At 46.4% G+C, this 72,089-nt stretch overlaps 1 protein-coding gene across 1 annotated transcript; it reads right to left on the reverse strand.

Moving 5' to 3' along the window:
• Positions 1-9,426: 9,426 nt before the first annotated feature.
• Positions 9,427-28,612, reverse strand: LOC140454663 (beta-1,3-galactosyl-O-glycosyl-glycoprotein beta-1,6-N-acetylglucosaminyltransferase 3-like). The gene is made up of 4 exons (XM_072549598.1): positions 28,584-28,612; positions 26,161-26,356; positions 24,760-25,428; positions 9,427-9,963 (listed from the first exon to the last, which is right to left on the reverse strand). The coding sequence occupies exons 1-4, from the start codon at positions 28,610-28,612 to the stop codon at positions 9,427-9,429; spliced, it is 1,431 nt and encodes a 476-aa protein (XP_072405699.1).
• Positions 28,613-72,089: the final 43,477 nt, after the last annotated feature.

Genomic DNA, 72,089 nt, shown 5'->3' on the forward strand with positions numbered 1-72,089 from the left:
CCCTGTTGTAGGAAAGATGTTGTTAAACTTGAAAAGTTTCAGGAAAGATTTACGAGGATGTTGCCAGGGTTGGAAGGCGTGAGCTGTAGGGGGATGTTGAATAGGATGAGGCTATTTTTCCTGGAGTATTGGAGGCTGAGGGGTGACCTTATAGAGGTTAATAAAATCATGAGGGGCATGGATTGGGTGAATCACCAAGGTCTTTTTCCCAGGGGAGAGGAGTGCAAACCTAGAGGGTATAGGTTTAGGAGACGGAGTTGGATAATCAGAAGGACTTAGAGAGGAATCGAGAAGTTTGGGCAGCTCAGTGACCCAGGATTGTTCCCAATTGTCAAACTTACTGTTGTTTCTGGCATTCTTACCTGCATTTCATTTCACTTAATTCTATGAAATCGGTCATTTCTTTCACAATCATACCAGCTGGTAACATTTACATCACAACAGAACAGCTAACACTTTCATAGAGATTTTACAAAACGTGATTCACACTTGTCCAAGAAAGCAAATAAATTAATGATGAACTTGGAAGATTTTGAATACAGGTAAACAGGTGAGAATTGGGTGGCACGGTGGCACAGTGGTTAGCACTGCTGCCTCACAGCGCCGGAGACCCGGGTTCAGTTCCCGCCTCAGGCGACTGACTGTGTGGAGTTTGCACGTTCTCCCTGTGTCTGCGTGGGTTTCCTCCCACAGTCCAAAGATGTGCAGGTCAGGTGAATTGGCCATGCTAAATTGCCTGTAGAGTTAGGTTAGGGGTATGGGTGGGTTGCGCTTCGGCGGGCCAGTGTGGACTTGTTGGGCCGAAGGGCCTGTTTCCACACTAATGTAATCTGACTTTGAGAATTTAGAGGACAACATGCTCCATTATAAAGATTAAATCACATACTTTTTAAAAATCTGTGTCTTTTGATTGCAAATGTATTTTCAGCAATACTTTACTTGGTCTGTTTCCATTCAGTTCATCCTGGCCTGATGCCGATGTCACCCACTTTTATCATGACAAATTAAATGAAGTTAATTTTGACCCATCAAGCATGCAGGTACAGCAGGCAGTGAAGGAAGCTCATAGCTTGCTGGTCTTCATAACAAGAGGAATTGAGTATAGAAGCAAAGAGGTTCTTCTGCAGCTGTACAGGGCCCTGGTGAGACCGCAAATGGAATATTGTGTGCAGTTTTGGTCTCCAAATTTGAGGAAGGACATTCTGGCTATTGAGGGGGTGCAGCTTGGATTCACGAGGTCAATTCCCGGAATGGCGGGACTATCTTACTTGAAAGATTGGAGCGACTGGGCTTGTGTACCCTTGAGTTTAGAAGGCTGAGAGGGGATCTGATTGAGCCGCATAAGATGATTAAAGGATTGGACACTCTGGAGGCAGGAAGCATGTTTCCACTGATGGATGAGTCCCAAACCAGAGGACACAGTTTAAAAATAAGGGGTAGGACATTTAGAAAAGAGTTCAGGAGAAACGTCTTCACCCAGAGAGTGGTGGGTGTGTGGAATGCTGTGCCCCAGAAGGCTGTGGAGGCTAACTCTCTGGATACTTTCAAGAAAGAGTTGGATAGAGCTCTTAAGGATAGTGGAATCAAGGGTTTTGGGGATAAGGCAGGAACAGGATACTGATTGAGGATAATCAGCCATGATCATAATGAATGGTGGCGCTGGCTCGAAGGACAGAATGGCGTACTCCTGCATCTATTGTCTATATTATGTAAGATGACAATAACTCATTCAAGGACATGAATTTTAAGGGGTATCTTAAACAGGGGAAGGACCTGTTCACTCGGAATTATGAGACTGGCCGAAGGAAAGTGCAGCCTCTCAACCTGCACCAGCCATTACCTCATGGCTGTGGTGACAGCAGATCTATTTATTATAATCACAGAAGTTATTCTGTGGCAGATTAAATGTATTAATTTCCCCTGTCTTTCCTGGATCTCACCACTGTGTAGTGTTCACAATGTTCTGATTCATTCAGCCAAAAATTGTTCTGTCTGGTTGACGGTTACCTCCTCCTCTGATCGATTTAATTGTCATCTGTTTCCAGAATGTGGATACACAGTAATGCACCAAGAAAAATGCAGCTGTCGTCCTCTGAATAACATGCATTCTGGTCTATTTTTAAAAACATCCCCTTCTACTATAGATATGAACTGACAGAGGTAATTGCCAATTGTTTCTGTTATCCAAAGCAGAATTATTTTTCTGTGCTGGTTGGTGGGATTTGACAGTTTTGATTGTGTTTCAATACCCTTGGTTCCATACATTTTAATTCTGTCGCTCAGTACTGACAGTGAGACATATTTCTGTGACAAGTCGGGCCCATCAGAGACTGAAGGGCCAGAGCAAAGGAGAGAATCCCAGTGACCCAGAGATGGAAAGCAGAAGAAAGTCTGTGATTTTACTTTTGTCGTTATCCGACATTTTCATCATTCTGTGGTCGGTGCAAGAATTATAGAATTCTTTTATTATAACATTCAGGGAACATACCTGAGATATTACAACATTTCAGAATTTATATTTGCAATGGTTTGCGTTTCACTGGTGAATTTAAATCGCTGCATAAAAACTCAGTTCAAGTTCAGGCTGCAAGTCAAAGAAATGATGAAGTATCCTGTCATATTAATTATCCAATTAATAAATAAACAACATATCTGAGAGTAGTCTAGAGAACCCAGTATATACATCGCATGAATGAAAAAAAAACTCACGAAGGCTATTGCGAATAACCGGAACCCAAGCATTGATCTTTATCCTACCCAGTGTCATTACCTTCCACTCCAAACAATACAGGTTCTGTTTGCTATGAATTCTCAATTCAAGTCAGTATATTATCCTGATCCCATTTGCTTTGATGTTGCAAACTAACTTTTTATGTGGGACTTTGTCAAAAGATTTCTGAAAATCCAAATACCCACGTCCACTAGATCTCCCTTATCTGTTCTCTGAGATAATACCAACTTAATAGAATTATTTGAGGAAGTGACAAAGTTGATTGATGAGACAAGGGCTGTAGATGTCATTTACGTGGACTTGAATAAGGCGTTTGATAAGGTTCCCCAAGGCAGGCTGATGGAGAAAGTGAAGTTGCATGGGATCCAGGCTGGACGAGCTAGATGACTAGAGAATTGGCTGGACAACAGGAGACTGTGAGTAATAGTGGAACGGAGTTTCTCAAAATGAAGAACTGTGACCAGTGGTGGAGTAGCAGTTAGTGAAGGGGACTGTCCGAGAATGCAGCAGAGTATGGATAGATTGGAGAGTTGGGCAGAGAAATGGCAGATGGAGTTCAGTCTAGGCAAATGCGAGGTGATGCATTTTGGAAGACCCAGTTCTCAAGCAAACTATACAGTAAATTAGAATCCCAACAGTGTAGAAACAGGCCATTTGGCCCAACAAGTCCACACCAACCCAGTCCCCTACATCAATTAGTCCAGACTTCCCCTATCTAATGCACCTTGCTTACATATCCCCGAACACGATGAATAATCTAGCAAGGTAAATTCACCCAATCTGTACATCTTTGGACTTAAGCCCTGGGGAAATTGACATACGGAGAGATCTGCGTGTTCAGGCTCATAGTTCCCTGAAGGTGGCAATGCAGGTCAATAGAGTGGTCAAGAAGGCATATAACATGCTTTCTTACGTCGGACGGGGTATCAAGTACAAGATTTGTCAGGTCATGTTACAGTTGTATAGGACTTTGGTTTGGCCACATTTGGAATACAGCAGACAGTTTTGGTTGCTACATTACCAGAAGGATGTGGATGCTTTGGAGAGGGTGCAGAGGAGATTCACCAGGATGTTGCCTGGTATGGAGGGTGCTAGCTATTAAGAGAGGTTGAGTAGAATAAGATTATTTTCATTAAAAAGATGGAGTTTGAGGGGGGGATCCTGACTGAGGTCAACAAAACCATGAGAGGTATAGACAGGGTGGATAGCAACAAGCTTTTTTTTACCAGGGTGGGGGACTTAATTACTAGGCGTCACAAGTTCAAGGTGAGATGGGAAAGGGTTAAGTGAAATATGCGTGGAAAGTTCTTTACACAGGGAGGAGGTAGAGATGGATATGATAGCGTTGCATAAGATGTATCTAGACAGCTACATGAATGGCCAGGGGACAGAGGGATACAGATCATTGGAAAATAGGCGACAGATTTTAATTGAGGATCCGGATCAGCAGAGGCATGGAGGGCTGAAAGGCCTGTTCCTGTGCTGTAATTTTCTTTGTTCTTTTTTGTTAGCGTGGTTTTGTCAGAGGGACAAAATGCATCACAAGTGTGGTGAAAGTTTTTGAGGAAGTGACCAGGTCTTTGAATGAGAGTAGGGCAATTGTTGTAGTTTATATGGATTTTAGCAAAGCCTTTGACAAGATTATATTCAATTCCCTACAGTATAGAAACAGGCCATGCAGGCCAACAAGTCCACACTCACCCTCCAAAGGTTAATCCATCCGAACCCATTCCCCTACCTTTACCCCTGCCTAATGCACCTATCTCTATGGGCGATTTCGCATGGCCAATTCACCTAACCTGCACACCTTCGGACTGTGGGCGTAAAACGCGCACCCAGAGGAAACCCGCACAGACACAGGGAGAATGTGTAAACTCCACACAGACAGTCACCCAAGTCTGGAATCGAACCCAGGGCCCTGGTGCTGTGAGGCTGCAGTACTAAGCACTGTGTCACTGAACTGTCCCAAAGCCACACATAGGAGATTGACAACTAATGTAAAAACATATGGAATTCAGAATAAATTAGCAAATTGACTCAGTCAGAGGAAGCAGAGGCAAAGCTGAAAGAAGACTGTTAGTGTAATTGGAGACTGGTATCCAGTGGGATCAATTTTGGATCTTTTATTGTTTGTGATATTCGTAAATGATAAGAAAGAGTGTGTATGTATGTGTGTGTGGTGTATGTGAGTGAGTGTGTGTATGTCTGCATGTGTGTGTTCATGTATGTGGGTGAATGTGTATGTCGTTGGGGGGTGGGAGTGGGGGTGGTTGGGGATACTAAGTAAGTTTGTGATGACACAAATATTGATTGGGTGGTTGGCAGTGAGGAAAATATTCTTAGGCTACAAACAAAAATAGGTAGATTGGTCAAATAGGCAGATCAACGACAGATAAAATTTAATCCTGATAAACCCTGACGTGATACATTTTGCCAGAAGTTGCAAAGCAAGGCAGTACTCAGTGAATGGGAGGACACCCAGGCTGCATAAAGCAACCAAAAGATCTGAAGGTGCTTGTTAGCACATCTCTGAAGGTGGCAGGACTGACTAATAGGGTAGTTAAGAAGGTGTACAGGATATGTGCCTTTACTCGTCAAGACATAGGTTATAAGAGCAGGGAAGTGCTGTTGGACTTTGTTTAAGCCATAGTTGGATCATTGTGTGTAGTTCTACTCACCGCAGCATGGGAAGGATGTGTTTGCATTGGAGGGAGTGCAAAGGAGGTTCAGCAGAATGTTGCTTAGGCTGTAGCAATTTAGCTGTGAAGAGGGAGGCTGGATAAGCTCGGGTTGCTTCACTAACAGAGATCGGAGTATCTATGAAGACCATAGAGAGGGTGAATAGAAAGCAGTTGTTCCCCTTAGTCCAAGGGCCTATAACAGGGTGGTGTAATTTTAAGCTGAAAGGCAGGAGGTTTAAAGGGCACATCAGTAAAATTCTTCCCCCCTAGAGGTTGGTGAGGGACCTGAAATTGAAATCGGAAACCTCAGAAAAGTACTTGGAAGAGCACTTGAAATGTCATAACATTCAAGGCTATGGGCCAAGTACTGGAAAGTGGGACTGTTGTAGATTTAGTGTCATTTTGGTGGGATAAACATGATGGTCCAAAGAGCCTCTTCTGTTCGATGTGATTCTGTCATTTGAGAATTCTGAGGATAAGGATCTGAATTTGTTCCTGTTTTTCTTTGTATGTGTTTTCAGAAAGTATTACCTAATGTGAGTTCGAGCAGTTGTTGTGGTCCGCATCAGCTTTTGGTTCTAAACCAGAGTGCTCATTCACAGATAGAATTTCCTAAATGGGTTGCAAAACTGAATTTAAAAATGTGTTGCTGGAAAAGCGCAGCAGGTCAGGCAGCATCAAAGGAGAAGAAGATTTGACGTTTTGGGCATAAGCCCTTCTTCAGGAATGAGGCTAGTGTGCCAAGCGGGCTGAGATAAAAGGTGGGGGGGAATTTGGTGGAAGGGTGCTGGGAATACGATAGGTGGAAGGAGGTGAGGGTGAGGGTGATAGGCCGGAGAGGGGGTGGGTGCGGAGAGGTCGGGAAGAAGATTGCAGGTCAAGAGGGCGGTGCTGAATCCGGGGGTTGGGACTGAGATAAGGTGCGGGGAGGGAAATGAGGAAGCTGGAGAAATCTACATTCATCCCATGTGGTTGGAGGATTCCTAGGCGGAAGATGAGGCGCTCTTCCTCCCAGGCGTCGTGTGGCCAAGGTCTGGTGATGGAGGAGGCCAAGGACCTGCATGTCCTTCGCGGAGTGGGAGGGGGATTTAAAGTGTTCAGTCACGGGGTGGTTGGGTTGGTTGGTGCGGGTGTCCCAGAGGTGTTCTCTGCAACGTTCCGCAAGTAGGCGGCCTATCTCCCCAATGTTGAGGAGACCACATCGGGTGCAGCGGATACAGTAAATGATGTGTGTGGAGGTGCAGGTGAATTTGCAATGGATATGGAAGGATCCATTGAGGTCTTGGAGGGAAGTGAGGGGGCAGATATGGGCGCAAGTTTTGCACTTCTTGCAGTTGCAGGGGAAGGTGCCGGGAGTGGAGGTTGGGTTGGTGGGGGGTGTGGACCTGACGAGGGAGTTGTGGAGGGAGTGATCTCTCCAGAACGCTGATAGAGGTGGGAGGGAAATATATCCCTGGTGGTCGGGTCTGTTTGGAGGTGGCGGAAATGACGATGTATCCGGAGGTTGGTGGGGTGGAAGGTGAGGACCAGTGGGGTTCTGTCTTGGTGGCGATTGGAGGGACAGGGTTCAAGGATGGAGGTGCGGGAAGTGGAGGAGATGCGGTGTAGAGCATCGTCGACCACATCGGAGGGGAAATTGCGGCCTTTGAAGAAGGAGGCCATTTGGGCTGTTCGGTAGTGGAACTGGTCCTCCTGGGAGCAGATGAGGCGGAGGCGAAGGAATTGGTATTCTTTATACAATCCACCCCGAGACCCTCAATTAGATGTGGACATCATTGCAGTGTTCTGATTTCTGTTCATTAAACAGCCAGAATCATTCTCACTCAGTCCCATTTAGTTCCCATTTCTACAAGTAGATTCTATCTCATTTGTTTTCTTTTTTACTGTTTTCCTTTTTTATCTGCATCCAAATGATATCCAGTGTCACTATTTCCAGTGTTAGTGTCTATAGTTAAAACATCTGACATCGCAATGTCCAGCATTACACTGTCCAATGTCACAGTCTGATCTCAAAGTATCTAGTGATAGTGTCCAGAGTGACAGTGTTGTAACCAGAGTGATAGTGTCCAGAGTTATTGTGCCTGGAGGTACGGTGTCTGGAGTGATACAGAAAAATGAAGCTGAACCAAAACCAACCTCCCGATCACTGGATTTGCAACACAGTGACATTCAACCATTCAATGACCTACAAAATCGTTCAATTGTTCCTGACCAGAATTTACAAATAACAGATCTTGGATGTCAAGTTTATAACTTAATAGATTGTTAATTTCTGTTTATGTCACTATGCAGAACACAGATGATCATAAACCCATGCACCCCCCTCCCCCCCCCCCCCCCCCAATTCGCACACCAGCAGACAATTAAGAGATAAACTTGTTTAAAATTTTAAATTGCCAGTTGATAACAGTTTCAATGATAAATAGTAGGCCATCATGAAATCCTTTATGCTGGGTTGTATTACAGGCACAAGAACTGTACACCATGTTTGAATTTAAAGTCACCATTCAATGCGAACAAATTCTGCAGAACTGTGGAGACTAATACTCATTCCCGACGACTCACATTCTCATCTCAGATCTTTTAACAAGTTAACAACTGGGGAAATAACTAGACAAAGTCAAACCAAAAAGAAGATCAGACCAGTCCAGCAACTTCCAAAGAAGCACTTCCTCCAAGCCCAAAATCCAGTCAGAGCAAGGTCACTCATGGTTTTTGCTTTCTTTCTCACCATTCTCTGTGGTTACCTGCCTGACAGCATTCCTCTTACTGATTGACCCATTCAATATCCATCCAGCTGTCAGTCCCTGAGCAGAACTACATCTCGGTGCTGAAGCGTCTGCTGTGTTCAGAGAGCAGTAATTCACCTGCATTATCTTTCCTGGCCAGATTCTAACAGCAAACATCAGTCTTTTGGCTCTCCAGTTTTTTTTTAAAGAAGAACTAGCCACTGTTCAAAGTTCAGTTCTCAATTTGGACTCAGTTCCAAACCAAAATGAGAAAAATAAAAAAATAGTGATGGTCACAACACTGGTCTTGCAGTGTCCAGCTGTGCATGCCCACTCGTGCAGTGTTCCAGGAATGCAGTGTCCACTCGTGCAGTGTTCCAGTAATACAGTGTTTCAGTAATGCAGTGCCCACTTGTGCAGTGCTCCAGTAATGCAATGCCCACTCGTGCAGTGTTCCAGTAATGCAGTGTCCACACGTGCAGTGTTGAGATTATTGGTGGATGTGTCCCTGTGAGACTGGGCACAAGTAACCCCATCGACCTGTGGCCAACCACTTCAACTCCCCCTCCCACGCCACAATGACACTTCCTGCACCACCAAATCTAAGTTATCTGACGACTGGAGGAAGAACACCTCATCTTCTGCCTTGGGACCCTCAACCACATGGCATCAACATTGACATCACTAGTTTCCAAATCTCTCCTCTCCCCCCACCTCATCCCAGATCCAACCCTCCAAGTCGGCTCTCCCCTCTTGACCTGTCCATCTTCCTTCCTAACTATATGTTCGACCTTCACCACCGACCAATCACAATTACCCCCCCAGCTGGATTTACTGAGCACCTTCCCAGCTACCTTCCCCAAAAGCCCCACCCTCACTCTATTTATCTCTCAACCCCCTTACTCCTCCACATTTGTGATGAAGGGCTTATACCTGAAATATCGGTTCTCCTGCTCCTCGGATGCTGCCTAACCTGCCGTGCTTTTCCAGCACCACACATTTTGACTCTTACAGTGACTAATGTTACAGTGCTAAGTTTCACAGTGCCCAGTGTTACAGTGGATAGTATTAAGGTATCCAATCTCCACAGTGCCCAACACTATAGTGCCCAGCCTCACACTGTCTCGTGTTACAGTGGCCATGTTACAGTATGCAGTCTCACTGTGCCTGGCCTCCACAGCAGCCAGTGTTATAGTATACAGTCTCACAGTGCCCAGTTTCACAGTGCCCAGTCTCTCAGTGTTTCCGATGTCTCACCCACCACCCCTACCACCATCACCGAGGTTTACTCTGTCCCAACCTCTAACCCAGCCCCAGTTTTACCAAGTGTCCTGTTTCGGAGATATTCCTCCATGCACTGTACTGCCGTGTTGTCCATGTTGAGGTCAAACCTATTTGCAAAGAAACATCTCTGACGGACCATCCAATGTAGATCTCCTACCCCATATACACAAACCAAGTGGCGATACCTTCCCGTGCAGGGAGGGTATAGGGCACCCCTCGCAATGTCACCAGCCTCAAAGGACCACTTTACTGCCCGGCCAAGTGTCCTGGTGGCTGCTTGGGTGTACGGGATGGAGCCTGGTACATTGGGCATTCTGTGCAGGGTAGCCCACACATGCTCGTCTGGGCTGTAGGTGTCCTCCGACCACTTGAGGAAGGCCTGGATCTCGGCACTGTCAAACACATGGCCGACAAACTCTCTGGAGGCCATGAAGTAGGCGCTGCCCACGAAGATGGAGGGGCTGATGTTCTGCTGGTCTTTGAGTTGCGCCGTCAAGACGACTTGGTCGAGGGTATCGTGGTGGTATTGCCAACGTTTCTAAAAGGCAAGCGCAAGAGGGAGTGAGAGAGATGAGAAAGCAGAAATGATAGCTTTTCAACTTCACCTATGGCTTTTTCCCTCCCCAACTCCTCTGCACTCTCCTCGCCCCCAGCTCCAGCAAGATCCATGCACACTCCTTCTCTCAGTTACTCACCTTACAGTGGAGAACAAGGCCATTCAGCCCCTCAGGCCTTTCTCACTCCTATTGCCTAGTGCCAGTCACCTGCCAATTTCCCCATATCCCTGCCTCCCAAACCATCTCCCAATGCTCATTCGCTGAGCAAACATAAAACTCATCCTCAAACTCTCCCAGTGGATCTGGCTCCAAAAATACACTTCAAACTGTGCCCTCTGGTCATAAAGATTGAGAGCACCCGAAAAATAGATCCTTCAGCCCATCGTGTCTGCGCTGGCAAAACAGGCTCCTTGCTACTCCATTCTCATTTTCCAGCACTGGGAACATTGCCTTTCATGCCTCACCAGTGCAATGGAGACACTTTCCTGTGGTCATCAACTCCTGGAGTGGGACTTGAACACAGAGCTTTTGCCTTAGAGAGAAGGACATGGTGTGCAGGGATATAGATCTTTGAAAGTTGCATTGCAGATAGACAGGGTTGTGAAGTAGGTGTTTGATACCTTTACCTTCATTGGTCAGGGCATTGAGTATAGGAGTTGGGATGTAATGTTGCAGCTGTAACAGAGATGGATAGAGCTCTGAAAGATAGTGGAATCAAGGGTTATGGGGATAAGGCAGGAACAGGATACTGATTGTGGATGATGAGCCATGATCATAATGAATGGTGATACTGGCTCGATGGGCTGAATGGCCTACTCCTGCACCTATTGTCCATAAGTAGGAATATCTTTGACTATCTCTGATATGCCTTTGCCATTACCAAGTGTGATCTATTGTCTGTAGAGGACATTGGTGAGGCCACTTTTAAAATACTGCATACAATTCTGGTCGCCCTTCGAAAGAAAGGATGTTGTTAAACTTGAGAGGGTGCAGAAAAGATTTACCAGGATGTTGCCAAGATTGGAGTGTTTGAGCTACAGTAAGAGGTTGAATAGGCTGGGGCTATTTTCCCTGGAGGGTCAGACGCTGAGGGGTATCCTTACAGACGTTCATAAAATCAGGAGGAGCATGGATCGATGTTGAAATGATCAGCCGGATGATAGTGCACTTCACACAGCTTCCTTTATCACATACATGCAAGAAGACTCAACCAGCCGGGTTAAAGCCCACCCTTGTCTGGAGAGTCTGAAACAGGAAGCTGCAAACACACTTTTACAGACAAATCAGCATTCCCTTTTCACGAATTACATTTTGATTCCAAGCCTTAGCAACACAACTGATCAATCAGATCCTGATCTAGGTACGTGATGTTTAGCATTAGATCATTGACCTTAAACTTCTACAACACCTGTTGAGTGTTGTTTCGGTCTTCCTGCCTTCTCACTTAACGGGAGCCAGTTTCAGTAAGCTAGCTCGCTTACATACGTGCTTGGCTGCACTTTTCTGTTGCTGATCAGAATTGTTTAGCTGACCTCCTTTTCTGTTCTTGCCCCATTTTGATTCCTTCCAGGTCGGCTGTATAGCCAAAGGTCTTTTCCCAAGGGTGGGGGAGTCCAAAACTAGAAGCATAGGTTTAAGTTGAGAGGGGAAAGACCTGAGGGGTTACTTTTTCATGCAGTGGGTGATGTGTACTTGGAATGAGCTACCAAGAGGTGGTGGATGCGGCTGGTACAATGACTATATTTAAAAGGCATCTAGATGTGGACATGAATAGGAATAGGTTAGAGAGATATGTGCCGAAGGCTGGCAAATAGGACTAGGTCAGATTGGGATGACTGGTCAGCGCAGACAGGTTGAACTGAAGGGTCTGTTCCATACTGTATGATGCTGTAACTCCATACTCTCTGGTTATTGAGGTTTAGAGCACCAAAATAATAAGTTGCCCTTCAGCCCATCGTGTCTGCACTGGTCAAAAAGACCAGCTTCGAACTATTCTCATCCCATTTTGTAGCACTTGGCCCATACCCTTGAGTGTCTCACAAAAGCAATGAAGACACCTTCCTATGGCCATCAGCTCCTGGAGTAGGACTTGAATCCAAAGCTCCTCCCTCAGAGTGAAGGACACCACACATTAGATTCTCTACAGTATGGAAACAGGCCATTTGGCCCAACAAGTCCACACCAATCCTCTGAAGAGCAACCCATCCACACCCATTATCCTACCCAATATTTACCCTTGACTAATGTACCCGAACACTACGGGCAATTTAGCACGACAAATCTACCTGGCCTGCACATTTTTGTGGATTGTGGCAGGAAACCAGAGCACCTGGAGGAAACCCAAGCAGACATGGGGAGAATGTGCAAACTCCACACAGACAGTCGCCCAAGGCTGGAATTGAACCCAGGTCTTTGGCGCTGTGAGGCAACAGTGCTAACCACTGAGCCACCGTGCCACCCCTTTCGCAAGACACAAGACACTTTATTCACATTGTGTCAAAAGATATCTTTTATCCTCGGTCCTTGTGGCATCATGCATGGGAGATATGGATCCTTGGTTACCAAGGGGAGGATAGATGGTATGCAGGAATGTGGATGGTGGAACAGGATCAAAAGGGCCAATGGCCTACTCTTGTTCCTTGTATGTATGGGAGCAGATTTTTTTTTTCCAACTTACATCGGAACTTGCCATCATCTCATACAAATGTAGTTTAGGCTTCATTTACGTTTCAATTCCTCAGATCTCCCCACCATGCCTCTAACCCAAAAACTTACATCTGAATTCCATTGCACTTGGACAATCGGTGAACAGTGAAGTATATTTCCTTGTCTTCATTACCGAGTGCTCATCCTGTACCCATTGAATAAACCTCACCCCAATCTCCTTTGTTCCAATGGGAGCATCGTTGACCTTTCCAACTGTGCCATCCAACTTAAACCCTGGCACCATTCTGCGAAATCTCCTCCCTGTCCTGAGGGCCCTCACATCGTTTTATAGTCACCGGAAATGACCACAACAATCCAACTGGGGCTAAACCAATTCGACATGCAGCATAACTCAACCATTTATTGGCATCAATGCCTCTATTTATGAAGCCTTCTGCTTTTCTACCCTCTTATGGCCTCCCCCATCTTCTAATGTTGATGAATGTTTATCGCCAGATCCCTCTAATCCTGTGCACTCTTTACGATTGTGCCATTACATTTCTATTACCTCTCCACATCCTTCTCCCAAAACATAGCACCTTACACTCTTCTGTATTCACCACTGACTGGATGCTGTCTGTTCATTGTGGTGACTCTGGACAATTCACATCATCCTCACCATTTGCCAATCCTCCAGGTTTATCATTGCCCCGAATATGGGCATTCTGCCACATACTCCAAGATTGATATCACTGACATATTGAATAAAAGCAGTCGTCTATTTAAGGCTGAGATACGGAAACATTTAACTTACAGGATAGTGAAGTTATGGAATTCTGTACCACAGAAAGCTGTGGAGTTTGAGTCATTGAATATATCCAAGAATGCGATTAACAAATATTTAGTTTTCAAAAGCATCAAAGGCATGGGGAGAAAGCGGTAGTATGGCATTGAGATAGAGAATTAGCCATGATCATATAGTATGGTGGGCCTCATTGAGGGCCAAATCATCTTCTCCTGCTCCGGGTCTTGATGTTTATATGTCCCAGCTGAGTGGATCATTCCCACCTACCAACCTACCAACCTCTCGTCCAAAACAAGATCCATGAATCAGGGCTTGTGTTGTCAATTTTGTTGTCCAGTCATTTTTATCTAGTGCCTAGTGAAACACTTCATTGAATCCAGTTCAGACAATATTCTCTGCATTCAAATTCTCAGCTACTTCATCAATGCATGATGCGAGGTTGGAGACTTACCTTTTGAAAACCTGCACTGACTTCGCTTCATTAATTTGATCTAAGGCAGGTTGGTGCGAATTGCAGCCATAACTACCAGCATGAATGTCAAATGCATGATACAAAGTAAACTAGGATCCATGCAGTGTGAGCCTCGGAAACCCAGGTTCAAGTCGCTTCTGCTCCAGAGTTGTGCGATAACATCTTTGAACAGTTTCATCAGTAAATGTAAGACCATTAACAAGGCAGGATAGGAGTCGGCCATTTGGTCCCTCAAGCCAGCTTCACTAGAATCATGGCTGATTCAACATTCCTCAAGTCCATGTTCTTGCCGTATCCCAGTAACGCTTAATTCCTCAACTGAGCAAGAATCTGAGCCTTAAATATATACAAGGACAGCTCTCTGTGGCTAGGAATTCCAAAGATTCACAACCTTCTCAGAGAGGAAATTCCACCTCATCTCAATCTTAAACTGGTGCCCCTTTATTCTGAGACAATAACCCCCCCCCCCCGGACCTGGACTCTCCCATGAGGAGAACCATCCTTTCAACATTTACCCAGTCAAGCCCCTTAATCCTGTCCATTTCAATGGGGTCACCTCTCATTCTTCTAAACTCCAGTGAGTAGAATCCTGTTTAGCCTTTTGTTTTTAAGACAATCCCTCCATAATGGGGCCATCCCACTGAACATTCTCTTAACTTCCTCCAATGAAACAACATGTTTTCTTAAATATGGTGACCAGAAGTGCTCACAGTACTCCGGATGTGCTCTCACAAGCACCTTGCACAGTTGCAGTAAGACTTCCTGACTTTTATACTCCAACCCCCCTTCAAATAAGGGCAAACATTCCACTTCAGTTCTAAAGAAAGGTCACCAGACTCGAAACATTGACTCTGTTTTCTCTCCATGAATGCTTCCCGACCTGCTGAGTCTCTCCAGAAATTTCTGTTTTTGTCCAACATTCCATTAGTCTTCCCAATTACCTGCTGCCCTCGTGTGCAAGCTTTCCACGTTTCATTCACTAGTTCCCCTGAGTCCCTTTGTGTTGCAGCTTTCTGAAGCTTTCTCCATTTAAATAATATTCTATTCTTTTGATTTCCCTTCCAAATGAACAACTTCACATTTTCCCACATTGCACTCCATTTGCCAACATTTTTGCCAACTTAACCGATCAATATCTGACTGTAAAGCACATAAGACAACATTTTTTACTGTAACTCGATTATACATGACAGTAATATATCAGCAAGGTTTGAGAAGGTTTGTAGTTCAGGTTGAGGTTCTAGATGTAGGTTTGCTCGCTGAGTTGGAAGGTTCGCTGAAGATATTGCCTAGTATGGTGACAAAACATCTCAAAATGAACCTTCCAGCTTAACGAGCAAACCTACATCCAGAGTAATATTTCAAGTCAACCTCAGAGTACAACGGGATCTTGATCAGCTGGGATAATAGGCCGAGGAGTGCCAGATGGAGTTTAATGTCGATTAAATGTGAGGTGCTCCATTTTGGAAAGGCAAATCAGGGCAGGAATAATACACTTCATGGAAAAGTCTGGGGAGTGATGATGAAACAAGGGATCGTGGAATGCAGATTCATAGTTTCTTGAAAAAGGAGACGCAGATAGACAGGGTAGTGAAGAAGTCGATTGCTACACTTGCCATTATTGGTCAGTGCGTTGTATGTAGGAGTTGGGAGGTCATGCTGTGGCTGAACAGGACATTGGTTTGGCAATTTCTGGAATACAGCATGCAATTCTGGTCTCCCTGCTATAGGAAGGATGTTGTGAAACTTGAAAAGGTTCAGAAAAGATTTACAAGATGTTGCCAGAGCTGAATGTGGAAATGCAGGAGATTGTTACTAGATGTGGAATAATTACAGACACGATGGACTGAATGACATCCTTCCGCAAGAATTCTTTAATTCTGTGACTGGCGCAGAGGAAGATTAACTTCAAGGTTCATGTTATCAGGAGGGACACCAAAGCCCTTAGCTGAGTGGTCAGAAAACTCCTTACTCTTTATTTGAACTAAGGCATAACCTGTCTCCACCAATATCATAGCATAAGTCAGCCATTCGTCCCTTCAAGTCTGCTCCACCATTCAAGAAGATCACTGCTCTTCTGGTTGCAATTTCAATTCCACATTTCTATCGTTTGCCCCGGGTCCTTATCTTTTTTTTAAAAAAAGGTCACCTTGCTCATCCTTTCATAACTTCATCAACTCAGCCTTCACAACTTCGTACAGAAGAGATTTACACAGTGCAACAGCCCTCTCAGGGGAAAATAATTCTGCAAGGCATTGGTGAGGCCACTTTTGGAGTATTGGATAAATTTGTGATCACCCTGCTGTTAGAAGGGTGTTGTTAAACTGCAAAGGATGCAGAATAGATTTACAAAGATGTTGCCAGGACTGCAGTTATAAGGAGAGGCTAGATAGGCTAGGACTTTTCTCACTGGAGTATTGGAGGGTGAAGGGTGACCATATAGAAGTTTATAAAATTGTGGGGGAAATCAATAAAAGTGAATAGCCCCAGGATGGGGGAGTCCAAACCCAGAGGGCATAGGTTTAAGGTGAGACCTGAGGGTGGTGCAAATACGGAGCAAGTTGCCAAAAAGAATTGTTGTAGTGGGTACAACCACAAGATTTAACAGACGACATAAATAGGACAGGTTTAGAGGGATATGGACCAAATACAGGATAAGGGGACTAGTTCCAATTAGGATACCTGGTTGGCATGGATGAGTTGGACGAAAGGGTATGTTTTGGTGCTGTAGGACTCTGACGATATCTTATTCTACAGAACACCTTGTCAAACCTACAAGAGAAAGCAATGTCCCAGCAACCACCTTACCATGTCCCCTCAGAGAAACTTATACATTTCAAAACGATCTCTCAGATTTCCAAACTTAAATGTGTAAAAGCCAATTTGTTCAACCTTCCTTCATAAGATAAACCCTTCATCCCTGGGAAAAAGGCAGGTGAAACTTGCTGTCAATGTAATTATTTTATGTTTTAAATGAGAGAAAAATGTACAGTCTAATTCTGATGTGGTCTCATCAAGGCCTTGTATGGCACTCTCTCCACCCCTCTGGCCTGGAAACGGATTCTACATTTTGAAGAAAAATGTCTGTGCTAATGGACCTGGACGAGAAAGGACTCTGTTTGTTGGTAATTAACTATCATATGGTTTGTTGGGCTTATCACCTGCACTGTCTTGCATGTCCCTGGGTCTGGCAGGTCTTACTGTGAGCTGGGAGGCTCGTGGGCCGTCCTGAAAGCTGTCACCCTGAGAGCCGGAGGGTGGGTAGGCCATCCTGCAAACCTGAAGGTTGGTAGGCTGTCCCGAAAGCCGGAGGGTGGGTAGGCCACCCTGATGACAGTCTCCCCGAGAGCTAGATGGTGGGTAGACCGTTCTGAGCACTATTGTCCCGAAAAGGGGTAATCGGGACGGGCTGTCCTAGAGGTGGTCGAAAGCTGTGTCAGAGCAGCCGAGAGCCAGAAAGCGCGTAGGGGCGGGCTGAGATCCAGAAGGCTTGTGGGCTGCCCTGCACGCTGTCGTCCAAGGGAAGGGGGGGGCTGTCCTAGAGGTGGCCGAAAGGTGTGCCAGGATAGCCCACTGGCCAGATGGCCCATCGGGGTGGGTGAGAGCCCAATGGTACGTAGGGGCAGACCAAGAGCTAGAAGGTGGGTAGCCGTCCTCAGCGCTGTCACCCCAGGTGGGTACTGGGGCGGGCAGTCCTAGAGGTGGTTGAAAGGTGTGTCAGGGTGGACCGAGAGCCGGAAGGTGTGTAGGGGCAGGCTGCCTGAGAGTGGTCGGAAGTTGGGAGGGATGGGGGCTTGCTGGGTCTGTATTATCTGCACTTTTTAACGTAACAGGATTGTCTTATGCATAAATGTCATTGTTGCTGTCTTTTCATATTTGAAACTGGGATTTGTGGTTTGTCCTCAATTCCATGTAAACTGGTTGAACGGTAAGGTTTGGGGCCTAGCTTTGCTGCTCCTCTCCCTTGTAAATTTGCTGATGTATGCAGCTGTAAATGTTAACTGTTGTGCAGTAACCTCTTTTTTGTACTTGTTTAATAAAATAAATAGGGGAATGCTCCTCTCCCTTGTAAAATTTCTATCTCTTGTATACAGTTGTAAATGTTAACTGTTTTTGTAAATTGTTTTGTAACTGTTTAATAAAATTTATAAACAGGAGATTCAGAGGTCTTCTTGATTTCGGGGACTGACTCTGTGCTGGCTGGGTCACAGTCAGTGTGTTACTGTTGGTTTCTGCTTGGTTTTTGTATGGGGGAAACCTGATTACTGAACTGGCTGAATTATTTAGCCAGTTTGTTAACTGGCATTCCTTTAGGGAGGACTGACTGTTAAACTCCTGATGCACATACTGTGTTTCAGGTGTAACTCAGTTCTCATTAGGGGATTGTTGTTTCACTGACTGGTTATAGTCCGTGTGTTACTCTTTTCTTCACTTTTGAGAAAAGGATAATGTTAATTTTGTGGTAGGGCTTAGTCCTTGTACTCCAGTTTTCTTTGTTTTTTGTATGTGTCCTCATTGTTTGGACTGAGCCCTTGTAGAAGACATACATTTTACCAGAGGACCTGTTCCTATGGGGAGGCCCAGCCCTGAGCCTGGGCTTCTGAAGATTGAACACATGTGTGCGTGCTGGAAGGTGAGCACTTGCTGTATCCTGGAGTTTGGGAGAAGACCTTCCCTTCAGGAGTGGACCAAAACCCCTGTGAGTTAACCACCTTTACAATGTACTGTGTTCCTGTGAGTGGGCCTGGCTCTCCAAGGATGTGCCAGGACTCCATGGAGACTGAACACCTGTGTGCTGTGGGGTGTGCATTTGCTGCCTTTGGGAGTGGACTCTGCCCTTGGTTGTAGACCTTGTTTTTAGCAGTGGACTCTATTTCTGACAACACATGTTGTAAACTGGAGTGGACTCTGTCCCTGAGAACTCTATTTTTTTGAAGACTCTATATTTAGTCTCTGTGTACCAGAAAGGACTCCATTTTTTCACAATTAACTCTATTGTGTTTCTTGTTGGGCTTATCACCTGCACTGTCTTGTGTGTCCCTGGGTCTGGCAGGCCTTACTGTGAGCTGGGACGTTCATGGGTCGTCCTGAAAGCTGTCACCCCGAGAACCAGAGGGTGGGTAGGCCACCCTGATGCCAGTTGCCCCGAGAGCCAGTAGATGGGGAGGCCATTCTGAGCGCAGTCGTCCTGAGAAGGGGTAATCTGGATGGGCTGTCCTACAGGTGGTCGGAAGATGTCTCAGAGCAGCCAAGAGCCAGAAGGCGCATAGGGACAGGCTGAGATCTGGAAGGCTTGTGGGCTACCCTGCACGCTGTCGTCCCAGGGAAGGGGATGGGCTGTTCTAGAGGTGATGGAAGGTGTGTCGGGGTAGTCCACTGGCCGGACGGTGCATTGGGGTGATGAGAGCCCAATGGTAAGTAGGGGCAGACAGAGAGCCAAAAGCAGTCCTCAGCGCTGCCGCCCCGGGCGGGTAACGGGGCAGGCTGTCCTAGAGGTGGTCGAAAGGTGTGTCATGGCAGATCGAGAGCCGGAAGGTATATGTGGGCGGGCTGCCTTAGAGCGGCCGGAAGGTGGGAGGGATTGGGGTGGGTGGGGTGGGAAGACTTGCTGGTTTTTTGGGGGTCTGTATTGTATGCACTGTTTCTTACACAAGTGGACTGTCTTATATGTATGAATGTCATTGTTACTGTTTGTAATGATTGAAACTGGGGTTTGAGGTTTGTCTTCATTTCCCTGAAAACCGGTTGAATGTCAGGGTTTGGGGCTTGGCTTTGTCATTCCCCTCCCTTGTAAAATTGCTGTTTCTCTGTATACAGCTATAAATGTAATTGTTTGTATAAACTGTGAATTGTTTAATAAAATAGAAATAAACAGGACTGTCTGTTTCCTTTCTTCCTGGTGATGGAATATAAATTGTGAGGAGCAATTATAAATGTTGTCTGCGAAAATCACAAAGCTGAATCATGAAAGAGGAAGGGGAGTGTAGGTTAAGCTGGATATACTTGTACAAACAGTTATAAGCATCTGTTTCCCGCTTCTGCAAAAACAAAAACCACAATCAAGAGGTCATAAGGCTCAGTGTGGATGAAGAATGAGAGGAAATGTTGCTTTAGCAAGCAAGGAAGCAGATGGCACTGAAGGAAGATATACGCTAACAGTAGACTACAGAGGGATGTGGTGAAATGGCCAAGCAAAACCTGTACTGTTACGCACAAGGCCAGATAAGGCAAGAGATAAACAAGAGGAATGGGCACTGGGTTTAGAGTAGTGGGAGGAGGGAAAGGGAAATGAATTGTATCAAGGTTTTGTACTGTGTGCCTACCTTGTAGACATCACTCTTGCAAGAGTATATCAGATGATACTGCTGCTGCAGATCTTGTCTTGGACTGAAATTATTGAAGTGAGTGAGTTCTATTTCCCACATAAATTAAGATTCACACACTTGTCAGATGCAGTGAAAAACACCTACACACTTGACATGGGTACGAGGGAAAAATAAGCATGACTGCTGTCGGGTGGAAGTGGAAGAAAAATAAACAGGCATGTCAAGGGATCTGCTCACTGAGAGCTGGCTCGAGGGGAGCTGGATCAGCATATGAAGGACTCTTCAATCCTCTTGAGGAGACTGACTTCAAAACAGCCTCAGTGTGTCTTATGTGCTGCTGTTGGTGTCTTCCTACTGAGGAGGAGTTTATTTTTAATTTTTTTTCATAGTTTGTTGTGATTTGTTTTCTGGGGTTTCTTTCTGCTTATTTCTGTTAATTTGAAGCTGTGCTCAGCTGCACAGGCAGCTACTACCACCACTGCTGCTACAGTCTGGGCCTGCTCCTCCGACTGAAGCCTGGACCGCGCCTGCACCCCTGCTGCTGCTGCCTGGGCCTACCTACACCTGGGGACGACTTCGACTGCTACTCCTGAGGCTGCTTCTGAAAAAAAATAAACAAGACGATCAGATGTTCTGTTCACTCTGAACTGGCTCTGAGGAAGCTGCATCCGTGTCAAGGACTCCATGTGTAAACAAAATGGTGAGTTGGTGACTGGACAATGGTCTCTGGGAAGTTATTCTTGATGTCGGGGTTTCCTGCTCCTCGGATGCTGCCTGACCTGCTATGCTCTTCCAACACTGTTCTAACCTTGACTGTAATCTCCAGCATCTGCAGTACCCACTAACAGTCATAGAGATGTACAGCATGGAAACAGATCCTTCGGTCTGACCAGATATCCTGACCCAATCCAGTTCCACCTGCCAGCACCCGGCCCATATCCCTCCAAACCCTTCCTCTTCATATACCCATCCAAATGCCTCTTAAATGTTGCAATTGTACCAGCCTCCACCACATCCTCTGGCAGCTCATTCCAAACGCGTACCACACTCTCCATGAAAATGTTGCCCCTCAGGTCTCTTTTATATCTTTTCCCTCTCACCCGAAACCTATGTCCTCTCGTTCTGTACTCCCCGACCCCAGGGAAAAGACTTTGTCTATTTATCCTATCCATGCCCCTCATAATTTTGTAAACGTCTATAAGGTTACCCCTCAGCCTCCAACATTCCAGGGAAAACCACCTCAGCCTGTTCCACCTCTCCCTATAGCTCAAATCCTCCAACCCTGGCAATATCCTTGTAAATCATTTTGGAATCCTTTCAAGTTTCACAACATCTTTCCAATAGGAAAGAGACCAGAATTGCACGCAATATTACAACAGTGGCCTTACCAATGTCCTGTACAGCCGCAACATGACCTCCCAACTCCTGTACTCCATATTCTGATCAATAAAGGAGCGTATACCAAACATTGCCTTCACTAACCTATCTACCTGTGACTCTGCTTTCAAGGAGCTATGAACCTGCACTCCAAGGTCTCTGTTCAGCAACACTCCCAAGGACCTTACCATTAAGTGTATACGTCCTGCTAAGATTTGCTTTCCCAAAATGCAGCACCTCGCATTTATCTGAATTAAACTCCATCTGCCACTTCTCAGCCCATTGGCCCATCTGGTCCAGATCCTGTTGTAATCTGAGGTAACCCTCTTTGCTGTCCACTACACCTTCAATTTTGGTGTCAACTGCAAACTTACTAACTGTACCTCTTACGCTCGCATCCAAATCATTTATGTAAATGACAAAAAGTAGAGGGCCCAGCACCGATTCTTATGGCACTCCACTGGTCACAGGTCTCCAGTCTGAAAAACAATCCTCCATCACCACCCTCTGTCTTCTACCTTTTGAGCCAGTTCTGTTTCCAAAAGGCTAGTTCTCCCTATATTCCATGAGATCCAACCTTGCTAATCAGTCTCCCATGGGGAACCTTGTTGAATACCTCACTGAAATCCATGTAGATCACATTTACCGCTCTGCCCTCATCAATCCTCTTTATTACTTCAAAAAACTCAATCAAGTTTGTGAGACTATTTCACTATCAACCTAAGAATAATCCTTTACATGCTCTGAACCAAACTTACATTCTTTTTTGTTCACTCTTATCTCTTCAGGGGTTGCCATAAGCACCCACATAGGCCCCAACTATGCCTGCCTCTTCATCCATCAGCACCATTCCCCACCTTTTCCTCCACTACATTGATGACTGGATTGGCACTACCTCGTATTTGCATGAGGTGGTTGAAAAGTTCATTAATTCTAATTCTACCATCACCTTCCAACCTGACCTCAAATTCACCCGGACAATCTCGGACACCTTTAGATTAGCTTACCTACAGTGTAGAAACAGGCCCTTCGGCCTATTGTCTATTGTCTATTGTCTATTGCCCAACAAGTCTACACTGACCCTCCGAAGAGTAACCCACCCAGACCTATTTCCCTCTGACTATTGTACCTAAAACTATGGGCAATTTAGCATGGCCAATTCACCTGACCTGCACATCTTTGGACTGTGGGAGGAAACCGGAGCACTCGGAGGAAACCCACGCAGACACGGGGAGAATGTGCAAACTCCACACAGACAGTCATCCAAGGCTGGAATCGAACCTGGGACCCTGGTGCTGTGAGGCAGCAGTGCTTACCACTGAGCCACCTCCTTCCCCTTCCTGGACCTCTCCATCTCCATCTCTGGCAACCGACTAACCGCGGACATCTACGACGAACCCACCAACTCCCACAGCTACCTGGAATACACCTCCTCCCACCCTACCCCTGTAAAAACACTATCCCTTATTCCCAATTTCTCTGCCTCTGCTGCATCTGTTCCCAGGAGGACCAATTCCACCACAGAACATCCCAGATGGTGTCCTACCTCCAAAAACTACAATTTCCTCTCCCACATGGTTGACAATGCCCTCCAGTGCATCTGCTCCATTTTCTGTACCTTCACCCTTGAACCACACCCCTCCCAACGCAACAGGGACAGAACCCCTTGGTCCTCACCTTCTACCCCACCAACATCCGGATACATTGCATTATCCTCCACCACTTCTGCCACTTACAAACAGACTGCACCATTAGGGACATATTTCCCTCTGCAGTCCATCTGCATTTCAGAGACTATTCCCTCTGCAACTGCCTTGTCAGATCCACACCCCTCAACAACCCACCTTCCCTGGCCTCTGAAAAGTGCAAAACCTGCACCCACACCTCCCCCCCTCACCTCCGTCCAAGGCTCCAAAGGATCCTTCCACATCTGACAAATATACTTGTACCTCCACCAATGTCATCTACTGCATCATTGCACCCAATGTGGTGTCCTCTACATCGGGGAGACAGAACTCTTACATGCGGATTGTTTCAGAGAACATCTCTGGGACACCCACACCAACCAACCCCACCACCCCGTGGCGGAACACTAACTCCCCCTCCCACCAAGGGAATGCAGGTCCTGATGCCTGGATATTCCACCTTGGAACCCTGATCCGTCTGGTTGCAATGTTGATTTCACTAGTTTCATCATTTCCCCACCCCACCTTATCACAGTCCCAAGCCTCCAACTTAGCACCACCCTCCTGACTGGGCCATCTTCCTTCCCACCTGTCCACTTGACCTTCCACAACCCCCCCCCACCCCACCCCCCACCCCACCGATACCTTCATCTATCACATTCCCAGCTACCTTCCACCCCCAGCCCCACACCCATCCCACTTATCTCTCGGCCCCCTGGTCCACAAACCTCATTCCTGATGAAGGGCTTATGTCCGAAACATTGATTCTTCAGATGCTGCCTGACCCGCTGTGCTTTTCCAGTGCCACACTCTTGACTCTGATCTCCAGTATCTGTAGTCCTCACTTTCTCCTACACTCTTAACCTACCTACATTCCTGTATACTCTTGTAATCAGTCTATATCCCTCCTTATCCCAGGCTCAGCCTCCTCTTTCTACCCCATCCCTTTCACCTGACCATGTTCGCTTCCACCCATCTGCTCCACCCTACCCACTGTCCAATCACAGCCACCTTCTCCCTGCATCCACCAATCGCCATCCCACCTACCTTTCCCCAGCCCCACACCCCCATTCTGCAGCCCCTTCCTCGCCCCGGGTTCTGATGCAAGTTTCCGACCTGAAACGTCAATTGCCCTTCTATTCTGTTTGCAGCTCAACTCTCCAACTCCTCCTATATTCCTTTGTACATTCTGAACCTCCCTCCATGCAATTGAACTGTTCTAACAACCCTGTCTCTCTTTGTTACAGAGGGAGAGAGAGGAGTTACTGACTTAGAGGGATAAGTTAGTGGAGGAGAGGGATTTCAAAAGGGAGAGGGGTTATAGAGGGAGAGGGGTTACAAAGGGGTTACCCTTCCGTAACCCCTTTGTAACAGGCAGGAGTGAAGAACTGGAGGGGGGAGAGAGAGGGAGGGAGGATGGAAAACACTTGGATGGAGAGAGGCCCAGCAGACAGGAAGGCGGTTACCTTTTTGAACCCTGGTGCAGGATCTGACTCAATCACGTTGAAGCCGTTCAGAGCTCTGAGGCTGCGGACTATCTCCCGGTTGGTCTTCAGGGGGAAGTCTTGGCCACACACGTCGATGAAGTACCTCCAGGGGACAGGGCTCTCCAGCAGCTCCTTCATGCAGTTGAGATCTGCCTGAACTCTGCTCCAGCCAGCATAGGTGACCCACTCCAGCTTGGCTGCGACAAAGACATTGTGGATACACGACGCGATGGCCCGAACGGCCGCATGAAATTGACTCGGGGATTTGCGGTCCACGTGGATACAGTAGACATTCTGTGGGGTGTAAATGCTCCGTAGAAGCCTCTCGAACATCTCAATGCTCTGGTGGATGACCATGGAGTAAGCCAAGGGGAAGTCTTCCTCCTCAGGGCTCAGGGGGACAGTGATATACTTGCGGGCCCTCACAAACGATCTGCAATTTCGGGTCATGTTCAGATAATCTCCCTCAGTGATGGCTTGGTGCTTGAGGGAGACAGTAATGGAGTTGAGGAGGGCTCTTTCCACCTCCTGCCTGTCCCCCTGGATGATCTGCCAGCAGGTGGAGTTCTCCTCGACCAGGAGGAGGGGTTCCTGCATTGGACTGGCGCCTGGTTTCACCAGCCTGAGGGTCAGCCGGCCCCCTCCTCTCTGGAGCAGCAGCCATTGGCACAACAAGACCACACTGAGCACACACAGCGCTGATCTGAGGCACGACCAGTGGGCACAACGCTGGCTCAGCTTGGGCACAGCGCTTTCCAGAGGGCAGTGTCCCCAGCCTACAGGCGATAGGCAAATGCAGAATGGATGCTCTCTGTGCTGGGCAGCACTGCCTCCACAAGGCTGTGGGGAAGGAGTGACTGCAATTTGCTGGAGAGGTCGCCCCAGCCAGTCCCCTCTCCTTGTTAGACTCTTGTCTTTCCTATTCCCCAAGATTCAACGAATGACTCCGACTTTCACTCCCTCTCTCCCTGGAACTGCTCTCCCTCTGGAATTCCTCTCCCACTTTAACACCTCTCCCTCTCTCCGTTAGCCCTTTGTAATCCCTTTCCCTCTATAACTCCTCTCCCTTTGTAATCCCTCTCCTCCACTAACTCATCCCTCTCCCTCAGTAACTCCTCTCGCTCCCTCTGTATCTCCTCTCTCCCTCTGTAACTCCTCTATCTCTTTCCTCTCTCTCTGTAACTCCTCTCTCACACACACACACATTAACTCCTCTCTCTCTTTCTCTGTCCCTCAGTAACTCCCCTCCTCCCTCTCTCGGTAACTCCTCTCTCTCACACACACACAGTAACTCCTCCCTCTCTGTCCCTCAGTAACTCCTCTCTCCCTCTCTCGGTAACTCCTCTCCCTCTCTCTGTCTCTCTCAGTAACTCCTCCCACCCTCCTCTGGATGACACCCAGCCAATGTTCCGTTGTTTCTCTCTCGGAGTCCGGGCTCCCCTCGCTCCCGATTGCCTGCCTGGCTACAGGCGTTTCCTTCCCCGGTCTCTGCTTCTCTCCGGCCGTTCCTGGACTGGTGTCGCCCGGATGGAGTAAACGAGAGGATCGCGATGGTGTACAGTCTGGATCGGAGAACCTACAACCAGAGAGAACACAGAGCCAGCCAAGTCCAATAACCCACACCCCAGCCTGGGCTGAGATGCTCTTTCAGGAAGGAACCTGTGGGAGGGGTAACCCTTGGATGAAGAGAGGACCAGGAGACGGGAAGGACCTGTTTGTACTGTGACTCTTAACTGCCCTCTGGGCTATTCGGGATGGTCAATAAACACTGGCCTGGCCAATGGTGCCACCATCCCATGAATTTATTTGAAGAAAAAGTGACAATAGTAAGTCAAATTAAATCAAACTTCACCACCCGTCATCTCTCTCTCTCTCTCTCTCTGTTTCTCTGATGCGAAATTGGAATTATGGTGATTTGACCGTTCATAATAAAGCTGTGAATCTGAGCACAGCAAGTTGATATGGATCCAAAAAAAAATCCCCTGGCCGAGAGTGGCTCAGAGGTTAGCATTGCTGGAGCACAGTGCCAGGAACCAGAGTTTGATTCCAGCCTTGGGTGGCTGTGTGGAGTTTTGCATGTTGTCTGCTTGGGTACCCTTCGGGTGCTCTGATTTCAAAAATGTTCAGGTTAGGTGGATTGGCCATGCTGAATTGCCCATAATGTCCGGGGATGTGCAGGCTCGGTGGGTTACCATAGCCACACACACACACACACACTCCTGCAGGTTAAGCAATGCTCAATCTAATGCAACATCCTGGTGGTTCTCCTTTGCACCCCCTCCAGTACAATCACATCCTTCCTATCATGCGGTGACCAGAACTGCACACAGTATTCCAGCTGTGGTCTCACCAAAATCCTGTAAAGCTCCAACATGACACCTCCCTGCTCATGTATTCAGTGGCTTTGATCCTTCTTAATTCCCTTACCTGCCTATCCTGCTGCCTTCACGGATGGCTGGAACACACAAACCAGGATCCGTCTAATCTTCTGTGCTTGCCCGGGTCCTCCTATTTAACATGTACTCCCTTGCCATGTTAGTCCTCCAGAAATGCATGTCACAGAAATTTGGGCATTCAGTAGCACAGAATAGAGAAAAAAAAACGACTGGCATCAAGAGATGGCATCTTTTAAACATTGTAACTGTGCCCACATACATTACTTCATCTGGAAGTTCATTCCATCACAAACCACTCTAGGGAAAAAAGAGTCGCTCCTCAATTTTTAAATCTTTTTCCTCTGACCTTCCAAACATGGCCCTGAGTCTGAACTCCCCCACACTAGGGAAAAGACCCTTGTCATTCACCTTATCAATCACTGTCATGATTTTATAAACCTCAGCAAGGTCACCCCTCAATTTCCTATGCTGCAGTGAAAAACACATACAGTTCTGTGGATCCTTCAGAGAGGGGACAAAAAATGTTTACCAGGACGTTGCCTGGATTGGGGGATCTTACCTGTGAAGAAAGATTGGATAGACTGGGTTTGTGTTCACTGGAATGCAGGAGGTTGAGGGGTGACCTTATAGAAGTTTATAAGATTGTGAATGGCATGGATAGGGTGGAAAGTATGAGGCCTTTGCTCTGGGTGGAAGAGTCAGTTACTTGGGGACACAGGTTCAAGGTGGAGGGGTCAGGGGGGTGTTTAAAAGAGATATGTGAGGCATGTTTATCATGGGGAAAGGGTGGTGAGTTCATGGAACACACTGCCAGAACAGACAATGGAAGCAGACACAATTGGAGTTTTCAAGAAGCATCCAGCAGCAGGCATGAATAGGAAGGGAACAGGGGAATACGGATCCTGTAAGTGAAGACAGTTTTAATATGGAAGGCAAAATGTGTCAGTGCAGGCTTGGAGGGTTGAAGGGCCTGTTCCTGTGCTGTAATGTTCTTTGTAAAATGTCCCCAGCCTCTCCAGTCTATTTTTATATCTCAAACCCTGCACTCCTGGCATCATCCTGGTCAATCTTTTCTGAACCGTCTCCATTTTAATAATATCCTTCCTACAGCAGCGTGAGCAGAACAGGACACAGTCTTCCAGAACTGGTCTTACCAACTTCCTGTCCAACCTCAGCACACCATCCCAACTCCAATACTCAGAGAGCTGAACAATGAAGGTCATCACACTCCAGCAGGTATTGTTTCACCCTGACTCCCCTTGTAACTGTCCACATCTCGCTGGAACACTGATGTGAAACATCTTGGCTCTTTGACTGATTCAACCAAGTCTCATTTCCTACTGTTCTTGTGTATCCCTCAGAACAGGAATGTAATGTGCATTCCCATGGAACATCACAACGACATACTTGTTTGTGGATTCACATGAGGTGGGCATCGCTGGCTGGGACAGCCTTGTTACCCATCCCCCGAATCTCTCCGGCATAAATGATAAGGAACTGTCCTCTTTAACTCCACTGTCCTTGTGTTTTAAGAACCCTGACCACCAATGCAAAGTCACATGGGAGAGAGTTCCAGGATTCTGTCCCAGAAAAACTGAAGGAAGGATGATTATTTTCAAAGTTGGGATTAAGGGTGAAGTGGAGAGTAACTGCAGAAGGAGTAGTGTTGCATCATATTGCTGGCCTTGTCTTCAAGGTGATATTGATGTTGGGTTTACAAGGTGCTGTTGAGGGACCCTTCCTGAATTACTCGAGTAAATCTACAACAGGTATAACATTGTTTCCTGGAAAAAATGGACAGGCTTCATCAGAGAAGGGAAATGCAAATTGCTCAAAGTCTTATGAGATGATAACATGGAGGGCCCAAGCAGCTGAAGGCTGGTGGAGTGGTGGAATCAGGGGATGGTCAAGAGGCTGGAATTGCAGGAGGGCTGACATCATGGAGTGATAATGAGCATTGATGTTACAGCTAAGACAGGGTTATTGGGACTGGAGGAGGTTTCAGGATAGGGTGGGGTGTAGGGGGCGGAGGGGGTTCTGGAGATAGGGAAGGTGTCAGGGCTGGATGAGGTTACAGAGATAGGGAGGAGTGAACTGGGTGGAGGGGGTTATAGAGATGTACAACACAGAAACAGACCCATCGATCCAACTTGTCCATGCCGACCAGTTCTCCTAACCTAATCTTGACTCAATTGCCTGCACTTGGCCCATATCCCTCTGCACCTTTCCTCATCAAATACCAATCCTGATGCCCTTTAAATGCTGTAATTGTAACAGCCTCCACCACTTCCTCTGGCAGCTCATTCCATACACACACCACTCCTCAGCCCATTGGCCCATCTCATCAAGGTCCTGTTGTACTCTGAGGTAACCTTCTTTGCCATCCACTACACCTCTAGTTTTGGTGTCATCTGCAAACTTACGAACTGTATCCCCTATGTTCACATCCAAATCATTATATAAATGATGAAAAGCAGTGGACCCAGCACCGATCCTTGTGGCACACCACTGTCGCAGGCCTCGAGTCTGAAAAGCAACTCTCCACCACCGCCCTCTGTCTTTTACCTCAAAGTCAGTTCAGTATCCAAATGGCTAGTTCTGCTTGTACTCCATGAGATCTAACCTTGCTAACCAGTCTACCATGGGGATCCTTGTCGAACACCTTACTGAAGTCCACATAGATTGCGTCTACTGCTCTGCCCTCATCAATCCTCTTTGTTACTTCTCTGAACAAACTCAGTCAAGTTAGTGAGACATGAATTCCCACACACAAAGTCATGTTGACTATTCCTAATCAGTCCTTGCCTTTCCAAATACATGTAAGTCCTGTCCGTCAGGATTCCCTCTAACAACTTGCCCGCCACCAATGTCAGGCTTACCGGTTTATAGCTTCTCTCAGCTTTAAAGCCTCACCTTTTCATTCTGAGGCTATGTCCTCTGGTTCTAGTCTCTCCTACTCGTGGAAACACCTTTCCATATCCAGTCTACCACGGGGTCTCAGTATTCTGTAAGTTTCAATCAGATCTCCCTCAATCTTCTGAACTCCATTGAGTCCAGACCCAGAGTCCTCAGCCACTCCTCATGTGACAAACCTTTCATTCCTGGGATCATTCTTATAAAATGCCTCAGGAATGCTCTTAACTTACTATTGTGAGAGTTGACATTACACTGAATTACATATTTTGACTGCAGGCTATAAAACTACCGAAGTTTAGCAGCAAGCTATGTTAGTGTCCCTTTCTCACTGACTGCTGCTCTCTCCTCAACAGTTTGAAGGGTCTATGATGTGTAGATACTAAACAGTACAAACTGAGTATACACATCTCTCTGTCATGAGAACAACCCATGGTCTACTCAGACTATGTGGACTTTACCTTCACCAAGCATACATTAATATGATTAAGAAAACATTTACTCAACAACAGGAATGGGTTGGATGATTGCAAAAATAACTTGGTCCACATATATTTTGCCCGAACCATGGTTGCTACCATATAACCAAAAACATTTATACATGAGGAAGTCTAAACCCAGTTTATTCATCCTAGACGTGTGTTGCAATTCGATTCTTTCTGTTTGCTTGTCTTTGACAGTGCATTACTCTATAATGTAGGTATGCCTGCGCTCATGTATGTTCACCCTGTTCAATGTCCTTGTGTTTATCTTCATCTTCACTCTCAGAAGATTACTGCTGATCCCCTATTTCCTCCGCCTACAGTCCACACCCTGTTTGTCGACTGCACTTGAGAAAGGCATAGTGCCCCATTTCTGATCGATACTGCAATGCCCCACTGGAGCTTCCAACTCATCTTGAAGTGGTTGAGTTATGATTGTTCAACTATGGCCCTGGTGGAAGCATGGGCAGTGTTGTATTTTAATTTTGCCGTTGCCTCAGGGACGCACTAGCAGCTTGATAACATTCATAGACACTCATTTCAAGGAGATTGGAGTGTAAGAGTAGGGAATACTTACTGGTGAGACCACAGAGCCATACAACACGGAAACAGACTCTCCGGTCCAACAAAGCTTTGCCAAACATTATCCGAAATTAAACTAGTTCCACCTGCCTGCTCCTGGCCCATAGCCCTCCAACCCTTTCCCACTCATGTACTTATCCAAATGTCTTTTAAACCTTATAATTGTACCCACATCCTCCCTTTTCTCAGGAAGTTCATTCCACATGCATAAAGAAAGTTCCTCATCTTTTAAAATCTCTTTCCTCTCACTTTAAAAATGTGCCCCCTAGTCTTGAAATGCCCACCCTTGGGAAAAGACAACTAGCATTAACTCTATCCATACCCATCATTCTTTTATAAACTTCTATCAGTCTCGAGTAATGTGGGCAGTTTTGGTCCCTTTGTTTGGGGAAATTTCATTGGAGGCAGTTGAGAGAAGGTCTGCTAGGCTAATCCCAAGAGAGCAGGGATTGTCTAAATAGCAAATGCTAAACAGGTTGGGACTCTACTCACTGGAACTTAGAAGAATGATCTAACTGAAAAATATGGGATTCTTAACGGGTTTTAGAGGGAAAATGCTGGGAGGAGATTTCTCGTCATGGGGGAGGCTAGGACCAGAAAGCATGGTCTCAGAATCAAGGGGTGTCAGTTTAAGACTGAAACAAGGAAGAATTTCTTCTCTTTGTGTCTTTGGAAGTCCTTGTCACAGTGGCCCCTTGTGGGGGCAGAGTCCTTGTGTATATTTAAGGCTGAGATGGATAGATTCTTGATCAGTCAGGGAATCAAGGCTTCCAGGGAAAGCACAGGAAGGTGAAAGTGAGGAATGTTGGATCAGTCACGATCCTATTGAATGGTGGAGCAGGATCAAGAGCTTAAGGGCCTACTCCTGTTCCTGTTTCTTATGGCATTATTGTCATGTGGTCATCCTGAGCACTAACCCACTGTTTTGGAAATCATGGTGTCGAATACTACCACAGTTGATGGTGAAATATGAATTCAATAAAATCTGGATTTAAAAACTAGTCTATGATGACCATATAATCACTGTTGATTCTCAGATTACAGGTTTATTAGTGAAATTCCAGATCCATGGCAATTACGTTGGCTCTTAACTGACATCTGAAATAGTCAAGTAAGACACTCAGTTCAAAGGTAATAATGGATGGAAAACAAATGGCAGCCTTACCAAAAAAGCCACATCCCAGGAAAGAATAACAAGAAAAGAAAAACATGTTATGAACCAAATTTAGAGAATTTTTCATTTAATTCCCTGCAACTCTTCTTCTGTGGCCCAAGGCCTTTGGAAGGAGGCAGGATCTCGGGACTTGTCTTCTACATCAACATCACGGCAGCTCCAAGACGGTCTGAAACAATCCTCCAAACTCTGGCATCGATGGTTCCATATAAGTTAAACATTGTTGAAGTGACAAAACCTTTCCACTCTCCAGCTCTGCAGGTTGGTGATAGAGCAGTCTAAAAGCAACATGGGTACAGGCTATGGCACCCTACAGCTGGGGGAAGGTAGTGATGGCAGAGAATCCCACTGCCCAGGTTGCTTGGCTCTCCTTGTTATGGGTGAATGATATAAACAAGTCTAATCTGGAGAAAGAGGCATCAGTGACAGCTTGGATGTATTTGCAGGTCGCCTCAATTGGGAGATGCTGCAAAAGACCCGATGTAAAATATATGTGTGTGTGTAAAATGTATGGGATTTTGAACTAATGACAAATGTGTTTTGTCCTAATTATTTGAAAGCACTCAATAATTATCTAGGTATGTCTTTCTGGAACCTTGACTTAATGGTGGAATGTGCCTCCTGGAATATTAATGGTTATTTGTTATATTGTGCTTGTTTGTAAGAAAAATCATTGACAGATTTTGTTCTGAGCAAGGATCACTGGATCCAAAACATTAACTCCTGATTTCTCTCCACAGATGCTGCCAGACCTGCTGAGTCTTTTTTGTTTTTGGAATGACTGCAGTTTTTGCATAGGAAATGGGGCTTTATTTTGTGTTTTGAAATATTTTATAATATATTGCAAATAGAAAGGAAAACAAAGAACTGCAGATGGAACTGGAGATCTGAAAGAACCAAATTCAAAACATGCCTGAGAAATTCAGAGGCTCTAGTAACATCTGTGGCAAGAGAAACACCGTTAACACTGAGTCTAGTGTGACTGTTCCTCAGAACTCTGTTTCTCATTCCACAGATGCTGTCAGACCTGCTGAGTTTCTCCAGCATTTTCGATGTTTGTTTTGATTTCCAACATGCACAGTTTTTGCCTTTAGTCAGATCTGAAGGTAAAGCCGTTCATATCTGTGTCTTAGGGCACACTGTTCACAAGTAATCCATGGCTGATACATTAAACAATAAAGACATTTGAGAGTGCAGGTGGGAGACAATTTAAAACAAGGAAAAAGAGTAAGTGCTGAGGGAATGCAGCAAGTTTGCAGCGTCTGTGGAAAGAGAGACAGACAGACAGACAGAGTTAACATTTTGAGTTCAATGTTCAGTTTTCATGACAATTTAAGGTCTCCTCTGAATGACAGAACCTCCCCCTAGTTCTATTCTGGAAGCTCAGGACTGATGTTCATGTTCAAGTTTTGTACAAGGGCCAGATCCTACTCAAATGGCTACAGTTTAAGCAGTTAAAGCCTTGTAAATTTTGGGAATTAAGATGAGGGTTTTGCAATTAAAGCCCAGCTACCAAGCCAAATCAAGCAACAATTGAAAAGAATACATTTCCATAGGCTCAGAACAAGGCAAACAAACAAAATAAATTGATTGCAAGAATGTTTCATCATTGAGTTTAGTCTGCCCTTCCCTCTGAACATAATAAAACTGCAATGAACAATGCACCTGTTTCTAGAATTTGTTTTATTTCAACAATAAATACTTTGTACAGTGAGCAATAAAATCTTGCTGAGGACACAGGACAGTGAATATTTTCTCTGTGCTGATATTTGAAACACAGATGGAAGTGATATGGGATATTTTGGAACTATCATGGTCCCTGGATCACTAAAGATTAGATATGTAAGTAAGATACATATGGAAATCCTGATGATATGACTTGCACGTTTCAAATTCCCATGACCCTCTGTCGACCCTTCTCCCTGACCATCAAGAACACCTAAGGCTTAACTCCCAGCCTACCTATGTACCAGCTCCCCAAAATGTGATATCTTACCTTGGTTTATTTAGACATTTCAAAGCAATCCACTGCCTTCTGCACTGAGTTTCAGTCACAGACATTGCAAAGTCCTCGTTAGTTTCCTGGTAGCTGTTTGCTAAATCTAGGCTTCAACCACCTCTTGGGTAACTAAACTCCTGATAGCATCATCACACACACTGAGTCCCCTTTCCCATCTATCATTCTGTTTCTTTGTCCATGTGATTACTATCCAAACCCACACATTACCTTCTGAATACTCAGTGACCGAGTGAGTAAGCTAACCTCCAGATCCAGCCGCACAAACCTCAAGACCCTCCGAACCCTGTCAGCTGAAATTACAAACATACATCATGGATCATCCGATTTCAGCCCCACCCCCTACCCTCCCCTCATCTGACCTGTCAAACACCTTGACTGTTAGAACCATCCTCCAAACCAGAACTGACCAGAAAACATCACCACCCACACATTCTAATTACTCCCACCAACTGGACTCTGCAATTCAACCTCAACCATCCAGCTTTTGCCCCCAAACAGACACAATTACCCCCATTGAAATGCATTGACACAATAGAGTCAGGCCTGATTATACTGCCCCTTTTCCCAACGATCCGGATACACCAAGGCAGAATGACCAGCTCATCCTTGTACCAGCTCAGCAATCTGCATTATCCAATCTTCATTTATTTATCAAAGCCATCCTCTGAAATGTGAAGGAAGGATGTGACTCAGGAAACACATAGATTTGGCAAAGATCTTCTGTGAAGATTGCAGCTCTGTACCAGCTGAGCGACAGAATTCCATGATTATGTGCGATGAATCTGTCACAGTCACATTCCATCAAGTTGCTCTGGAGAGTTTCAGAGATCGGAACTCTGGGTCGGGGACAGAATTGTCACATTCGATGGATTTCCAACCAGAATTCTTGAGACCAAAGTTTGGTTTCAGGTCACTGGATTCAAAACGTTAACTCTGATTTCTCTGCACAAAGAAAGCGAATGCAATGTTGTCTCTTATCTCAAGAGGGTTGGAATATAAAAGCAGAGATGTACTACTAAGACTTTATAAAGCTCTGGTTAGGCCCCATTTGGAGTACTGTGTGCAGTTTTGGTCCCCACACCTCAGGAAGGACATACTGGCACTGGAACGTGTCCAGCGGAGATTCACACGGATGATCCCTGGAATGACAGGTCTAGCATATGAGGAACGGCTGAGGATACTGGGATTGTATTCGTTGGAGTTTAGAAGATTAAGGGGAGATCTAATAGAGACGTACAAAATAATACATGGCTTTGAAAAGGTGGATGCTAGAAAATTGTTTCTGTTAGGCGAGGAGACTAGGACCCGTGGACACAGCCTTAGAATTAGAGGGGGTCATTTCAGAACGGAAATGCGGAGACATTTCTTCAGCCAGAGAGTGGTGGGCCTGTGGAATTCATTGCCACGGAGTGCAGTGGAAGCCGGGACGCTAAATGTCTTCAAGGCCGAGATTGATAGGTTCTTGTTGTCTAGAGGAATTAAGGGCTACGGGGAGAATGCTGGCAAGTGGAGCTGAAATGCGCATCAGCCATGATTGAATGGCGGAGTGGACTCGATGGGCCGAATGGCCTTACTTCCACTCCTATGTCTTATGGTCTTATGGTCTTATGGTCTTATGGTCTAAATGCTGCCATTCCTGCTGAGCTTTTCCAACAATTTCTGTTTTTGTTTCTGATTTACAGTATCTGCAGTTCCTTCCATTTTATTTGATTATCAAGGACCTGAATGCTCAGCATTTGTCCAATATAAAATGTTCAAATAGCTAATTACTACGAGACAGAGACAAACAGTTAATAAGTCTGTTGTCCACCTGTAAACTTGTGAAATACTGACTCTCTTTGTCCCTGTGCTGCGTAACTGACTTACTCAAGGGCTAATGCAACAGGCCAAACAGACAGTAAGTCAGGTGGCATGTGAGACAGTATTGAATGCCCATTGAATGCTCATTGGTATTTGGTGCTAAAAGTTTGGATTAAGACGCAGTCTGGATAAATTAGATATTGTAAACAGGAGATAATCAAATGGACAGTCACTATTTTCAATAATATAAAAGAAAGAACTGTGGATGTTGGAAATCTGAAACACAAATAGAAATTGCTGGATATTTCTCTCTGCAATCTCTCTACCGATGCTGCCAGACCTGTGGAGTTAACATTTTGACCCTTTTGCAGAATTGGACTTGAAATGTTAACTCTACTTTCTCTCCACTGGCTTCAATAAGCAGCTCTGCTACCCCCATTTTGGAGCAGATATTTTAATCTTCATTTGCTGAGTAACATCAACTCAGACAGCTCAGTTTCCAGACATGAAAGTTTGTGTTTTGGAAATGGGCATGCAATTTAAATCCCTCTCATTTGCCCTGTTGAAAAGGCTTTGGCTTCTTTTGATGGGCAACATAAAGACAGACCGTTTTCCCAAGATACAAATATAAATGGTTTCTGTTCGTATGAACCTGTCCAATATGTTTGTATTTAAACAAATCAAAATAATAGCTCTGTATCTGAACGTGGGCAGCTTTTGTGTCAACTTAAACAAATCCATAGCACACATTGATGTAAATAAATACAGCATGAGGACAGTTAGGGGATAGCAGCCACTCAAGGGGCTGATCGATAGGCCCCCTGATGTTAAAAACAATAACTGCAGATGCTGGAAACCAAATTCTGGATTAGTGGTGCTGGAAGAGCACAGCAGTTCAGGCAGCATCCAACAAGCAGCGAAATCGATGTTTCGGGCAAGAGCCCTTCATCAGAAATAAAGGCAGTGAGCCTGAAGTGTGGAGAGATAAGCTAGAGGAGGGGGTGGGGTGGGGAGAGAGTAGCATAGAGTACAATGGGTGAGTGGGGGAGGAGATGAAGGTGATAGGTCAGGGAGGGGAGGGTGGAGTGGATAGGTGGAAACGGAGCTAGGCAGTTCGGACAAGTCCGGACAAGTCAAGGGGACAGGGCTGAACTGGAAGTTTGAAACTAGGATGAGGTGGGGGAAGGGGAAATGAGGAAGCTGTTGAAGTCCACATTGATGCCCTGGGGTTGAAGTGTTCCGAGGAGGAAGATGAGGCGTTCTTCCTCCAGGCGTCTGGTGGTGAGGGATCGGCGGTGAAGGAGGCGCAGGACCTCCATGTCCTCAGCAGAGTGGGGGGGAGTTGAAATGTTGGGCCACAGGGCAGTTTGGTTGATTGGTGTGGGTGTCTTGGAGATGTCCCTAAAGCGCTCTGCTAGGAGGCGCCCAGTCTCCCCAATATAGAGGAGACCACATCGGGAGCAACGGATACAATAAATGATATTGGTGGATGTGCAGGTGAAACTTTGATGGATGTGGAAGGCTCCTTTAGGGCCTTGGATAGAGGTGAGGGAGGAGGTGTGGGCACAGGTTTTACAGTTCCTGCGGTGGCAGGGGAAAGGGTCAGAATGGGAGGGTGGGTCATAGGGGGGTGTTGACCTGACCAGGTAGACACGGAGGGAACGGTCTTTGCGGAAGGCGGAAAGGGGTGGGGAGGGAAACATATCCCTGGTGATGGGGTCTTTTTGGAGGTGGCGGAAATGTCGGCAGATGATTTGGTTTATGCGAAGGTTTGTAGGGTGGAAGGTGAGCACCAGGGGCGTTCTGTCCTTCTTACGGTTGGTGGGGTGGGGTCTGAGGGCGGAGGTGCGGGATGTGGACAAGATGCGTTGGAGGGCATCTTTAACCATGTGGTAAGGGAAATTGCGGTCTCTAAAGAAGGAGGCCATCTGGTGTGTTCTATGGTGGAACCGGTCCTCCTGGGAGCAGATACGGAGGAGGCGGAAAAAATTTGGGAATACGGGATGGCATTTTTGCAAGAGATAGGGTGGGAAGAGGTGTAATCCCGGTAGCTGTGGGGGTCGGTGTGTTTGTAAAAAATGTCAGTGTCAAGTCGGTCGTCACTAATGGAGATGAAGAGGACCAGGAAGGGGAGGGAGGTGTCAGAGATGGTCCAGGCCCCTGATGGTAGACATGAAGAGATATTGGCTGCTTGTGATAGTGAGATGGCAATCATCACTGCTGACTTGAATCTACACAAAGACTGTGTAAATCAGGTTGGCAGCAGTAACGTGGATGAGAGGTTATTGATGACCTTCGAGAAAGTATCTTAGAGCTGCGTGTTCTGGAGCAACCAGACAGAAGGTTATGTTATTACCATCTTATTGATACTATGTAATGTGACAGGATTTATGAAACAATCTCAGTGTAAAGGCACTCCTACGTAGCAGCCATCACAATATGATTCAATTTTCCATCCAATTTGAATGGAAGAAGATTGACTCTGAGGTAAGTATTTCAAACTTAAACAAGGTCCACTCTGCGGGCATGTAAACTAAGCCATCTGAAGTGAATGGCATAACTGGCTCAGAGAGAGATCAGTAGAGACAGTGATGGCAGAGATTTAAGAGGATACCTCCGAATATTCAGAAGAAGTAGATTCTGACTGAAACAAGAGACTTTAAAGGGAGGACTCGCTTTCTGTGGTTGACTGAAAAGTTGAAGAAACCGTCCAACTTGAGGATATTGCAAAGATGGGTGGCAGGTCAGATGATTGATTAGAAAATAAATTATGGCAGAGAAAAAGGTTAATTAGAAGGACGAAATTGGAATCTCAGAACCCAACTCAAAATCTTAAAAACAACAAAGCAAGAGTTTCCATGGGTATTTAAAAACAAAACATGAACGCAATGTGAGTGTCACTCCTCTAGGGAGTGAGAATATTGAGTTATTGGGAGATGATAGGGGGCAAAAAGTGCAGAGCTGGAAAAGCACATCAGGTCAGACAGCATCCAAGGAGCAGGAGAATCGATGTTTCTGGCATAAATCCTTCATCCATAGATGTTAAGGAAATGGCGAATTAAATGAATTAGTACTTTGCTTCTATCTTCACTATAGAAGATACAAAAAGCATTTCAGTAATAGTGGTAAGACACTGTTTTGCTGACATTGAAACTTCAGGCCAACTGTGTCTGCACGCTGACTCAGAACTGAGCACATGTACAGTCCCAGATTGTCTGCATCATCATCCCAATCTCCCTCACCCTCTCCCCTCCTCTCTGAATCTGAACATCACCACCATTCTCCGCACCACCTCCACCAGCCCCAACCACCATCAGACTGGACATCAATCTCTCTCTTCTCCAGGTCACAATCTCTCTCTCACCCTCAGACTTTCCCTCCCACCCCCACTCTATCCCTCCAAATCTCAACATCCAGTGAAACTGAGTAGACATGGAAAGAAGATGCATGATTGAAACACTTCAACCAATCGCATTCACCCATGCGTGAGCAAGTATCTCCCAGGGGAATACTGCATGTGCTCCTCCGTGTCAACCCAACTGTAAGTCAGGAAGTAGGAGGGAGGGATGAACACAATGTAATTACAGTCACTAAGGAGGCTGGACTCAGCAAACTGATAATAGGTCTCATCACCTTCTGTCTTCATCCCAGAGTCTTAAAAGAGGTTGTTAATTCGGTTGTAGATGCATTAATGCAAATTCTTTGAATTTCCCAAGATTCATTAGACTTCACTTAGTCAGAGATCATTTAGTCTGTCAATGTTTTGCCCCATCCCTTGTCAGTGACCATCACCTCCCTGCCTCTAAACCTCTCTTGGCCCCAAGGCCTATTTGGAATGACTTGATGGCACTAACTGCTGTTTTCAGATTCTTACTGACACTAACCTCTAGGATGCATAAGGTTCACTTGGTACAAGGTTCATTAATTGAAACCCGCTGTTTTTCTATTACTACGGTATAATAATTCTATTTAACTCTGAACGTATAATTCATTTCAACAGTCCCTTATTTTGAAAGAGGATGTAAATGCTTTCAGGACAGTTCAGAGGAGGTTTACTCGATGAGTACTTTGAATGAGTGGCTTGTGCAATCGGGATAGGTGCTCAGACTGGGTTTGTTTCTGCTGGAGTTTAGACGAGTTAAGAGTGATCTGATCAAACTGTATAGATCCTCTTAGTGATCTTGACACAGTGAATGTGGAATGGATGTTTCTTCTTGTGGGTGAGTTCAGAATTAGGGACCATGTTTATAAAATTAGTGAGGGGTCACACTTTTTGGACGGAGATGAAGAGAATTCTTTGTTCGGGTGTGTAACTTTGGAATTGTCTGTCCGAGAAAGTGGGAGAGGTGAGGACAATGGATATTTTTAAGTCACAGGTAGATTTATTCCCTTGCATAACAAGAATCTAAAGTTACACTGGGAAGATGGGAACTCAAAACATAGACTTATCAGCCATAAACTTATGAAAGAGTGGAATAGGTTCAAGCGAGCAAATGAATTTGTTAAAAGCATTCATAAAAGTTTCTTCAAGCAATATATAGAGGATCATACTCAGGAAGGGACAAAACCCGACCTACTCATGGGAAATAGGGTGATGGAGGTGATAGTGGGGGTGCACTTTGGGACCAGTCCTATTAATTTTAAAGTAGTTATGGAGAGGAACTGGTCCACAGGTTCAAGTTCTAAATTGGAGCAAGGTGAATTTTGATGGAATTAGACAGGAGCTTGCAGGGTTTGATTGGAGTAGTTTGTTTGCAGGTAAAGGGACCTCCAGCAAGTGGGAGGCCTTTAAAAGTGAGCTCACTGGAGTTCAAGGTCTATATGTTCCTATAAAGGTGAAAGGCAAGGTTGACAGGAATAGGGAACCCTGAATGACAAAAGATATAGAGGCTTTGACCAGAAAACGAATGAGGTATGGCTGAGGTACCGGCAACTAGGACCAAGGGAATCCCTGGATATATACAGGGAATGCAGGGTTTTACTGAAGAAAAAATCAGGAAAGCCAAAAGGGGGCATGGGATGGCCTTGGCTCGAAGGTTAGGATGCGTCCAAAGAGGTTCTTTAAGTAAAAAGGAGAAGAATAACTCGCGAAAGAATAGTTATTTCGTATTTTCTAAAGGCAAGTGTAAGTCATTGTGTTCCAGAGGCAATTCATTTGGACACATTGATAGGCTTGAAGCAAAACGCACTTTATTCTTACACTGCAGTTAAAACAGTGATTTTTAAATAGCGGCAATTCCAAGATGGAGGTGGAGTAGGACACCTGAGATTGAGCTTGTCCACTCCGTCCATTTAGAGTCATCGGGTCATAGAGATGAAAAGCACAGAAACAGACCCTTCGGTCCAACTCATCCAGATATCCCAACCCAATCTAGCCCCACCGGCCAGCACCCGGCCCATCTTCCTCCAAACCTTTCCTATTGATATACCCATTCAGATGCTTTTTCAATGTTGCAATTGTACCAGCCTCCACCACATCCTCTGGCAGCTCATTCCATACATGCACCACCTTCTGTGTGAAAAAGTTGCCCCTCACGTCTCTTTTATACCTTTGCCTTCTTACCCTAAACCTATGCCCTCTAATTCTGGACTTCCCCACCCCATTTGTCTATTTATCCTATCCATGCCCCTCATGACTCTATAAACCTCTATACAGTCACCCCACAGCCTCCGACGCTCCAGGGAGAACAGCCCCAGCCTGTTCAACCCCTCCCTACAGCTCAAATCCTCCAACCCTGGCAACATTCTTGTGAATCTTTTCTGAACTCTTTCAAGTCTCACAACATCCTTTTAAAAGGAATGAGAGCAGAATTGCACACAATACTCCAAAAGTGGCCTAACCAATGTCCTGTACAGCTGTAACTAACTCCTGTGTTCAATACTATGATGAATAAAGGAACGCATACCAAACGCCTTCTTCACTATCATATTCTACCTGCAACTCTACGTTTAAGGTATAAGACCCTGCACTCCAAGGTCTCTTTGTTCAGCAACACTCCCTTGGACCTTACCATTAAGTGTATAATTCCTGCTAATATTTGCTTTCCCAAAATGACTCCTACATCACTACTTTACACTTGATAAACTTTTGCACAACCTCCCTGAAAATTTATTTTTATGTAGCTTTCCCATGAATTCTTGGCCTATAGAATACAGGCCTAATGCACTTTATGGTCTCTTAAGAATGTCAACCCCTGTGTTACAACTTCCCAACTGCAGCATTGCAATGTGCCGTTGCAGACTAGAGGGATAATTAGTGGGATTAGTTCAGCCTTGTTCAAAAGAGGAGAATTACTTAAATATCGAAGTAGTACATACTATTCAAGCTCAATGAAGGAGGAACAGAATATTGGTTTGCTTCAGCATTGTCTCATATCCTGCAGATGGGAGTCCTGTGAATATTCCTCCATTTGAAAAGGGGATTTTCAAACTAAATGAGAGAATAATTGTACTAGATGAAATCAATCAAGTCCCATTCACCAGCATCTGGCCCACACCCCTCCAAGCCTCTCCCACTCAAATACCCATCCAGATGCCCCTGAAATGTTGCAATTGTACCAGCCTCCACCACCTTCCCCGGCAGCCCGGTCCACACGCACATACCTTTCCTTTTCATTTTTCTCTTTTCCTTCTTCGCTTTTCCATTTTAGATCTTTCTTCTCTCTTCTTTCTTCTTCCTGGCCATGGGACTCCTAGCCTCAGACTGTGCACAAACCCAGCCTGACAGTCTCTCGGCCCAGCTGAGCAATCTCTCAGTAGCCCAAGGTGCCGCTCTCTCAATGGCTGAGCATGTGCAGTCTCTTGGCCAGGTGTGTTGATCTCTTGGCCTGGTGTGATGATCTCTCAGCCGGTTGTGGTGATCTCTTGGCCGGGTGTGGGGATCTCTCGGCCGGGTGTGGGGATCTCGCAGCACACCATGGTAATCTCTCAGCCCAGCGTGATGATCTCTCAGCCCGGCACGGTCAACTATCAGCTGGGGGTATGGTGATCTCTCAGCTGGGGGGATGGTGATCTCTCAGCCTGGTATGGTGATCTCCCAGCTTAGTGTGGCGGTCTCTCACCCCAGCGTGGTGATCTCTCAGCCCGGCATGGGGATCTCTCAGCCTGGTGTGATCTCTCGGCTCAGCGTGATAATCTCTCAGCCCAGTGTGGTGATCTCTTGGCTCAGCATGATGATCTCTCAGCCCGGTGTGGTGATCTCTCAGCCCGGTGTGGTGATCTCTCAGCCCGGTCTGGTGATCTCTTGGCTCAACGTGATGATCTCTCAGCCCGGTGTGGTGATCTCTCAGCCCGGTGTGGTGATCTCTTGGCTCAGCGTGATGATCTCTCAGCCCGGCATGGGGATCTCTCAGCCCGGTGTGGTGATCTCTTGGCTCAGCGTGATGATCTCTCAGCCCGGCATGTGGATCTCTCAGGCCGGTGTGGTGATCTCTCGGCTCAGCGTGATGATCTCTCAGCCCGGCATGGGATCTCTCACACCAGTGTGGTGATCTCTCAGCCCGGTGTGGTGATCTCTTGGCTCAGCGTGATGATCTCTCAGCCCGGCATGTGGATCTCTCAGGCCGGTGTGGTGATCTCTCGGCTCAGCGTGATGATCTCTCAGCCCGGCATGGGGATCTCTCACGCCAGTGTGATGATCTCTCAGCCCGGTGTGGTGATCTCTCGGCTCAGTGTGATGATCTCTCAGCCCGGTGTGGTGATCTCTCAGCTCGGTGTGGTGATCTCTTGGCTCAGCGTGATGATCTCCCAGCCCGGTGTGGTGATCTCTCAGCCCGGCGTGGGGATCCCTCAGCTCGGTGTGGTGATCTCTTGGCTCAGCGTGATGATCTCTCAGCCCGGCATGGGGATCTCTCAGCCCGGTGTGGTGATCTCTCAGCTCAGCGTGATGATAGAACATAGATAGAACATAGAACAATACAGCACAGAACAGGCCCTTCGGCCCACGATGTTGTGCGGAACTTCTATCCTAGATTAAGCACCCATCCATGTACCTATCCAAATGCCGCTTAAAGGTCGCCAATGAATCTGACTCTACCACTCCCACGGGCAGCACATTCCATGCCCCCACCACTCTCTGGGTAAAGAACCCACCCCTGACATCTCCCCTATACCTTCCACCCTTCACCTTAAATTTATGTCCCCTTGTAATACTCTGTTGTACCCGGGGAAAAAGTTTCTGACTGTCTACTCTATCTATTCCTCTGATCATCTTATAAACCTCTATCAAGTCACCCCTCATCCTTCGCCGTTCCAACGAGAAAAGGCCGAGAACTCTCAACCTATCCTCGTACGACCTACTCTCCATTCCAGGCAACATCCTGGTAAATCCTCTCTGCACCCTCTCCAAAGCTTCCACATCTTTCCTAAAGTGAGGCAACCAGAACTGCACACAGTACTCCAAATGTGGCCTAACCAAAGTCCTGTACAGCTGCAACATCACTTCACGACTCTTGAATTCAATCCCTCTGCTAATGAACGATAATACTCCATAGGCCTTCTTACAAACTCTATCCACCTGAGTGGCAACCTTCAAAGATCTATGTACATAGACCCCAAGATCCCTCTGTTCCTCCACCTGACCAAGAACCCTACCATTAACCCTGTATTCCGCATTCTTATTTGTTCTTCCAAAATGGACAACCTCACACTTGGCAGGGTTGAACTCCATCTGCCACTCCTCGGCCCAGCTCTGCATCATATCTAAGTCCCTCTGCAGCCGACAACAGCCCTCCTTACTGTCCATGACTCCACCTATCTTTGTATCATCTGCAAATTTACTGACCCACCCTTCGACTCCCTCATCTAAGTCATTAATAAAAATTACAAACAGCAGAGGACCCAGAACTGATCCCTGCGGAACTCCACTTGTAACTGGACTCCATGCTGAATATTTACCGTCTACCACCACTCTCTGACTTCGACCGGTTAGCCAGTTTTCTATCCAATTGGCCAAATTTCCCTCTATCCCATGCCTCCTGACTTTCCGCATAAGCCTACCATGGGGAACCTTATCAAATGCCTTACTAAAATCCATGTACACTACATCCACTGCTCTACCCTCATCCACATGCTTGGTCACCTCCTCGAAGAAGATCTCTCAGCCCGGTGTGGCGATCACTCAGCTCGGTGTGGTGATCTCTTGGCTCTGCGTGATGATCTCTCAGCCCGGCATGGGGATCTCTCAGCCCGGTGTGGGGATCTCTCAGCCCGGTGTGGTGATCTCTCAGCCCGGTGTGGTGATCTCTTGGCTCAGCGTGATGATCTCTCAGCCCGGCATGGGGATGTCTCACACCAGTGTGATGATATCTCAGCCCGGTGTGGGGATCTCTTGGCTCAGCGTGATGATCTCTCAGCCCGGCATGTGGATCTCTCAGGCCGGTGTGGTGATCTCTCGGCTCAGCGTGATGATCTCTCAGCCCGGCATGGGGATCTCTCACGCCAGTGTGATGATCTCTCAGCCCGGTGTGGTGATCTCTCGGCTCAGTGTGATGATCTCTCAGCCCGGTGTGGTGATCTCTCAGCCCGGTGTGGTGATCTCTTGGCTCAGCGTGATGATCTCTCAGCCCGGTGTGGTGATCTCTCAGCTCGGTGTGGTGATCTCTTGGCTCAGCGTGATGATCTCTCAGTCCGGCATGGGGATCTCTCAGCTCGGTGTGGTGATCTCTCGGCTCAGCGTGATGATCTCTCAGCCCGGTATGGCGATCTCTCACGCCAGCGTGATGATCTCTCAGCCCGGTGTGGGGATCTCTCAGCTCGGTTTGGTGATCTCTCGGCTCAGCGTGATGATCTCTCAGCCGGTGTGGTGATCTCTCAGCCCGGTGTGGTGATCTCTCGGCTCAGCGTGATGATCTCTCAGCCCGGTGTGGTGATCTCAGCTCGGTGTGGTGATCTCTTGGCTCAGCGTGATGATCACTCAGCTCGGTGTGGCAATCTCTCAACCCACCGTGATGATCTCTCAGCCCGGCATGGGCATCTCTCAGCTCGGTGTGGCGATCTCTTGGCACAGCGTGATGATCTCTCAGCCCGGTGTGGCGATCTCTCAGCTCGGTGTTGTGATCTCTTGGCTCAGCGTGATGATCTCTCAGCCCGGCGCGGTGATCTCTCAGCTCGGTGTGGTGATCTCTTGGCCTAGCGTGATGATTTCTCCTGCCCGGCATGGGGATCTCTCAGCCCGGGTGTGGTGATGTCTCGGCTCAGCGTGATGATCTGTCGGCCCGGCATGGGGATCTCTCACGCCAGCGTGATGATCTCTCAGCCCGGCATGGGGATCTCTCACGCCAGCGTGATGATCTCTCAGCCCGGCGTGGGGATCTCTCAGCCCGGTGTGGTGATCTCTCAGTTCGGTGTGGTGATCTCTTGGCTCAGCGTGATGATCTCATAGCCCGGTGTGGCGATCTCTCAGCTCGGTGTGGTGATCTCTTGGCTCAGCGTGGTGATCTCTCAGCCCAGCATGTGGATCTCTCAGCCCGGTGTGTTGATGTCTCGGCTTAGCGTGATGATCTCTCGGCCCGGCATAGGGATCTCTCACGCCAGCGTGATGATCTCTCAGCCCGGTGTGGGGATCTCTCAGCCCGGTGTGGTGATCTCTCAGCTCGGTGTGGTGATCTCTTGGCTCAGCGTGATGATCGCTCATCCCGGCGTGGTGATCTCTCAGCTCAGTGTGGTGATCTCTTGGCTCAGCGTGATGATCTCTCAGCCCGGCATGGGGATCTCTCAGCTCGGTGTGGTGATCTCTCGGCTCAGCGTGATGATCTCTCAGCCCGGGTGGCGATTTCTCACGCCAGCGTGATGATCTCTCAGCCCGGTGTGGGGATCTCTCAGCCTGGTGTGGTGATCTCTCAGCTCGGTGTGGTGATCTCTCGGCTCAGTGTGATGATCTCTCAGCCGGAGTGGTGATCTCTCAGCTCGGTGTGGTGATCTCTCAGCTCGGTGTGGTGATCTCTTGGCTCAGCGTGATGATTTCTCAGCCCGGCATGGTGATCTCTCAGCTCGGTGTGGCGATCTCTCAACCCACCGTGATGATCTCTCAGCCCGGCATGGGGATCTCTCAGCCCGGTGTGGTGATCTCTCGGCTTAGCGTGATGATCTCTCAGCCCGGTGTGGTGATCTCTCAGCTCGGTGTTGTGATCTCTTGGCTCAGCGTGATGATCTCTCAGCCTGGCATGGTGATCTCTCAGCTTGGTGTGGTGATCTCTTGGCTCAGCGTGATGATCTCTCAGCCTGGCATGGGGATCTCTCAGCTCGGTGTGGTGATCTGTTGGCTCAGCGTGATGATCTATCAGCCCGGCGTGGTGATCTCTCAGATCGGTGTGGTGATCTCTTGGCTCAGCGTGATGATCTCTCAACCCGGCATGGGGATCTCTCAGCCCGGTGTGGTGATCTCTCGGCTCAGTGTGATGATCTCTCAGCCGGTGTGGTGATCTCTCAGCTCGGTGTGGTGATCTCTTGGCTCAGCGTGATGATCTCTCAGCCCGGCGTGGGGATCTCTCAGCCCGGTGTGGTGATCTCTCAGCTCGGTGTCGTGATCTCTTGGCTCAGCATGATGATCTCTCAGCCCGGCGTGGGGATCTCTCAGCCCGGTGTGGTGATCTCTCAGCTCGGTGTGGTGATCTCTTGGCTCAGCGTGATGATCTCTCAGCCCGGCGTGGGGATCTCTCAGCCCGGTGTGGTGATCTCTCGGCTCAGCGTGATGATCACCCAGCCCGGTGTGGTGATCTCTCAGTTCGTTATGGTGATCTCTCGGCTCAGTGTGTTGATTTCTCAGCCCGGTGTGACGATCTCTCAGCTCGGTGTGGTGATCTCTTGGCTCAGCGTGATGATCTCTCAGCCCGGCATGGTGATCTCTCAGCTCGGTGTGGTGATCTCTTGGCTCAGCGTGATGATCTCTCAGCCCGGCATGGGGATCTCTCAGCCCGGTGTGGTGATCTCTCGGTCCAGTGTGATGATCTCCCAGCCTGGTGTGGTGATCTCTCGGTCCAGTATGATGATCTCCCAGCCCGGTGTGGTGATCTCCCAGCCCGGTGTGATGATCTCCCAGCCCGGTGTGGTGATCTCCCAGCCCGGTCTGGTGATCTCTTGGCCCAGCCTGATGATCTCTCAGCCCAGGCTGATGATCTCTCAGTCCGGTGTGGTGATCTCTCGGTCCAGTGTGGTGATCTCTCGGTCCAGTGTGGTGATCTCTCAGCCCAGCATGTGCAACCTCTTGGCCAGCTGTTGCCTGAGCACGGACCTCTGATCTCAAGGTGATTCTTTGAAGTGCGGTCCAACTGAGATTAAGCACTTAAGAAAGACTGTAATGTTTGAACCTGCATCTTTATTCCTTTATTTTCCACTTAAAAGTAAGAATGTCTGCAACGTGTAACTTTTAAACTTACTTCGTGTGTTTTATGTTAAAGTGTATTTACTTTAAAAATGAAAAGTGTTGAATTTTTAGCATTGTTCTTTCTTCATACTTGTGGGCGGCACGGTGGCACAGTGGTTAGCACTGCTGCCTCACAGTGCCAGAGACCTGGGTTCAATTCCCTCCTAAGGCGAGTCTCTGTGTGGAGTTTGCACATTCTCCCCGTGTCTGCGTGGGTTTCCTCCGGGTGCTCCGGTTTCCTCCCACAATCCAAAAATGTGCAGGTTAGGTGAATTGGCCATGCTAAATTGCCCGTAGTGTTAGGTGAAGGGGTAAATGTAGGAGTATGGGTCTGGGTGGTATACGCTTCTGCGGGTCGGTGTGGACTTGTTGGGCCGAAGGGCCTGTTTCCATATGGTAAGTAATCTAATCTAATCTAATCTAATAGCTTCTTCTTAAGATTCTGTGCCAAAGTATTTGTCCCTAAGATGGTGCATTGTGTGGTGACATTATACACTTCTCACTGTATTCCTGCACCTTTGTACTGAGTACACGTGACAATAAAATCAAAATCAAATTACAGACAAAAGAAAGAAGAGTTGGAATAACTATTGGAAAACTTAACAGAATAGTGGGTTATTTATCTCATAAACAGCAACTGCTCCAATAGTGTAACATCCCATAAACACATCCTTGGCACTGGCAAACTCAGTAAAATAGATTGTCATACATGCAATTCTGGACAAGGACTGAAATGGAGTTGTTCAAGATTACATTTACTTTCAGTGTTCTGGAAACAGTTCAATATTTATTTATCCCTTTAAATCGGTGTGGTGATCTCCCCAAATGTCATCGAAATGTTGTAATTGTACCTGCCTGGACCACTTTCTCTGACAACCCATTCCATACACACACCCCCCCCCCTCTGCATGAAAATGTTACCCCTCAGGGAGGGAGTAGTGTATAAAAGGAGGGAGGTCTTGTTACAACTGCACAGTCACTGTTTAGACCACACATCAAGTATTGCGCTCAGTTTTGGTTTCCTTTATGAAAATGATACACTTGCATTGGAAGCAGTTCAGAGAAGTCTCAGTTCCTGGGAGGAAGGGATCCTTGTTTCAAAACTCCAATTAACCTGGATTAGAAACATTAACTCTCCTATCCCTCCACACATGCTGCCAGACCTGCTGCGGTTCTCCAGTGATTTCTTTTTGGTGTGTTCCAAGAGGTTTATATCTAGAATAATAAATACCTCGGAGTGAGTTACAGACTGGAATCTAATCAAGGGATTCGAAGTAGTGATCTGACTGGAAAGCCACTGGAATTCTGAAAATGTGATTGCACTGATATTTCTGTCTCAATAGTATCCAGCGGAGGTGTCTTTTTAAAAGTAAAACTCAATTTTCAAACTTTCATGTGCACTAGTCTGGGAAAGCCACATCTGGGACTGTATCCTCCAAGGTGGGTCTGTATCTCAGTGACCTGGAGTTGTTTCATAGCATCCCTGTTACAGTGTTTTAAACGAAGGAAGAGCTCACTGAACAGAGAAGAACAAAGAACAATGCAGCACAAGAATAGGCCCTTCGGCCCTCCAAGCCTGCGCTGACACATGTTACCCTTCCATACTAAAACCGTCTTCATTTCCAGGATCCGTATCCCTCTATTCCCTTCCTATTTGTGTATTTGTCCAGGTATTCCTTGAATGCTGCTAATGTGTCTGCTTCTATCACTTCCTCTGGCTGTACATTCCAGGCACTCACCACCCTTTGTGTGAAAAACGGGCCTTGCACATCTCTTTTAAACTTCCCTCCTTGTGGTTTGAGCCTGTGCCCCTTATAATTGACCCCCCCAACCTGTGAAAAAGCCTCATATTTCCACTTCATCCAATGCCATTCACAATCTTAGAAACTTCTACATTCCACTGTAAACAAATCCAGTCGATCCAAACTTTCTTCATCGCTAAAACCACTCATACTAAGGCAACACCCTGGCAAACCTTTTCTGTACCCTGCCTAAAGCATCAACGTCCTTCTAGTAGTGTGGTGATCAGAACTAGACACAATATTCCAAGTGCAGCCAAACGAAAGTTCTACAAAGCTGAAGCATAACTTGCCTATCATAAAAATCATAGAATCCCTACAGTGTGGAAACAGGCCATTTGGCCCAACAAGTCCACACCGACCCTCTGAAGATATCCCACGCAGACCCATTCCTCTCCCCTATTATTCCACATTTCCCCTGAATAATGCGCCTACCTTACACATCCCTGAACGCTATGGGCAATCTACCTTGGCCAATTCACCTAACCCACACATCTTTGGACTACTCAATGCCCATTCCAATGAAGGCAAGCATGCCATTGGCCTTTTTAGTCCCTTATCCACCAGAAAAAGGGGAAGCACATGTCAGGTATAGACAGGATAGATCGAGTGAATCCTTAAAAGAGTATACGTAAGAGATAAATCAGGAGGGCAAAAAGGGGACATGAGATAGCTTTGACAAATATAGTTAAGGAGAATCCAAAGGGTTTTTACAAATACATGAAGGACAAAAGGGTAACTGGGGAGAGAATAGGGCCCCTCAATGATCAGCAAGATGGCCATTGTGCGGAGCTGCAGGAGATGGGGCAGATACTAAACGAGTATTTTGCATCGGTATTTACCATGGAAAAGGACATGGAAGATATAGAATGTAGGGAAATAAATGGTGACATCTTGAAAAATTACAGAGGAGGAAGTGCTGGATGTCTTGAAATGCATAAAAGTTGATAAATCCCCGGGACCTGATCAGGTATACCCGAGAAATCTGTGGGAAGTGATTGCTGGGCCTCTTACTGAGATATTTGTATCAGCGATAGTCACAGGTGAGGTGCTGGAAGACTGGAGGTTGGCTAACGTGGTGCCACTGTTTAAGAAGGGTAGTGAGGACAAGCCAGGGAACTATAGACCAGTGAGCCTGATGTCGGTGGTGGGCAAGTTGTTGGAGGGAATCCTGAGGGACAGGATGTACATGTATTTGGAAAGGCAAGGACTGATTAAGGATAGTCAATATGTCTTTGTGCATGGGAAATCATGTCTTACAAACTTGATTGACATTTTTGAAGAAGTAACAGAGGATTGATGAGGGCAGAGCGATAGATGTGATCTATATGGACTTCAGTAAGGTGTTCGACAAGGTTCCCCATGAGAGATTGGTGAGCAAGATTAGATCTCATGGAACGCAGGGAGAACTAGCCATTTGGATATAGAACTGGCTCACAGGTAGAAGATAGAGGATGGTGGAGGAGGGTTGTTTTTCAGACTGGAGGCCTGTGACCAGTGGAGTGCCACAAGGATCGGTGCTGGGTTCACTACTTTTCAACATTTATATAAATGATTTGGATGTGAGCATAAGAGGTATAGTTAGTAAGTTTGCTGAAGACACCAAAATTGGAGGTGTAGTGGACAGTGAAGATTCCAATGGGATTTTGATCATTTAGGCTAATGGCCTGAGGAATGGCAGATGGAGTTTAATTTAAATAAATGTGAAGTGCTGCATTTTGGGAAAACAAATCTTAGCCGGACATACAGATTCATGGTAAGGTCTTAGGGAGTGTGGCTGAACAAAGAGACCTTGGAGTGCAGGTTCATAGTTCTATGAAAGCATAATCTCAAGTAGATAGGATAGTGAAGAAGGCATTTGTTATGCTTTCCTTTATTGGTCAGAGTATTAAGTATAGGAGTTGGGAGGTCATGTTGTGGCAGTACAGGACATTGGTTAAGGCACTGCTGGAATTTTGTGTGCAATTCCAGTCTCCTTCCTATTGGAAAGATGTTGTGAAACTTGAAAGGGTTAAGTAAAGATTTGAAGGGATTTTGCCAGGGTTGGAGAATTTGAGCTATATGGAGAGGTTGAATAGGCTGGGACTTCTTTCCCTGGAGCGTCGAAGGCTGAGGGGTGATCTTATGAAGGTTTATAAAATCATGAGGGGCATGGATAGGATAAATAAACAAAGTCTTTTCCCTGGGTGTGGGAGTACAGAACTAGAGGGCATAGGTTTAGGGTGAGAGGGGAAAGATATAAAAGAGACCTAGGGGCAACTTTTTCATTCAGAGGATTTTACATAAATGGAATGAGCTGCCAGAGGAAGTGGTGGTGGCCAGTACAATTGCAACATTGAAAAGGCATCTGGATGGGTATATGAATAGGAAGGGTTTGGAGGGATATGGACCAGGTGCTGGCAGGTGGGACTAGATTGTTTTGGGATGGCATGGACGAGTTGGATGAAAGGGTCTGTTTCCATGCTGCATATCTCTACGACTCTATGACACTGTGACACTGCCACCTTTAGTGATCTGTTGATGTGTACACCCAGATCCCTCTGCATGTTAATGCTCTGAAGGGTTCTGCCATTCACTATATAATTGCCAGCTGTATTTGACCTTTCAAAATGCATCACCTCTTATTTGTTGAGATTAAACTCCATCTGCCATTTTTCTGCCCATGCCTCCAACTGATCTATGTTCTGTTGTATCGTCTGACAATCCTCCTCATTATCCACAACTCCACCAATCTTTGTATCGTCCCAATCTTTGTATCATCCATAAACGTACTGATTAGACTCATCACGTTTTCCTCCAAATTATTTATAAAGACCATGAACAGGAGAGGTCCCAGCTCTGATCCCTATGAACACCACTAGTCACAACCCTCCATTCTGAAAAGCTTCATCCATCACACCCCTCTGTCTCCTATGATTGAGTCAGTTCTAAATAGGAAAATCCATCTTACCAGCTCACCCCCGATACCATGTGACTTCACCTTTTGTACCAGTCTGCCATGAGGGACCTTGTCAAAGGTTTTACTGAAGTCCATGTAGACAACATCAACTGGTTTTCCCTCATCAATCTTCTTCATCATCTCCTTAAAAAAACGTGGTCAAGTTAGGAAGGCACGACCTCTCCCGGACAAAACCATGCTGTCTGTCACTAATAAATCCATTTTCTTCTTAATGCAAATAGATCTTGTCCGTGTGAATCTTTTCCAATCATTTCCCTAACACTGACATAAGGCTCACAGGTCTGCAATTCCCAGGGTTATCCCTGCTACCCTTCTTAAATAATGGGACAACATCAGCTAGTCTCCAGTCCTCTGGGACCTCACCTGTAGCCAGAGAGAATACAGAGATGTCTGTCAATGCTGCAGCAATTTGTTCTCTTGTCTGCCTCAATATTCTGGGATTGATCCCATCAGGACCCAGGGACTTATTTACCTCTATACTTTTTAAGACACACAGAATGTTTCCGTGTCCATGTTTAACCTGATGTCATGAGGCTTCATGGGGTCTGGCATCAATGCTGAGCACTTCCAGAGCACAGCCCTCTTGACTGTATACCACGGAGCTGTTCCCTCTGCTAGCTCTGTCCTGCCAGTGGGACAGGACCTGCCCTGAGATGGTCACTGTGTTGTCTGGGACATTGTCTGTAAAGTGGGATTCTGTGAGTATGGCTATGTTCGATTGTTGCTCGATTAGTCTGTGAGGAATATACTGCAGGGCAGTTTTAAGTATTATACAAGAAAGAGTTAACACCTCTTGATTTCTTTCAATTTTAAAATCAAACGGAACTAAATTGTTTTTCACAGTTGAAGATAATTTAGTTTTCGTTTGCTTCAATAACCAGAGCACACGTCCAACCAGCTGATTGTTGCTCAATTCAATAACTGCAGGAACCAGCTGGGTCACCTTCCCAATACACTGCCCGACCAAATACATTGAAAACGGCTTTGGAAAGGCCTGAATTCAAATATAGTGCTGCTGCACCTCACTGTCCCTCCAATAAAGAGTGAGTCAATGATGGGATCTGAAATCTGTCCAGAGAGCTTCCAAACTGGGTCCAGGATAATTATTCAAATATCCCCTCACTCCAGACAATTCAGAACTATCTCAGAGAGGGTGCAGAATATTCCCAAAGGGGAAAGGGACCAGCAGGATGTTGCTGTACACATTGGAACCCATGATACAGGATGGGAAAAGGACGAGGTTCTGGGGAGAGAAAATAGGAATTTAGGCAGGAACTTAAAAAGTCAATCCCCGAGGGTTGGAGTAGGAGGGGGATGAGGGTGTGAGTCCTTTTAGGGTAGAGAGTATGAGAAAGAATATCAGGCTTATATGATTTAACCAAATCAAAAATTATCGATGTACTTATTAAAAGCAGAGGGGTGAGTAAACGGATTCCCTAACCCTAGGCCAGTGACCCTAATCCTATTAGATTTAAAACAGTGATGGAAAAAGACAGACCGGACCTAAAAGTTAAAGTTCTAAATTTAGAAGAAGGCCAATTTTGATGATATTAGGCAAGAACTTTCAAAAATTGATTGGAGGTGGGTATTCACAGGTAAAGGACGGCTGGAAAATTGAAAGCCTTCAAAAATGAGATAATGAGAGTCCAGAGACAGTACGTTCCTGTTAGAGTGAAGGGCAAGGCTGGTAGGTGTAGGGAATGATAGATGACTAGAGAAAATGAGGTTTTGTTCAAGAATAAGAAGGAAGCATATGTCAGGTATAGACAGCAGGGATTGGGAGCATCTCAAGAAGAGTATAAAGGCAGGAGAAGTATACATAAGAGGGAAATCAGGAAGGTGAAAATGGGACATGAGATAGCTTTGGCAAATAGGGCGAAGGAGAATCCAAAAGTATTTTAAAAAGACATTAAATACAAAAGGATAATTATACAGAGAATAGGGCCCCCTGAAAGATCAACAAGCCCACCTATGGATCAACAAACCCACCTGTGGATCAACAAGCCCACCTGTGGATCAACAAACCCACCTGTGAATCAACAAACCCACCTGTGGATCAACAAGCCCACCTGTGGATCCACAAACCCACCTGTGGATCAACAAACCCACCTGTGGATCAACAAGCTCACCTGTGGATCCACAAACCCACCTGTGGATCAACAAACCCACCTGTGGATCAACAAACCCACCTGTGGATCCACAAACCCACCTGTGGATCAACAAACCCACCTGTGGATCAACAAACCCACCTGTGGATCCACAAACCCACCTGTGGATCAACAAACCCACCTGTGGATCAACAAACCCACCTGTGGATCCACAAACCCACCTGTGGATCAACAAACCCACCTGTGGATCAACAAGCTCACCTGTGGATCCACAAACCCACCTGTGGATCCACAAACCCACCTGTGGATCAACAAACCCACCTGTGGATCCACAAACCCACCTGTGGATCCACAAACCCACCTGTGGATCAACAAACCCACCTGTGGATCCACAAACCCACCTGTGGATCAACAAACCCACCTGTGGATCAACAAACCCACCTGTGGATCCACAAACCCACCTGTGGATCAACAAACCCACCTGTGGATCAACAAGCCCACCTGTGGATCAACAAACCCACCTGTGGATCAACAAACCCACCTGTGGATCAACAAACCCACCTGTGGATCAACAAACCCACCTGTGGATCCACAAACCCACCTGTGGATCCACAAACCCACCTGTGGATCAACAAACCCACCTGTGGATCAACAAACCCACCTGTGGATCAACAAGCCCACCTGTGGATCAACAAACCCACCTGTGGATCAAGAAGCCCACCTGTGGATCAACAAGCCCAGCTGTGGATCAACAAGCCCACCTGTGGATCAACAAACCCACCTGTGGATCAACAAGCCCAGCTGTGGATCAACAAACCCACCTGTGGATCAACAAACCCACCTGTGGATCAACAAACCTACCTGTGGATCAACAAACCCACCTGTGGATCAACAAGCCCAGCTGTGGATCAACAAACCCACCTGTGGATCAACATACCCACCTGTGGATCAACAAACCCACCAGTGGATCAACAAACCCACCTGTGGATCAACAAACCCACCTGTGGATCAACAAACCCACCTGTGGATCCACAAACCCACCTGTGGAACTGCAGCAGATGTGGGAGACACTAAATGAGCATCTTGCATCAGTGTTTATTGTGAAGAAGGATATGGAAGCTGGAGAACTTGGGGAAGTAAATATCTGTAATAAGGACATCTTCAAAATGCCCATATAACAGAAGAAGAGGTGCTGGACATCTTTAAACACATAAAAGTTTATATATATACCAGGACCTGTCCATGTGTACCCAAGAGCTCTGTGAGAAGCTCGGGAAAGGATTGTTGGGCCCCTTGCTGAGATATTTATATCATCAATAGTCACTGATAAGATGCCAGAAGACTGGAGGTTGGTGAACGTGGTGTCATTGTTTAAGAAATGTAGGAAGGAGAAGCCAGGGAACTACAGATCGGTGAGCCTGACATCGGTGGGCAATATGTTGAGGGGAGATCCTGAGGGATCCTGGGGATTTACATAAATTTGGAAAGTCAAGGACAGATTAGAGTTTGTCAACATGGTGGGAAATCATGTCTCATTAACTGCATTGAGATTTTTAAGGATGTAATGAAGAGGATTGATGAAGGCAGGGTGGTGAATGTGATTTATATATACTTCAGTAAGGCATAAAACAAAGTTCTCATTCCTGAAAAAGGGCTTATGCCTGAAACGCCGATTCTCCTGCTTCTTTGATGCTGCCTGACCTGCTGCGCTTTTCCAGCAAGACATTTTTCAGCCCTGATCTCCAGCATCTGCAGTCCTCACTTTCTCCGAGTAAAACAAAGTTCTGCATGGTCAATTGTTTAGAAACATGAGGTCACGTGGAATGCAGGTAGAATACTAGCCATTTGGATACAGAAGGTAGGAGACAGAGGGTGGTGATGGAAACCTGTGAGACCTGTGACCAGTGGTGTGACACGTTGATTGGTGCTGGGTCCACCTCTTTTCATCATTTATGTATCTCCCTCATTGCTACTTCGGGCTTGCTCTGACCATGTTAGTCTCGGGCCCACAGCCACATCCACGACTCGATGGGCCGAATGGCCTTACTTCCACTCCTAGGTTCTATGTCTTATGGTCACACCCCAGATGGCCATCCGACAGCACTCAGGACCCACGGCCGCTGGCACACTTCCCACAATGCATCACCACTGCTGCCTCCCGACAGAACTCCAGAAATGAAGGAAAATACATACTACAAGGAGAGAGAGGGAAAGGAATATGGCCAGCCTGGAGCAGACAGGCCGAATGTGCCTGTTCCACAATCTTGGATAACTTGCTCAATCTCCCCCTCACACTGCCAGCTCCCACTCTCTCTCCCTCACACTGTCCGCTCCCACTCTCTCTCTCCTTCACACTGCCCCCCCCCAACTCTCTCTCTCCCTCACACTGCCCGCTCCGACTCTCTCTCTCCCTCACACTGCCCGATCCCACTCTCTCTCTCCCTCACACTGCCCGATCCCACTCTCTCTCCCTCAAGCTGGCCATTCCCGCTCTCTCTCTCCCACACACTGCTCGCTCCCACTCTCTCTCCATCACACTGCCTGCTCCCACACTCTCTCTCTCACACACTGCCAACTCCCACTCTCTCTCCCTCACACTGCCGGCTCCCACTCTCTCTCTCCATCACACTGCCTTCTCCCACTCTATCTCTCCCTCACACTGCCTGCTCCCACTCTCTCTCCCTCACACTGCCCGCTCCCACTCTCTCTCCCCCTCACACTGCCCGCTCCCACTCTCTCTCCCTCACACTGCCAGCTCCCACTCTCTCTCCTTCACACTGCCCCCCCAACTCTCTCTCTCCCTCACACTGCCCGCTCCGACTCTCTCTCTCCCTCACACTGCCCGCTCCGACTCTCTCTCTCCCTCACACTGCCGGCTCCCACTCTCTCTCTCCCTCACACTGCCCACTCCCACTCTCTCTCCCTCACACTGCCAGCTCCCACTCTCTCTCTCTCTCTCACACACACTGCCCGCTCCCACTCTCTCTACCTCAAGCTGCCCACTCCCACTCTCTCTCTCCCACTCACTGCTCGCTCCCATTCTCTCTCCATCACACTGCCCGCTCCCACTCTGTCTCTCCCTCACACTGCCAGCTCGCACTCTGCCTCTCCCTCACACTGCCTGCTCCCACTCTCTCTCCCTCCCAATGCCCGCACCCAATCTCTCTCCCTCACAATGCCCGCTCCCACTCTCTCTACCTCACACTGCCTGCTCCCACTCTCTCTCTCCCTCACACTACCTGCTCCCACTCTCTCTCCCTCACACTGCCTGCTCCCCTCTCTCTCTCTCCCTCCCACTGCCTGCTCCCACTCTCTCTCTCCCTCACACTGCCTGCTCCCACTCTCTCTCTCCCTCACACTGCCTGCTCCCACTCTCTCTACTTTGCAATGCCGGGGTTGCTTGTTTTTTTAATCAGTGCATTGAATATAGGAGTTGGGAGATCATGTTGTCGCTGTCAAGGACATTGGTTAGGTCATTAGTGAAATCCTGCATTCAATTCCTGCTGTAGGATGTAGGTTATAAAACTTGAAAGGGTTCTGAAAAGCTTTACAATGATGTTGTTGGATTGAAGGTTTTGAGCTATAGGAGGAGGCTGAATAGGCTGGGGCTATTTTCCCTGGAGTGTCGGAGGTTGAGGGGTGACCTTGCAGAGATTTATAAAATCATGAGGGGCATGGATAGGGGAAATATCTATTTCCAAGACTAGAAGTTGTGGGTATAAGGTGAGAAGGGAAAGACTTAAAAAGGAGTTTAGGGCAGTTTTTTTCTTGCAGAGATTGATGTGTGTATGGTGTCAGAGGAAGTGGTGGAGACTGGTACATTTACAACATATAAACGGCATTTGGATGGGTATATTAATAGGAAGAGTTCAGAGGGATGTGGGGCAAGTGCTGGCGAATGGGATGAGAATAATTTTGGGTATCTGGCCAACATGGAAGGGTTGAACCAATGGTCATTTTCCATGCTGTACATCTCTATGACGCTATGACTCTATGAAAGGTAGGAAGTGCATGGGGCAGACTGCCCAAGGGTTGGACACAGGGTTGATCTAAACACTTTTCAACATTCAGACAAATGATCTACCAACAACCATGTCTCACGGTTTTCTCTATGCTGATGACTGAGAGTTAAATTGTCATAGCATGGACACAGACCGCTCTGTTAAACCCATTCACCCTGAACAGATCTAGTCCCATTTGCCAGCACATGGCCCCAATCCCTCTGAACCCTTCCTATTCATATAACCATCCGGATGCCTTTCAAATGCTGTCATTGTACCAGCTTCCACCACTTCCTCTTGCAGCTCATTCCATGCATGCACTGACTTCTATTTGAGAAAAGTTGCCCCTTAGGTCCATCTTAAATGTTCCCATCTCACCTTAACCCTGTGTGCACCAGTATGAACTCCTCTTCCCCATAGAAAAGACCTTGGCTATTCACCCTATCCACGCTGTTCATGATTGAGCAAACCTCTCTGAGGTCATCGAGTCAGAGAGTCATAAAGATGTGTAGCAGATATCCCAACCCAACCTCGTCCCACCTGCCAGCACCCAGCCCATATCCCTCCAAACCCTTCCTATTCATACACCTATCCAAATGCCTCTTCAATGTTGCAATTGCACCTGCCTCCACCATTTTCCCTGGCAGCTCACTCCAGCTCTGCATGAAAAAGTTGCCCCTTCGGTCTCTTTTATATCTTTCCCCTCTCACCCTAAACCTTTAACTTCTAGTTCTGGACTCCCCCACCTCAGGGAAAATACTTTGTCTATTTACCTCTTCCATGCCTTTCATGATTTTATAAATTTCTAGAAGCTCACCCCTCAGCCTCCAATGCTCCAGGGAAAACAGCCCCAGCCTGTTCAGCCTTTCCCTGGAGCTCCAATCTTCCAAAGCTGGCAATATCCTTGTAGATTTTTTCTGAATCCTTTCAAGTTTCACAACATCTTTCCGATAGGAAGGAGACCAGAATTGCACACAGTATTCCAACAGTGGCCTCCCCGATGTCCTATACAGCTGCAAATTGACCTCCCAACTCATGTACTCAATACTCTGACCAATAAAGGAAAGCTTTCCTCACTATCCTATCTACCTGCGACTCCACTTTCAGAGAGCTATGAACCTGCACTCCAAGGTCTCTTTGTTCAGCAACAGGTCACTTCTCAGCCTCCAATAGCCCAAACCCTGGAGCCCCAGTGACATTTTTATACATTTCATCCGCAGCGTTTCAAGTTTAACAAAATCTTTCCTATAGCAGGGAACCAGAATTGAATATAGTATTCCCAAAGTGGCCTAACCAATGTCATGTACAGCCACACTCCTGCACTCAATGTACTGACCAATAAAGCCTCTGTAATTCTGCCCCAGATCCTTAATGAAGGTGTTCCAAAGGTGATGGAATACTGCAGCACATGGGGTCTTACATTGAATCCCTCATCAACCATATCCAGTGTATGTCAGCTCCACAACTTCAGTGTCCAAACAGAACTGTGCATTTACATTGATGTCCGGCATAATCCCAGCCAACGTCTTTGTGTGTGACTCAAGTCAGAATGTCACTGATTTCAAGATTGTCCTGACCTTCAACAGCAAAGTCTAATTATTCAAGGTCATAAATCTTTTGACCATATCCAAAAAAAACTGCAGATGCTTTAAATCAGAAACAAAAGCAAAACTTGCTGGAAAAGCTCAGCAGCATCTGTGAAGAGAAATTGTTTTGTGTCCAATGATTGTTCTTCAATACTAACCATGTCCACTTTAATTGTCCAATAATCACAGGTCCACCCATTCGTTTGGTTTAATTTTCAGACTGAAATCTGTTGAAGACAAAGTGCACAAACGTGCCTGGTTATCACACCCAGATCAAAATATTATAAAGGTCAAGCACTTTGAAAATATTCAATTTGGAAATAGCTTCCTTACCAAATTGTTTTAATGACAATATTTTTAATTGTGTTTCCAAATATTCTTCAGTCCAGATACAAATACATATTAAATTGCTTCCACCTCTCTCCCGTGTCAGTAATCTGGTATATGAATGTCAGTGTCTGTGTGACGCTATGTATGTAGGCCATGTCTCTGAAAGACTGACAGATTGTTCCAGACAGCATTTCACTTCAGGTCTTCATAACAAACAGGTTACAGCCTGGACCCAACCAGCTTACACTCACAAAACATAAAACCCAGTGCCCACCGTTGGTTGTGATTGGATAACATTTTAAATGAATTCTAATCCATTCCTGGGCATCGCTGGTTGGGTCGGCAATTATTGCTCATCCCTAGTGGTTGTTGAGAATGTGTTGTGGGTTTGGAAAGTGCTATCTAAGGAGCTTCTGTGAATTTCTGCAGGGCACCTTGTCACTGGTGCACATTGCTGCTCCTGCGGGTCAGTGGGGAAAATAACATGGATGTTTGTGGATGTCGTGGCAATCAAGTGGGGTCTTTTATCCCGGCTGGTGCCAAGCTTCTGGAATACTGTTGGAGCTGCCCCCATCCAGGCCTGTGGGGAGTATTCCATAACAATCCTGACTGGTGTATTGTAGATGGTGGACAGTCTGTGGGGGATCAGGAGGTGAGTCATTCACTGCAGTATTCCGAGACTCTGACCTGCTCTGTTGTCACTGTATTTATATCACTGGTACAATTCAGTTTCTGGTCAATGGTAACCCCAAGGTGTTGACAGGAGAGGATTCAGCAACGGTAACCCCATTGAATATCAAAGGATGATGGTTTGATTCTCTGTTGTTGGAGATGATCATTGTCTGGCATTTATGTGGCACGAATGTTCTTTGTCACTTTTCTTCCTAGTCCTGGATATTATCCAGGTTTTACTGCACTTCCCAAGGGCTGCTTCAGTATCTGAGTAGTCACACATGCTGTTGAACATTGTTCAAACATTAACTAACATCCTTAAGATGGAGGGATGTACATTTATAAACTATTGAAGACTGTTGGGCCGAGGACATTCTCCTGAGGAACTCCAACAGAAATGTTCTTTCATTGTGATGACTGACCACCAACAATCACAAACTTCTTCCTTTGTGCCAGGTCCAACTCCAACCAGCAGAGAGTTTTCCTCAATTTCCATTGGCTCCAGATTTGCTCAGACTCCTTGATGTCACACTCAGTCAAACACAGCTTTAACATTAAGCCCAGTCATACTCACACCACCCTCTGGTATCATCTCTTTTTCTCCAAGGCCATGATCACACACCACTCCCTCATCGGAAAGGGGCAACTGGTGCTGAGTGTAACCTCAGGGTCTCCATAGCTCAGGCCAGGGTAAGAAGAAGAGTCCTTCATGGTAACATCAGCTAATGTGGGAATAGGGCCAATGCAGTTGGTGTGCCACTCCATTGTAAACCAGCTATCCAGCTCACTGAGGGAACGAGTTATTGAGTGGGCATTCTCGAGAGAAGGATACCTTTGGAGCACAATGAGATTTAGAGATGGGAGTGTTTGATTGGAAAACAATATTGCTTGTGGAATGAAAGTTCTCATTTCATTAATTAATGTGATCAGAATTGTCCAGTCTTTAAAACTTAATTTCACAAATACATGTATATTTATGTGAACCCTTAATGTGCGTTGTCCTGATCTGTTTGTTCACATTTGAATGAAACACTAATGTGAAGAGTGGTGGCACCTCACAATCCCCAGGTGATCCTCCATGGTATCGGTTAAAGGGCTGGGAAACGTGGGACATCAGTGTTTGATGGAGAGAGATTGACTGCAGCATGAAAACACAGATTACCTCAACGCTGAAAACATCCGGAATTATCAATAAATTATTCAAAATGATTCTTGCCATGTTAGTATTCCTGATAAGGGATTTATACTATTGAAACTTTGTAAATCTGGGTGAGAGTTGTTCCCTGCACCTTGTGATCGAAGATGTTATGTTTTGGTCCAGTGGTCACCATTATACAGACACTCGAACATTGGTGTCTCTTATTATGTCAGGTGTTATGAATGTTCTCTGTGGTTTAATTTTGATTTGCGGGGCTTTTGTGGTGCAGTGGCAGTGCCCCTACCTCTGAACCACAAGGTCTGTGTTCAAATGCAAACCTGCACTGAAGGAATGTTTATAGGAAGGAGAGAAGGAGAGGCAAGAGAGGAGGGGAGTGGTGTTTTTGATAAGGGAAAACGTCATGGCAGTACTCAGAGAGGATATTCCTGATGGATCATCCAGTGAAGTTGTATGGATGGAAGTGAGAAAAATGAAGGGTGTGATCATGTTGTTGGGATTATGCACTAGCCCCACTCCACTCCCCCTACCACCCCCCCCACCCCCCCCCCCCCCCACCTCCAAGACTCAGCAGGAAATTGAGGAGAGAATATGAAGGGAGCTAAAGGCTGTAAGAATGATAGGGTTACAAGAAAAGGGGATTTTAACCTTCCAAATGTAGACTGGGAATGGGTTGGAGAATTTACTCGGTATATTTAGGAAAACTTTCTCAATTAATATGAAGGCGACCCTCCATGAGAAGGGGCAATACCCAACCTTCTGTCAGGACATAAGGCAGGACAAGTGATGGAGGTATTAATGGGGGAGCACGAACTGCTATTTGATGAGTTTTAAAATAGCTGTGGAAAAGGATAGACTGGTCGACAAGTTAAAGTGTATGGAGCTGACAGTGGGTCTTTGGACATTACAATCTGTAAGTGTGATGTGTAGAATCCTTTTCTGAGTCTTGTAAATGAGAGTGAGGTTCACTCTGCATTCAGGTCTCTGTTATTCTTTACAAGTCTAATGGATTCTGTTTATATATTTAACGATTATCTCTATTTGTGTTTGTAATTGCAGTGTACAAATAATTTTCGATGTGATATATCAATTATAAAGAACCTGACCTCTAATGGGAGTATCCATTTGAATCGAATAACTTGCGTGCCTTCTGAACATGATGTAAAACAGAAAATGCTGCAAATACTTTATATGTCAGACAGCATTTGTAGAGAGAGAGAAACAGAATGAACGTTTCTGGCCAATGACTTTTCATCAGAGAAAGTGACTGAGTATTTCCAGCAGTCTCTGTGTTTATTTATTGTTCACAGTATCTGGAGTATACATCTTTTCAAATTATAAATCTCCATCATGTATTATTGGAACTGGGATTTATTTACAGACCAGTTTGGAGAGAAATATAAATCATTTCTTTCGTTCTTGTTCTGTTTGAGTGTTCGAATTAAGATGTCACTGGAGGGTGGGATCAGAGTGGGACTGAACAGTGTCTCTGTCTGAGCCTGTGGGAGTGATGACCCTCTGTGTCTCTGTATCTCTGTCAGTGATAATGTGAGTGTGTGTGAGAGGGAACTACCTGCATTGTTACTTGTGTCTCAGCTGGAAGGTGGGAAGAAGAGCAGAAGGGAAAGGCTGTGATGGGCTGGAGGGCAGGAGAGGCTGAAATGACAGAGTAACAATATTGACCAAAATGGTGCAAGGAACCATGGGTGGGGGTGAGGTGGGAGAATGGGAGAAGAGAAGAAACAAAAGATTGAGGTGTAAATGATCCTCACTGACTGTCATCTAAAAACAAACAAAACAAAAGAAAATGGTGACAGAGATAAGAAAGTGAGGTACTCTGTCATGTCCCCCTTCACTGTTTACAGGATGCACATTTACTCTCCGATTCTGAATGAATCTGTTTTCTCATCATTAACTCTCGCATTGCCAGTTACTCTCAGTTTTAAAGGATCTTGTTTCAGCAAATGGACCTGGAGTCAAGCAACCAATTCATTGGATTTACAGAAATTCTGTTCCAGCCCAGTTTCAGTGGGAAGACACAGGGAAATGTCCTCTGGCTGTTGGTGTGATGGACCCTTCCTCTCAGATCCTGAGACATTCGCATGAAACAAAGAGTCTGTCACTGACGAGCAATCTTTGTGCACGTGACGTGTCTCCTACATGTGCACTGGACATGACAGAGATAGTTTGTGGTGAAGAGGCTGGAGGATACAGAGAGAGGGAGGGGTGGAGGTGGTGGAGTAGATTACAGAGATAGGGAAGGGGTTGTAGTGTCTGGAAGTGGTTACAATGATAGGGTGGTGTTTTGGGACAGAGTGATGTCACAGAAACCTAGAGAAGTGCAGGTCCTGGAGAAGGTTATATAGATAGGGAAGCATGTTATTATTCCTGATCACCCAGCACTCCCTACACTTTCAATCCTTGCCCTTCATCCAAACAGGAACATACTGTCCCTGAACTCTCAGTATCTCACTTTCAAAGACTTCCCATTTTCCAACCATCCCTTTACCTGTGAACATCTGCCATAACCAACTTTTGAAAAATATTGCCTCATGTCATCAAAATGGGCCTTATCCAATTGAGAACATTAACTTTTAGATCCAATCTATCCTTTTCCATCACAATTTTAAAACAAATAGAGTTATGATCTTTGACCCCAAAGTGCTCCCCAGCCCTCCCTTATTTCCCAAGACAAGGTCAAATTTTGCTCCTTTTCAAGTAGATTCACCCACGTACCAAATCCAGTGACAGACACACCCTGGGGTCAGTCTGCTCTCCCCTGGGTCAGTGACAGAGACACAGTGGGGTCAATCTGCTCTCCCCTGGGTCAGTGACAGAGACACAGTGGGGTCAGTCTGCTCCCCCCTGGATCAGTGACACAGACACAGTGGGGTCAGTCTGCTCTCCCCTGGGTCAGTGACAGAGACACAGTGGGGTCAGTCTGCTCTCTCCTGGGTCAGTGACAGAGACACTGTGGGGTCAGTCTGCTCTCCCCTGGGTCAGTGACAGAGACACAGTGGGGTCAGTCTGCTCTCCCCTGGGTCAGTGACAGAGACACTGTGGGGTCAGTCTGCTCTCCCCTGGGTCAGTGACACAGACACAGTGGGGTCAGTCTGCTCTCCCCTGGGTCAGTGACAGAGACACAGTGGGGTCAGTCTGCTCTCCCCTGGGTCAGTGACAGAGACACAGTGGGATCAGTCTGCTCTCCCCTGGGTCAGTGACAGAGACACAGTGGGGTCAGTCTGCTCTCCCCTGGGTCAGTGACACAGACACAGTGGGGTCAGTCTGCTCTCCCCTGGGTCAGTGACACAGACACAGTGGGGTCAGTCTGCTCTCCCCTGGGTCAGTGACAGAGACACAGTGGGGTCAGTCTGCTCTCCCCTGGGTCAGTGACAGGGACACAGTGGTGTCAGTCTGCTCTCCCCTGGGTCAGTGACAGAGAGACAGTGCTCTCCTTCCCCCTTCCACTTGTTGATGGTGGTGATGATGTATACATTTGGACATGCTGCTGGGCAGAGTCATGCTCTTGGAGAAAGTGTGGATTGTAGATGCTGGAGATCAGAGTCGACAATTGTAGTGCTGGAAAAGCACAGCCAGTCAGGCAGCATCCGAGGAGCAGGAGAGTCGATGTTTCAAGCATAAGCTTTTCATCAGGAATGGGGGGGGCCCAAGGGGGCTGAGAGATAAATGAGAGGGGGCTGGGCCTGGGGGGATGGTAGCTGGGAATGTAATAGGTAGATGGAGGTGGGGGTGATGATGATAGGTCAGAAAGGAGGGTGAAGCAGACAGGTAGGAAAGGAGATGGACAGGTAGGGCAGTTCAAGAGGGCTGTGCTGAGTTGGATGGTTGGATCTGAGATCAGGTGGGGGAAGGAAAATGAGGAAACGGGTGAAATCTACATCGATCCCATGTGGTTGGAGGGTCCCAAGGCAGATGATGAGGCATTCTTCCTCCAGGCATCAGGTGGTTAGAGTTTGGCAGTGGAGGAGGCCCAGGACTTGAATGTCCTTGACGGAATGTGAGGAAGAGTTAAAGTGTTCGGCCACAGAGTGGAGGGGGTGTTTAGTGACTGTGTCCCAGAAGGAAACTGAAGACAGAGTCTTTGAAGAAACTTGGTCTGGGTGGGTTATACTTTGGAGGGTTGGTGTGGACTTGTTGGGCCGAAGGGCCTGTTTCCACACTGTCAGTAATCTAATCTAAAAATGCTCTCTGCAACATTCCGCAAATAGGTGTCCTGTGTCCCCAATGTAGAGGAGACCACACCGAGAGCAACGGACAGAGCAGATGGTGTGTGTGGAAGCACAGGTAAATCTCTGCCAGATGTGCAAGGATCCTTTGGGGCCTTGGATGGAAGTGAGGGGGTGGTGTGGGGACAGGTTTGCACCTCTTGCGATGGCAGGGGAAGGTGCCAGGAGTGGAGGGTGGCTTGGTGGGTGGTGTGGCCCTAACAATGGATTTGCAGAGGGAATGGTCTCTGCAGAACACTGATAGGGGTGGGGAGGGAAATATATCTCTGGTAGTGGGGTCTGTTTGTAGGGGGCAGAAATGGCAGTGGGTGACTTGCTTTAGCCGATGGGCGGTGGAGTTGGAGGTGAGGACCGGGGTGTTCTTGTTGCGATTGGAGAGGTGGGCTTCAAGGGCGGAGGTGCGGGAAGTGGAGGAGATGCACTGGAGGGTATCATCGACCATGGAGGAGGGGAATCTGCAGTCCTTGAAGAAGGAGGCCATCTGGGATGTTCGATGGTGGAATTGGTCCTCCTGGGAGCAGATGTGGTGGAGGCAGAGGATTTGGGAATAAGGGAAGGCATTTTTACAGGAGTGGGAGGTTGGAGGAGGTGTAGACCAGGTAATTGTGGGAGTCAGTCAGTATGAAGTAGATGCCCATGTTGACCCTGTCACCAGAAATGGAGATGGAGAGGAGGAGAAAGGAAGGAGAAAGGGGAAAGGTCCCTTCCTAACATGGTGCCATTATTTAAAACAGGTGGTAAGGAAAAGCCAGGGAAGTATATACTGGTGAGCCTGCGGTCAGTGGTGGGTGAGTTTTGAAGAAAAAATATTAACTTAAAAACATACATGAAGAAGGACTGATTGCTTATATACGGAGCTTGTAGAGAGGCCTGCATAGGGACGGCTCGGGAGAGGATTTTTGTATCCAGACAGTGAAAGCTGAATGTTGGATTATTTGAGGTGGAGTTGTTTTTTTTTTCATTTGTTCGGTTAGGTGTTTGGTTTCTTTTTAATATTTATGTTGAATTTTTTTGCATGCATCATAATAAATCTGATCATTTAATTTAGTTTATAATGTGCTAATGAAACCTCCTTCTTTGTAGGATGAATGTTACTGACGGCCTGCAAGCGATATTGAGTGCGATGACAAATAGATTTAGCGAAGTGATTACACAGCAAGATCATTCAGATCGATAACTGTCTGTTGGGAAAGGTTTGAAGGTGGTTTCGAAGTCTCCTGTGGTTATTCCTCTCTCAAACAGATAGAACATAGAACATAGAACAATACAGCACAGAACAGGCCCTTCGGCCCACAATGTTGTGCCGAACTTCTAACCTAGATTAAGCACCCATCCATGTACCCATCCAAATGCCGCTTAAAGGTCGCCAATGATTCTGACTCTACCACTCCCACGGGCAGCGCATTCCATGCCCCCACCACTCTCTGGGTAAAGAACCCACCCCTGACATCTCCCCTATACCTTCCACCCTTCACCTTAAATTTATGTCCCCTTGTAACACTCTGTTGTACCCGGGGAAAAAGTTTCTGACTGTCTACTCTATCTATTCCTCTGATCATCTTATAAACCTCTATCAAGTCACCCCTCATCCTTCGCCGTTCCAACGAGAAAAGGCCGAGAACTCTCAACCTCTTCTCATACGACCTATTCTCCATTCCAGGCAAAATCCTGGTAAATCTCCTCTGTACCCTCTCCAAAGCTTCCACATCTTTCCTAAAGTGAGGCGACCAGAACTGCACACAGTATTCCAACTGTGGCCTAACCAAAGTCCTGTCCAGCTGCAACATCACTTCACGACTCTTGAATTCAATCCCTCTGCTAATAAACGATAATACTCCATAGGCCTTCTTACAAAGTCTATCCACCTGAGTGACAACTTTCAAAGATCTATGTACATAGACCCCAAGATCCCTCTGTTCCTCCACCTGACTAAGAACCCTACCATTAACCCTGTATTCCGCATTCTTATTTGTTCTTCCAAAATGGACAACCTCACACTTGGCAGGGTTGAACTCCATCTGCCACTCCTCAGCCCAGCTCTGCAACATATCTAAGTCCCTTTGCAAACGACAAATGCCCTCCTCACTGTCCACAACTCCACCTATCTTCGTATCATCTGCAAATTTACTGACCGACCCTTCGACTCCCTCATCTAAGTCATTAATAAAAATTACAAACAGCAGAGGACCCAGAACTGATCCCTGTGGAACTCCACTTGTAACCGGGCTCCAGGCTGAATATTTACCATCTACCACCACTCTCTGACTTCGACCGGTTAGCCAGTTTTCTATCCAATTGGCCAAATTTCCCTCTATCCCATGCCTCCTGACTTTCCGCATAAGCCTACCATGGGGAACCTTATCAAATGCCTTACTAAAATCCATGTACACTACATCCACTGCTCTACCCTCATCCACATGCTTGGTCACCTCCTCGAAGAATTCAATAAGACTTGTAAGGCAAGACCGACCCTTCACAAATCCGTGCTGGCTGTCCCTAATCAAGCAGTGTCTTTCCAGATACTCATAAATCCTATCCCTCAGTACCCTTTCCATTACTTTGCCTACCACAGAAGTTAGACTAACTGGCCTGTAATTCCCAGGGTTATCCCTATTCCCTTTTTTGAACAGGGGCACAACATTCGCTACTCTCCAGTCCCCTGGTACCAACCCCGTTGCCAGTGAAGACGAGAAGATCATTGCCAACGGTAATGCAATTTCCTCTCTTGCTTCCCACATAATCCTAGGATATATCCCGTCAGGCCCAGGGGACTTGTCTATCCTCAAGTTGTTCAAAATGTCCAACACATCTTCCTTCCTAACAAGGATCTCTTCTAGCTTAACAGTCCGTTTCTCACACTCCTCTTCAACAATACAGTCCCTCTCGTTCGTAAATACTGAAGAGAAGTACTTGTTCAAGACCTCTCCTATCTCTTCCGACTCAATACACAGTCTCCCACTACTGTCCTTGATCGGACCTACCCTCGTTCTCGTCATTCTCAGGATTCTCACATATGCATAAAATGCTTTGGGGTTATCCTTGATCCTATCCGCCAGGGATTTTTCATGCCCTCTCTTAGCTCTCCTAATCCCTTTCTTCAGGTCCCTTCTGGCTATCCTGTATCCCTCCACTGCTCTGTCTGAACCCTGTTTCCTCAACCTTATGTAAGCATCCTTCTTCCTCTTTACTAGACATTCAACCTCCCTCGTCAACCAAGGCTCCCTCACACAACCATTTCTTTCCTGCCTGACAGGTACATACATATCAAGGACACGTCGTATCTGCTATTTCAATCTGATATTTCAATTTGGGTAAGTGGTCATCAGTTCTTGGGCACTAACAATGAATTTTATGTTAAATGGATTTGTTAGGATTTAAAAGAATAATATTTTTTGGGAACTGTCCTGCCAGGGGTACAGGCAGGAGATTCTGCGGTAGTGAGTGTGAATCGAGGATAATACGTTGCTTTTCTGGTGCCAGGGTGAGGGACATCTCAAAATGTTTGAAGCAGATTGTCAAAGGGGAGAGTGAGAAGCTGGAAATTATTGTACATATCGATAGGAATGATTCGGAGATACCGGTCTTGGACTGGGATGTACAAAGTTAAAAATCACACCACACCAGGTTATAGTCCAACAGGTTTAATTGGAAGCACTAGCTTTCGGAGCACCGCTCCTTCATCAGGTGATATCGACACAGACATCACAATCACCTGATGAAGGAGCGTCGCTCCGAAAGCTAGTGTGCTTCCAATTAAACCTATTGGACTATAACCTGGTGTTGTGTGATTTTTAACATCGATAGGAATGACATAGTTAGAGAAAAGGTTAAAGCTTTACAAAGTGCATGCAATAGGTAGGTAGAGAATATGAAAAGTAGTAATCTCTGGTTTACTTCTGGTGCCAAGTTCTAATGAGGGAAGCAATAAAAGGACAGGACAGATAAATCAATGGTTGACGAGGTGCTGCAATGTGCAGGGAGTCACTTTCTTGGAGCATTGGGATCTCTTCTGGGACAGAAAAGACCTGTTTAAAAGGATGGGTTTCACCTGAACTGGACCAATATCCTGGTGGGGAGGTTTGCTCGTTCTATTTCAGGAAATTGTAAGATTTGAGAGAGGTGGGGTGTGGGCTTTCTGAACAACAGTGAAAATAGAAAGAAAGATGACAATGATTCTGAATCAGAAAACAGAACGTTCTTTAGACAAAACAGACAAGAACAAATCAGAGAACAAAGGAACACTGAACAATTAAAATGCATTTATATCAATACACGAGGTCTTATGGAAAAGTCTGATGAACTCAGAGCATGGAAGGGAACATGGGCCTGGGATATCATTGCTATTACAGACAATACCTTCTCTTGGGAAATAAGGCAGGGCAAGTGACTGAAGTGTGGGTCAGGGAACACTTTTGGACCAGTGATCATAATGCCAGTAACTTCAAAATAGTTGTGTAAAAGGATAAAAGTTAAAGTTCTTAATTGGAGTGAGGCAAATGGGTATGAAAGGGTATGAAACAAAAACTTTCAAAAGTTGATTGGAGCAGAATGATCGCAGGGTAAAGGATGACTGACAAGTGGGAGGCCTTCCAATGTGTGAGAACAAGAGTTCAGCAGCATTCTGTTCCTGTTAGAGTGAAAGGCAAAGCTGGTAACGTTAGGGAACAATGGATGAATAAAGATGTCGAAGTTCAAGTCAAGAATAAAAAATAACCATTTATTA

This window comes from Chiloscyllium punctatum, chromosome 29 (assembly GCF_047496795.1).
Source record: "Chiloscyllium punctatum isolate Juve2018m chromosome 29, sChiPun1.3, whole genome shotgun sequence".
Classification (NCBI taxonomy): domain Eukaryota; kingdom Metazoa; phylum Chordata; class Chondrichthyes; order Orectolobiformes; family Hemiscylliidae; genus Chiloscyllium; species Chiloscyllium punctatum.

Coding starts and splice junctions, on each gene's coding strand:
- LOC140454663 (XM_072549598.1), bottom strand. CDS start 28,612: ATGCCCACCTCATGTGAATCCACAAACAA. Junction 26,357..28,583: donor TCATGTGAATCCACAAACAA/GTATGTCGTTGT, acceptor CTCTGGTTGTAG/GTTCTCCGATCCAGACTGTA. Junction 9,964..24,759: donor CTGCACCAGGGTTCAAAAAG/GTAACCGCCTTC, acceptor CTTGCCTTTTAG/AAACGTTGGCAATACCACCA.